Source organism: Cebus imitator, unplaced genomic scaffold (genome assembly GCF_001604975.1).
Source record: "Cebus imitator isolate Cc_AM_T3 unplaced genomic scaffold, Cebus_imitator-1.0 Scaffold371, whole genome shotgun sequence".
Taxonomy (NCBI): Eukaryota; Metazoa; Chordata; class Mammalia; order Primates; family Cebidae; genus Cebus; species Cebus imitator.
The window spans coordinates 2,138,984-2,211,072 of NW_016107686.1; the positions used below are offsets into that span (position 1 = coordinate 2,138,984).

At 40.6% G+C, this 72,089-nt stretch overlaps 1 protein-coding gene and 1 long non-coding RNA gene across 7 annotated transcripts; one reads left to right on the forward strand and one right to left on the reverse strand.

Annotated features, from left to right (window-relative positions):
• Window positions 1-2,947: 2,947 nt before the first annotated feature.
• Window positions 2,948-46,609, reverse strand: IL5RA (interleukin 5 receptor subunit alpha). 6 transcript variants are annotated; one of them, XM_017507294.2, is made up of 12 exons: window positions 44,977-46,607; window positions 43,612-43,751; window positions 39,582-39,666; window positions 37,370-37,515; window positions 36,388-36,526; window positions 32,978-33,131; window positions 32,711-32,898; window positions 30,493-30,638; window positions 27,340-27,478; window positions 12,387-12,483; window positions 10,946-11,030; window positions 2,948-6,884 (listed from the first exon to the last, which is right to left on the reverse strand). In XM_017507294.2, the coding sequence occupies exons 1-12, from the start codon at window positions 44,993-44,995 to the stop codon at window positions 6,798-6,800; spliced, it is 1,425 nt and encodes a 474-aa protein (XP_017362783.1). In that variant the 5' UTR covers window positions 44,996-46,607; the 3' UTR covers window positions 2,948-6,797. The 6 variants fall into 6 exon arrangements, 5 of the variants coding, with proteins under 5 accessions (XP_017362783.1, XP_017362784.1, XP_017362782.1 ...); XR_005196675.1 differs by lacking the exon at window positions 2,948-6,884 and adding an exon at window positions 21,875-22,148 and having other exon boundaries at window positions 11,013-11,030; window positions 44,977-46,606; XM_017507295.2 differs by lacking the exon at window positions 12,387-12,483 and having other exon boundaries at window positions 5,113-6,884; window positions 44,977-46,606.
• Window positions 46,610-60,477: 13,868 nt separating this feature from the next.
• On the forward strand, window positions 60,478-70,176 carry LOC108288384. Its single transcript, XR_001818688.2, has 3 exons — window positions 60,478-60,703; window positions 62,667-62,841; window positions 69,826-70,176. It is a non-coding gene; the product is annotated as an uncharacterized LOC108288384 (long non-coding RNA).
• The last annotated feature ends 1,913 nt before the right edge of the window (window positions 70,177-72,089 follow it).

The window sequence follows — 72,089 nt, forward strand, 5'->3', positions numbered from 1 at the left end:
TCATGAAGTTTGCTGTTTTGAGTTCTGCTTCATTTGCTGAACTCTCCTTCCCACTTTTCCTTGGATGGTGTGAGGGTGGGATATGTGTGTGTCCAGAGAGCCAGGGCCTGTGGGTGAAGTTTCTCTTGGAGCTGGCAGAAAAGAGTTTTAAGACAAGGGAATCTTTCTCCAGCAAAGGCCCACATTATGTGTCAAGACAGTGTTAAAGCAGGTGGAAGGGATTCCAGAAATATTCTGAAGGGTTGTAAAAATGGGCTTGTTGCCAGGAACATAAGCCACAGCACAGCTGGTTGGAAAACTATGTAGTGGATGCATTATTTATCAACTACAATGTTGGGACCAGATATCCGAGACCTAATGACTGGCAGTTAGAAATTGGCCCAGTTATTCCTCTTGAATTTAGTGGTTAACAAATAAGATATTGACTGCATTTTATGTGTCAAGCACTGTGATGGGCACTGGAGAAACTGGGATAAATAGGGTTAAAGCTTTCCTCATAGTTCACTGGAGGAGACAAATATACGCTTATTGAAAGATGGTGTGAATAGTGTGACAGATGAAAGTATGAACAGAATACAGACCTGTGGTTCTTGCAAAACCTACTTATAGTGAGGTTAAGTTCAGTCAAACACAATTTTTTTTTGCCATTGATCCTCCATGATGAATAATTTTTATTTGATTAAACATTATTTTCTCAAATTGGTTGCTTTTCTTGAAAAAAAAAAAAAAAACCAACACATTTACACATTTTCAATCCATTAAGCCATGTGTAAATCTTGGCCCTCTGGAAAAATCTAGCTCATTGCCCAGTTTTTTTGTAAATAAAGATTTATTGCAACACAGCCACACTGATTTATGTATTGCCTATGGCCACTTCTATGCTATCATGGCAGAAATGAGTAGCTGCCAGAAAGACCATGGTCCTCAAAACTGAAAATATTTACTATCTAGCCCTTTAGGAAGATGCTTCCTGGCCATGGAGAGTGGCTCATGCCTGCAATCCCAGCACTTTGGGAAGCCAAGGCTGGATGATCGCTGGAGCCCAGGAGTTCAAGACCAGGGCAACATGGGAGATCCTGTGTGTACCAACAACAATTTACAAATTATCTGCATGGTGGCACACCCATGTGGTCCCAGCTACTCAAAAGTCTGAGGTGGGAGGATCACTTGAGCCCAGGAGGTAGAGGCTGCAGTGAACCATGATCATGGCACTGGACTCCAGCCTTTCCAGCCTGGGGAACAAAGGAGAATCCGTCTTAAAAAAAAAAAAAAAAAAAAAAAAGGCAGCAGCAGTTTACCAACCTTTAAGCTAGGACACCAGTACTTTATTGTTAATTTCTTTCTTGCAATTTTCCCCTTGGGTTTCTGTGTTCTTTCGGTTTCTTATTTGGCAGGGACAAATCTTTGCTTTTAATTTTAGTAAATGAAACAAACCTAGTAAGACACCTTCAAGTTGAAAATAGTCTGCTAGAACTTTAAAATCACGCACAAGGGCCATATGGGCGGCTTTGTGTTGCGCCTGAGAACCAACGCAGGTGTCTACTGAGAGCCAAATGGATGGTGCCGGCTGGGGAGGTGAGCGGGGAGCTCGGAGGAGCCCAGGTGTTTGGCGGCAGCTGAGGTGGAGTGTGGCGTTTCTGAGAGGAGCATCAGACCAACTGTGAGTTCTTATTACTTCATTAATGTAAGCTTCAGTGCCGATTTAACTTCTATAACCACACAGCTTTAATAAGTGAACGTGTCATCAGAACTTGGTTCTTTATATATAATCTGTATTGTTTTCTACTCTGGTAAACATTTAAGAAGCGCATTTCCTTTTCCTTCGTCCGGCTAGACTCAACAGCAGTCGGTTCCTACTTGGGGCTTATGGGCACAAAGATAAATCAGGCACTGCTCTTGACCTCAGAGGGATTACACTGAAAACGAGACCGAGCATTGTTAAAGAGTCTAGGGGAAGCACAGTGGCTCACGCCTGTAATCCCAGCACTTTGGGCAGCTGAGGCGGTGGATCATGAGGTCAAGAGGTTGAGACCATCCTGGCCAACGTGGTGAAACCGTGTCTCTACTAAAAACACAAAAATTAGCTGAGCGTGGTGGCCCACACCTGTAGTCCCAGCTACTGAGGAGGCTGAGGCAGGAGAATCGCTCGAACCCAGGAGGTGGAGGTTGCAGCGAGCTGAGATCACTCCACTGCACTCCAGCCTGGCAATAGGGCAAGACTCCATGTAAAAAAAAAAAAAAAAAAAAAAAAAAAAAATTAGCCGGGTGTGGTGGCACACACCTGTAATCCCAGCTACTCCAGAGGCTGAGGTAGGAGAACCACTTGAACCCGGGAGGTGGAGGTTGCAGTGAGCCGAGATCAGCCACTGCTCTCTATCCTGGCAACAGAGGAGACCTTCGTTTAAAAAAAAGAGAATCCAGTGACTGATAGAATTAAACAGAAGGAACATAGAGGGATGCTTAATTCAAACTGAAAGTTAAACAAAGACTCTCAGGTGGCAAAGAGCCAAGACTTAGAAGATAAATCAAAGTGTCAACAAAATGAAAGAAGGTTGAAAAGGCTTTTTCCACCAGAGAAAGTCTCGGCAAAGGCATGGAGTGATGCAATAGCATGGAGCTTACAGGGAAATGATCAGCACGTTGGTGAGAATAGAGGTAGGAGTATTTGGGGCTGTGGCTGGAGAGCTAGTAAGGAGCAGAGTCATACTGGACTTTGTCTTAAAAGGCACTTTGACTTGAAGGTGATGCGGAGTTATATAGGCAGATATGCCTTTTACACTGATCCTTCAAAGGGAGGAAATACTGGAGGACATGAGTTCAATCCAGAGGCTATTGCAATAGTCCTAGCTGAGAGATAGAGGAAGACAACAGTGGGGAGAGAGAAGGGGAATATTTAGGGGGAAAATGAGAAATGTAGCCACCGCTCTTTAATTGCAGACTTAGACAATTCACTGTCATTTATGTTTAATGTTTCTCATTCTGAAACATATTTTCATTAGCATCTATTACCTACAAAACAGGAAATAAACAAGTTGTCTTTTAGCATAGTACAATATAAAATTCCAAAGAAAGGAATGGTTTTCAAAAAAATTGCACCCTGGTACTCAATTTGTAGGATGTGGGAGCAGGAACAGCTACAGTCCTTAGGCTAGCACCAAGTCCTATTCTAATTAGGGTTTTCACCTTTACTTGTGCCATCAAAGATTGTTTTCAGCTCTCTGTTCTCACTTCCAGATATCTACTTTTTCTTTAATAAATTAGCACCTAAGGCTTATTAATTCCACAAGCAGATGGTCTTGACACATATAAGTCTCACTATGAAAACGTTTGGATTTTTAATCAGGATGTTCTTTGCCCACATGGATTTTTCCCCAGCCTGCATGAATAGCTTGAGGTCTGAGGCATTTCAGTGAGGCTCAGGTGGTCGGGCTGTTGGCATACGTGACCTTCACCCTCCAGTCTCCCCAGCATTCCCCCAGGCTGCATGCAGTGAATTCCAAATGCCAAGGAAAGAAATTGGGCTAAAATCCCTATTGGAACACATGTCTTGGAAAAGCATGTTTGTTCTGATCCCATGGCCCTGGAAGCTCTAGGAGGAAAGTGACTCTCTACCCTGCCATAGTGGGAGATGGCAAGAGGTGGGAGCCAATACCATGACTTTACCTTACATCAACCTGCTGATGATGGTGTTTACTATTAAGTGAATTTCAAACTCTCTGACTTGCTATAACAAGGCTAGTGAGAACAGAAGAGACCACTCAGAATAAGACACTTCTGAAATGCCTCTTACATAGCAATTTATACATAACAATTTAGACACTTTGGCAGTAAAAACATACAGGTCACACTAGCCTGATGGTTAGGCACATGTGTCTCCTAGTTGCTTCCAATCACATTCTCATCGGACACCCAGCTTCCTCCTGTGTTACCGCAGGCCTTGAGGACCTCTGCCAAATACTGTTAAGTCTAATCTGTATATAAGGTGCTGTGTCAGTGCTGACAGGTTTAAGAAACATATTTTCTCAGGTCAGATACTGTCCTAGACACTGCAGATAAAGAGACGTATTTCACACAAGCTCCATCTTCCTGGATTTCACAGTCTAGAGGGGAGGCCTCCCAACTGTTAATGGTATATCCTGCAAATGCAGTAGCTCCAACATGGAGATGAGGCCCAGAATGAGAATCCAAAGGCAGGATCAACCTAGTCTGCTTTTCAAGGCTTCATCGAAGAAGTAATGATGGTTATGGGTTCCCAAAGAATGACTATGAGTTCCACAAGCGAAGAAGGGAGGAAGAAGTTCCCAATCCACCAAGCAGGCTGCATGGGCTATGTTGTGTTGCTCCTGAAACACATATACCAAGGGCCAGATAATGGTATCAGCTCAGGGAAGTGTAGCAAGGAGCTCGGCAGAGCCCAGGTGATTGATGGCTAATGAGGAGGGAGGAGTCTCTGAAGTGGGCACCGCACCAAGCACTGAAGAGCTGGCCACATTTGTGGTGGGGGAGCTCCCTGCTTCTGTTCCTGCCTCCTAGGCAGAGGCAATTTCCACACTGCTAACTGTCTAGGCTCTGGTTTGAAAGAGATCAGACAGGGAGATCCAAGCCTCCCCAAAGGGACAGTTTTTTGGGAGCAGGGCTTTTCTGTCACCTCTTCCTTCAGTGGCTGATTTTTCAATTTTGATAATCATAAGACTCCCGGAGCAGCAGTTTTTCATTGTGTCCTGGGGACCAGCAGCATGAGCATCACCTGGGAACTTGTTAGAACTGCAGATTTTTCAGACCCCACCCTGATCTGTTCAATCAGAGACTCTAAGAATGGAGCCCACTCCTCTGTCTTAATGAGCCCTCCAGGTGCCTCTGATTCTGACCCAAGATGTTCATTAAAAATACAGTTTCGTGGCCAGGCACAGTGGCTCATGTCTGTAATCCCAACACTTTGGAAGGCTGAGGCCTGTGTATCTCTTGAGCCCAGGAGTTTGAGACCAGCCTGGACAGCATGGCAAAACCCCATCTCTACAAAAAATACAAAAATTAGCTGGGCATGGCGGTATGCACCTGTAGTCCCAGCTACTCGGGAGGCTGAGGCAGGAGGATTGCTTGAGCCCAGGAGGTAGAGGTTGCAGTGAGCTAAGATCATGTCACTATACTCTAGCCTGACTGACAGAGCAAGACTTTGTCTCAAAACAGAAACAAAAACAAAAACAAAAACAAACAAACAAAAAAACAAAACAGGTTTGGGATTCTGAATCACTCAAGTCACCAAACATTATGCCAATTATTGCACCTCCCTGGGCCTTGCCCACTCAGCCACACTCCTAAGCAGGCCTCAGCTTTCCCTGACATTCCTCCCCACATTTCTGGGGTCACCTGAGCCTGGTGTTCAACTCCACACTATGCCATTTCCTATCAACTTCTCTGAATCTTAGTGACTGCAACTATAAAATGTGGGCAGTAATACGGATTACTATAAGACAGTGCAGGCTTGTCAAGATCCAAGATGCTTCTATGCCTATTACCCCAGGTCCAACCCTCTGCTAGTTACAGTGGATAATTATAGGTTAATTTGGAAAACAAACCTGGAAATACATGATGGTCAATGTGTCCCCACTGATGAATCAAAACTAACTAAACCAACTCCAGAAAGCATCTAGAGTGTCCCATGCGGGTTTCCTGGGCACTGTTACCTCCTTTCTCGGCCTTCAGCTTCTTGACCCAGGGACGTGTAGAGTCAGCACTGTTTGAGTTCCTCCCTATTGCCCATCTCTGCCCAGGACATTCTTGTACTTGGCTCCACCTACAGCCCATCACCCATCACAAAGGCCTCCAATCTGGAGGCAGATTCATATGAATATGTTAGGGAAAAGAATTTCTGCATATATTGGGATATCTGATGGATGGCCTTGTAGAAACCTTTCCAAACTTGAGAAACTAGGATTGACCTCCCATTACTTGACCATCAAGTTGCTTTGACGTCTTTGGCAGCAAACATCTCTTCAGAAAGTTCATTCTTGATTCAGTGGTCCCTTTCATGATTGAATTATGCTCAATGCCTTTCTTAGCATATTTCCAGAATATTAAGGCTTCCTTCAAGAATATAATCTTTGAGCAAAATCCTGTCCTCTCTTTTAATACAGAGTGATAGCATAGCTCTTCATGCTTTTAAATTGTTTTTAAATAACACTTCCTGGATCAGGCCTCTGAAGCTGAAATAATTTCTCTCTCTCTCATTCTCTCTCATACATAAACACTCTACCTAGAAAAAGGTCATTCTAGAATGTAGGGGGTGAGGAAAGCACCAGAAATTTGTGCCTCTCACTTGCTATAGAAAAGATAGTCTTGAATCCAAGTTCATGATTCACACCAGGCAAATGCTTTCTTCCTCAGATTGTAGCTGAGTGCTACCATTGGCAGCTTAAACAGCCAAAAAGGCTCTGCCAGAAGTAAATGCAGCTGGACGTTAGCCTTAAAAGCTGTCTCTTGTGAAAGAAAAGGTTGAGGCAAGTCAGGCAAATTGCAAAGATCAGCAGGTGAGGAGGTGCTATCCTGTACAGTATGGAGAGAAAAAACATGGCAAAATGCTTAGATGAATCAAATTCTTTGCCGTGGGCGAGGAGATTTTGATGAAGCATCCACACTTTTAAGAGACAAAAGACTGGTGTGTCTGGGTGTATTGCCTCACAGGTAAACTGAGTGTTCCGTAAATTCTGAACACTTCTTAGCCAAGAACCAGCATCCCTGTTCTTCTTTTCACCGAGGCATGTGTGTGTGAGTTCATCAGAGGATGCCACAGCGACTAGTCAAAACACAGAATCCTCCAGGGTCTCAATTCCAAGCTTCTCTATATAACTGATGACTTCAGTTTCTGTCTCAGTGGACCCAGCTTTCTGCAAAACAAATCATCTTTCCTTAGATGTCCTTTAGAGAACTTTTGGGTTCTTTGAAATCTTTAGAATTGGCTTTAAGTCTATTATTGTTTAAATAAAAATAGTAAATGTTCATTGAAGATGTGGAAAATCAAGTAAGAAGAAGAAGAAAATGCCTCCCCATACACCTCTCTCCCAAACACATAGCCCGCTGCTTCTCCTAAGGCTTTTTCTCTAGGCATAAAGTTTTCTTTACACTTACTTGAAGTCATATGGATACACATCTTTATACATTGATTTCTTTCTCTCTAATGTCACTGGTCGTAAATTGCATTGTTAAATGTGCTTCAGCCACAAAGCTTTTGATAGCTCCATCATATTCCATCCATAGTTTACTACAGTATGCCCCTGTCTTTGGACAGTTCTGACCCATTTTGGCCATAATGAATAATACTGATAATAATTGGAAAATTGGTAACAAAAAATAAAATTGCCTGTAGGAGATCCTATTCCTTTACCTCATTTACTCATCCAACATATTTTTTTACTACCTGCTCCACACTCACCACAGTGCTGTGTCTTGGGAATTCACTGATGGACGCAGCAGGCATGGCTCCTGCCTTATCCATTTTACTTTTAATAGTTTATAGACAACCTAATTGGGGGAAGAACCCTTTCTGGTTGCCACTGTAGAAACAAAGAACAGCTGGAAGCCAGTCTTATAAATTGAAAGCTCAGGCTAGGCACTGTGGCTCATGCCTGTAATCCCAGCACTTTTGGAGGCTGAAGCAGGCACATAGCTTGAGCGGAGGAGTTGGAGACCAGCCTGGTGAGACCTTGTCTCTACAAAAAATATACAAATAAGTAAATTATTAGAAAGCTCAGGATTTGATTTTTTAGAATAAGCTATTTTTTTTCTGCTAAAGGCCAATTCATTTTCTTCCTTCACAGTATTATTATTATTATTATTATTATTTGACAAGTTCTGGCTCCATCATCCAGGCTGCAGTGTAGTGGCACAATCCTAGCTCACTGCAACCTCTGCCTCCTGGGCTCAAGCCATCTTCCCACCTCAGCCTCCGAAGTAGCTGGGACTACAGGTGTGCACCATCACACCTAACTAATTTTTGTATTTTTTGTAGAGATGGGGTTTTGCCATGTTGGCCAGGCTGGTTTTGAACTCATGAGCTCAAGTGATCTACCTATCTTGGCCTCCTAAAGTGCTGGGATTACAGGCATGAGCCACCATGCCCAGCCCTTCACTATAGTTTGAATGTTACAAAATAATTTCTAACTGAGGTCTGAACAAGCAAAAACTTGCTTTTGGGATGGCAGAGCTCCACTAAGTCCCAGGACTTCGGGCACCCACCCCAAGCTCAAAGGTGCACATTACCTTGTAAAGGAAAGGGTTTCCTTTCCCACTAGCCAAACATTTCCCAGTGGCCACTGCCTATAGCACTAGTGTACCCTCTTGTCATCCTTGTATCACAGCTCCTGAGAATGGGTTAGATGGCTTTTGTCCTTGGAGGTAGAGGCTGTGCAAGCTCTCATCCTCTCTCAGGTGGAGAATTTAGGCCATGGCACCTACAGCACCAGGCAGTACTTCATTTCCTCAGTTCTATATGTTCTTTCTTTTTAATCTCAGTCTCTAACTGCTTTGTTTTTATGTGAAACTCTCCAATGTGAGAAGAGAATAAGTTGTCCTGAGAAGCCAGGCGATGTTGAGTGCTGCCATTCATCCTCGAATTATTCTGAAACCAGCTTGTCTGCCTCAAGTTGTTATTTTACACACATGACTTGATTTTAATTAACAACAAATAACAACCTCATTCAATAAGCTCTTAAACCAGTTTATTTCTCCAACTTCAGGATATTAAAGGAAATCTTTCAGGGCTCTGTAGGGAAATTAGATACCACCATTAAGAGGCTGGGACAAATAACTTCAGTTGGCTGCTTAAACTAGATGTGGGCTGGGTGCTATGAATCACACCTGTAATCCCAGCACTTTGGGAGGCTGGATTGCTGGAGGTCAGGAGTTCAAGACTAGACTGGCATAACCCTGTCTCTACTAAAAATACAAAATTTAGCCAAGCGTGATGGCAGGCACCTGTAATCCCAGCTACTTGGGGGGCTGAGGCAGGAGAATCACTTAAACCGGCGAGGCAGAGGTTGCAGTAAGTGGAAATCACTCAACTGCACTCTAGCTTGGGTGACAAAGGGAGACTCCATCTCAAACAAACAAAACCAGATGTGGTTTCTCATGGGTGAGTGTGCTAGACCAAGGAGGGACTGCCAGCATACATCCAGAACCAGCACCAGTTCCACCTTGGGGCCCACTCTTCCTCCGAAAGAACTCAGTGAAGGAGAGTAGATGGGCCGTTCCCCTGATAAAGGAGAACACAAGGATCCAGCCACCGGCAGGGTGATTCTTTTGCCAGCCTCCATTCTCTACTGCAATCGGCTAGTAATTTTAACTGTCTATAAATCCTTCCAACAACCAAACTGCAAACGCTAAGGAAAGGTCGCCACTTGTTGAAATTAATCATTTTGGTGAGTTTTTCCATCAACCTTTTCTTTTCCCTACAACCAGTCATCAGGTGGTTCATCCAATCATGAGTTACTTTATTTGAGAGAAACCTAAATTTGTTAAGAAAATTGTTTGATCTAAATCAGGGGTTGGCAAAGTACAGCTGTGAGCCAAATCTGGCTTGTTGCCTGTTTTCATAAATGAAGTTTTCCTGGAGCACAGCCACACTCATTCATTAGCACATTTTCTGTGGCTACATTTACACTACAGTGGCACAGTTAAAGAGAGAGAAACCATTTGTCCCTCAAATATGCACTATCTGGCTCTTTATAGAAAAAGTTTGCTGAGCCCTGATCTAGATAACCATTTACCTTAAGGATAAATTTGGCAAAGCAAAGTAATTATTCACTGAAAAATCACAAACCATTGCTGAGAGAAGTTAAAGAAAACCTAAAGAAGTGGAGTGATATGCTACATTTATAGATAAGAAGGATTAATATTAAGATATCACTTCTCCCCAAATTAACTTATGGCTCAACACAATCTCACCCCAAATCTCAGCTACCTTTTCTTATAGAACATGATCAGCTAAATCTAAGATTTATATGAAAATGTAGAGGATATAGAATAACCAAAATAATTTTTTAAAAAATCATTTTTGGAGGCCTTATACAAACTGGACTCACGGTTTACAATAGAGCTACAGTAATAAGGACAGTATTGTATTGGCATAAAGATACACAAAAAGGTCACAAAAACCAAACAGGTAGTCCAGAAATAGAGCCACCTATATTTGGCAACTAATTCCAACAGAAACGCCAAGACAATTCACTGGGGAAAGGACTTACTGATGCTGGAACAATTGGATAGCCACAGGTAAGTGACCATTGGGCTGAACCTAAGTGCTCTCAATGGTGAATAGGCCTGAGAAAATACATATTGGGTAAAATAATTTGCCTTTTCTATAGTATTTTTAATACTAAAGAGCTCTCAATTCCCTCTGAAAATTCTCTATTAACTAAGGTACTCAGGTGGAAACGTGGAGTCTTAAAACATTAGAGCTAAGCAGAACATTGTACAATCTCATCTGTGTCCCTTATACCAGAAAGAAATTCAGCACCCATAGGGTTGAAGAGATTGTCCAAAGTCAGTTAAAGAATGGCTGATATGAAATTAAAATTCAAGTCTGACTGGCAAGAACACTTATAAGAGACTAGGACTTTTCTAATATGTCAAAACAGTAATGAACATGCATAATAAAACTATCAGCCAAGGCATACTTCTGTAGTTCCAGCTACTTGGGAGGCTGAGGTGGGAGGATCACTTAGACCTAGTTGTTTGAGACCAGCCTGGGCAACACAGCAAGACCCCATCTCTTAAAAAATACAAACAACCAAATCAGCCAAAGAACAGAATGACTGAAGCAATAGAAATACTCTTGGCCTTCTGGGTAAAAACCCTCCCCTATAATATAGAAAACCAAAAACCCAGTGACAGCTCCCAGGGGACTCAACCCTGGACATATGTGGCATATCATAAGAACTTTCCACATTACCTCATAGTTAGGGGTTACACAGAAATCTTTGATATTACTTTTTGGTGCTGGAATTGGTGGAAACAACTTGGTCCATAAATGACATCTGAAAACAGGGCGAAAGAAAGAATTAGATGAGCATGAGTATACCTTTTGTCTCTAAATGTCTACTCTAAACATTGACCTGGTTAATTCTAGAATCTGCTGTTTTGTAAATTCAAAATCTTTATTGACCAAGACTTCCAAAATAATAGGCGAAGACTTTGGGGGGTACCGCAAGGCTCTGCTGTGGCTTCTGAGTCATCCAGGGAAGAACAAATGGAAACTGCTTTGTGTCAGTGGGTGTTACCAGGCGTAATCTCTGAAAATGAACTGTATACTTCAAATGTGTCATGCTGTGTCGTTTCCTACAATGCTGGTTGAAGCATTCCTTCCTCAAGTGTGCTTGCTCACAGAGTTTACTTACTTTGTTGTTGTTGTTGTTATTGAGACCATGTCTTGCTCTGTCACCCAGGCTGGAGTGCAGTCGTGCCATTGCAGCTCATTGCAACCTCCACTTTGTGGGCTCAAGCAATTTTTGCCTCAGTCTACAGAGTAGCTGGGAGTACAGGCACATGCCACTGCACTTGGCTAATTTTTGTATTTTTTTGTAGATCCAGGGTTTCACCATTTGCCCAGGCTGGTCTCGAACCCTTGACCTCAAGTGATCCTCCAGCCTTGGCCTCCCAAAGTGCTGAGATTATAGGTGTGCTCAGCCAAATTTACTTTCTTTTCATCTCCTTTGGGCTGCCTTCCCCAACCTATAGATGCCATCTGAAGATAATATTTATAATAATAAAGCTGTTTAATATAAAAGTCATTTTCTAAATTATGAACGGGCCAAGACAAAACATGTTCTTAAGCCCCCTAAAATGTCCTTTGCCTTACTGAAAGCTAAAATGTGTAAGGGGTACTTACAGGCCATTTGTGGGCTCCAGGATAGTACACCAGGTCCACATGCTATTTGTAGAATCTGTGTTTGACCTATGCGCCATCAGCCACTTAGGGGCCTGGTGACCTGATAGTTGAGGATGATGATGTGCAGGCATTGTGGTGATTTTAGCCTTTCTGAGCTGTGAAAAGCCTATGCTGGCAGCCAAGGACTGAGTGGAAGGCTAAGAAGGAATCAAAAGAGCCCGCATGTAGAAACTTTCACAGAAATTAACAAGCTGTCTACAGCTTCAAGTAGGAGTGAGTGATAGCCAAGGGCTGTGTTGTGCTCTGTCTGGCTTCTGTAATTCACCTCTGGATGTTTCCTACTTTTGATTTGGCCTAAGCTCATCTTGAACAGGTCATCCAGGCACAAAAATGCCATGAATTCCACCTGGTAACAAGAACCCTCTGCCTACCGGACACTTAGTAAGCGTGTAAAAATGCAGTACTCAGACCCCATTGCAAGCTCCCAAATATAAAGAATACCTACATTCTACAGATGAGCGAGAGAATTAACAAGATCAAGCAGATGGTTGCCATAAGCACAAAGAGAAACCATTTTGTCAAGGGCTTCTGTTCATCATTTCCTGGTGGAAAACAAAAAAGAAAGAAAGAAAACAAAGTCCAAGTTAGAAGCAGTAGCAGGTAAAAGAAATGATGAGGCTTGGGGCATCAGACAGCTTGAGTTTTAGTTGCCCGTGCTGGGTGGTGCTGGGCAGGGAGCTTAACTTCCCTGAGCCTAAGATTTCTTATCTGTAAAAGACAGGTAATAACAACCTCACAAAGCTGATATAGGATGAAATGAAATGATGGCAGTGAGACCAGTTTTATTGTGAGACCAGTTTTATTCTTAAAAAATGATTTATTCAGTCTCTCAGCAAATATTTATGGAGTTCATTCCATGTACTGTGCCACTTGGATCCTGGAGCGTATCTGTTTTTGGTACGTAGTAAGGTTTTTAGATGGAATATCCACAAAACATAAGCTTACTGAGTAACCCAACTGAATCACAATCAAAATATTTTACAAAGTTGGAAATTAAACTTTTGGAGGAAGTATGCGATAATACTTGTAGTGAACAATAAAGGCATCAGACTCTAAGTGCTTTTCAATCTTAAGTATCTTTAAAGTACCTCTTACCATTGTTCCCATTTCACAGATAGGAAAGAGGAAAACTGCCATTAAGTCAGTGCAGAAAGTCAATATTTTGCATGCCAATTATTCTGTTTAAATTTGCTTTGAATCTACATTCAAGAGACAAATTCTTTTAGGAACTTCTATGATAGCTTTGGGGTATGTAATTTTTTTTTTTAAGTACAAGAAATGCATCCAAGACAAACTCCAACTAGGTACAGTGGCTCATGTCTGTAAATCTCAGCACTTTGGGAGGCCACGGGGAGTGGATCATTTGAGGCCAGGAGTTCGAGACCAGGCTGGCCAACATGGTGAAACACAGTCTCTACTAAAAATACAAAAATTAGCCAATTGTGGGGGCAGACAGCTGTAATCCCAGCTAAGTGGGAGGCTGAGGCAAAAAATTGCTTGAACCCTGGTAGCGGAGGTTGCAGTGAGCCAAGATTGTAACACTGTACTCCAGTCTGAGGACAGAACAAGACTCTGTCCCCTGCCCCTCACCAAAAAAAGAAAAACTCAAGGCCATTTACCAAATAGTGTTTAGAGAGGTTATGCACTTGCTAACCTGCTTGACTGAATAATGTAAATCCTGCATGATCTCCCTGAATACGAGTTTCCTTTCTGTGGGAGAGACTGCTTATTCATTGATTCCTTTATTCTTCCATTTAACAGATATTCATTGGGCACCCATTATATTTTGGCACTGTACAAATTACTGGGATTCAGTTGTCAAAAGATCATACACGGGTGCTCCTGTCATGGAGTCCATTAGAAAGAATCACACTCGGCAAATAGCAACACTAACAGTGATTTAATGACCAGTGTGCTAAGTACTGTGGTGAGGTTTCAACCACACCGCACCAGGAGAAAAGATTACCATCCCCAGTTTACTATGAGTTGCTTCCTCTAGAAAATGAGAAATACATAAGTGGAATTTTCAAGTCCTTGTTAATAGGCTAAGACTTCAAAAATCTTTAAAATGCTTAAAACCCAAATCATTCAAGTAACAAGAGGGAGAGATGCCTTGGGATATAATGCTAGTGATTCCAGCCTTGCCTTGTTCTCTTGCTTTTTTGGCTTTTGAGGACCCCTACCCAAGCTTTATCTTCTACCTCCTGAAAGTTTTAATCTCCTTCTTCACCTCCCCCGTTTTGCTTTCAAATTGTCATAGAATCTTTCATCTTGAATAAGCCATGACCCTGCTCTGCTATCTCTCTCCACTGTCATTACATACCTTCTTACTTTATTTCCCAGTCTAAATTCTTGAATAAGGGCTGGGTGTGGTGGCTCACGCCTGTAATCCCAGCACTTTGGGAGGTTGAGACAGGTGGATCACCTGAGGTTGGAAGTTCAAGACCATCCTGGCCCACATGGCAAAATCCTCTCTCTACTAAAAATACAAAAATTAGCCTGGCGTGCTGGCTCATGCTTGTAGTCCCAGCTATCTGGGAGGCTGAGGCAGGAGAATTGCTTGAACCTGGGAGAGAGAGGTTGCAATGAGCCTAGATCTTGCCACTGCACTCCAGCCTGGGCAACAAGAGTGAGACTCTGTCTCAAAATTTAAAAAATTCTTTAAGGGATTCAGATGCTTCATTTCCCATCTCTAACACTGCTTTTTTAATCATGGTGACTTCCTCCTCGTCAAATTCAAAATATTCTGGGTTTCTTTTTCCAGCTTTATTTTTACTGACCTCCTTCCTGAATTTCAGACTGTGGATAGTTGAGCCGACCCTGAAATTGAGTCCTCAGCTTTATTGCCCAAATCTTCCTCTTCTTCAGTGGCACTTCTCCCCTTTTTCATTTCTATTGGCCCTCTCCACTCATCCTTTGACCCTTTGGTATTTTCCACTGTGGTCTGTTCTTTGAACTTTGAAAAGTTTGTTTATACAGCCTTATCTTTTAATTTCATGAAATTTTCTCCCAGGTTTTTATCCCTGGTCCTGCCTGACACTCAGCTCCAGGCCTATGTCTTAAACTGTCCACAGGTGAAACCGGAAACCTGCTCGGATGTTTCTCAAGGCTGACAACATTCAAAACCAAACAAATGCATGGTCTTCTTCATATCAAAACTCCTTCTCTCACTCACTGCCCCATTTCAGTTTCCATTCTTCTGAGCCCCCAAACCTGAAGCCTTGAAGTCACTTTGACTCTTTCCATCCTTTACAGCCCTCATCCCTTCTCCTCATTCCCTCAGTTCACATTGTTACTGCATACCCAGTGGTTAGTACTGGACAGGCATGCTTTGCCCAGTGCTTTCATCCCTGCCTAGTCGGGAAACCTAGGTGCTAGTCTCAGCTTGCTGTGAAGGTGGTCATTCTGGGCCTTGGTTTCCTCATCTAAAAACAAGGCGGTTGAAATATATAATCCTTCAGATCCTTCCCCAGCTGGTACCTTTTCTAGCACCACTCACTCAGTCCAGGGTAAGGTCACTTCATGTACACCTATCTTTAACAAAACTGGTTTTAGAAAAGTGGTACCTTTGTGGGTGGGGTGTGGTGGCTCATGCCTGTAATCCCAGCACTTTGAGAGGCCAATGGGCAGATTACTTGAGGTCAGGAGTTTGAGACCATCCTGGCCAACATGGTGAAAGCCTGTCTTTACTGAAAATATAAAAATTAGCCAGGGGCGGTGGCACACACCTGTAATCCCAGCTACTAGGGAGGTTGAGGCAGAAGAATCACTTGAACCTGGGAGCCAGAGGCTGCAGTGAGCCAAGATTGTGCCACTGCACCCCAGCCTGGGCGACAGAGCGAGACTCCATCTCAAAAAAAGAAAAGAAGTACCTGTTTTGCTGCAGGAAGTTTAAAATTTGTAATAAAGTATAAAAAAGAAAAAAGAAAAATCAGGAGTCATTGGAAGTAAGTAGGAGCTTATTTTCTATACATATTTTTCACTTTTTCTGGGTGCTTCTAGGTGCCCAGATACTATGTAAAGTGCTTCACGTATATTCTCAATTTAATTCTCACAATGATGCTTTGAGATAAACACTATTATTCTTACTGTACAGATGGAGGAACTGAAAAAGGACACTATTATTCTTACTGTACAGAAAAGGACAGAATAAGTCAGCCCAGGCCACAAAGCTGGGAAGTGAGGGAGCCCAACCTGTCCTTGCTCTTAACCTTGGTGTAGGAATCCCATTCCTCTCCCTCCCTCTGCAAAACTGAGGGCACACTGAATACACAGGAGCTTCCCTTCACTTATTCTAAGCTTTGCTTTGTCATTGAGAACTCTCCTGAGCATCATCTTCATAGCTCTCTGTGCATCATTCTGGGAAGCCCTGTTCTATTGTTTGTATCCCTGCTGTCTGATAAGACTAAGCATGCAGGCTGCGTCTCTAATTAAAGGTGGCTACTTCGCAAAACTAATGTTCCTCCTGACATTCCCCAAACTCTAGGTGGGACTGAAGCACTTTGTTAAAAACCTATGACTATACTATTTATTTATATGAGATAGGGTCTTGCTCTGCCACCCAGACTGGAGTGCAGTGGTATGATCATAGCTCCCTGCAGATTCTAACTCCTGGGTTCAAGCAATCCTCTCATCTCAGCCACCCAAGTAGCTGGGACCACAGGCATGCATTACCATGCTTGGCTAGTTTTTTTGATCTTTCATAGAGACAGGGCCTCAGTATGTTGCCCATGCTGGCCTCAAACTCCTAGACTCAGGCAATCCTCCCACTTGGGCTTCCCAAAGTGCTGGGATTACAAGCGTGACCAATTGCGCCCAGCCCTGTGGCTATAGTATTTTTTTTCAAGTTTTATTTTGAAATATACTTATGTCTATTGTTTTACAAAAAGGCATTAACCACATTTTGTTAAATGATGGAAAACAGAACCTCAAAGTGGCAAAACTTTTATTTTCCTAAATCCTACAGATATTCGGTGGTCCTATGATTAATATTCAGTCCTCTGGATTGGAACTGAATGCCCTGTTAGACTTTGTTTTTTTACTGTATTCTCTCTTAGGTAATATAAAGAGTAGCTGGGACAAACTAATACCAGCAAATCAAATACTGTCTTACTTTATTTCCCAGTCTGATTTCCTGAATAAGGAATTTAGCCTGCTTCATCATCCCGTCTCTGAAACTATTCCATGCTCTTAAACATTATGTAAATATTCCTATAACCACATTCAGAAACTGTGGGTTCATATACACAGGACACAAATTCAGCAAGTGGTACATCAGCAGGAAAAATTTATCCTGCTTACAACTAGTTAAACCAACAGAAAAAGTACAGGTTCGGGAAAAAAAAGGAGCAGTGTTGTAAATAATTATCAGGGTCACACTCTCAGTCACATTTGTGTCTCAAATTGTGCAATACCCCCAGCCTGATGTGGTAAGTCCTGATAAAAGTACCGTTTTCTTCTGACCATGATTACAAAAATCTTTTCAGTTAAACCACTGTCGAGTTATTCACTACAGACCTCACTTTGACAAGCGAAGATCCTCACTGAATTAGCAAAAGTGTAGAGGCAACAGATTTTATTTCATTAAATGAAAAATAGTTATTGATGCACACAAGGTACTATATGAGAAGTAAAGTCATGGTCACTGCTGGGAGGGTGTTGGCACATTAGTCATCTCTCCTGGCCCGGCTTCTCCAGTTGCCCCAAATGCATTAGGACTACTCCCCTATAGGCAGTTGAAAACCCCTGAGAACCCAACAAGGTCAGCTTTTCCTTGAAGAAAACACAAATTGGCAGGGAAATTTTGCACAAGAAAAGCTTTTTACATACTCATTGCTAAGTGGAAATTACTTGTGGATTATCTACTGTTCTGCTATTTATTTATGCAAAAACTGTCAGCAAATTAGTGAATTAAAATAAGCATCTACTCTGGTTTTGCTCAGAGTAGAACAAGTAGGGCGAATCCTCCTGAAAGTATACATTCTTTGGGTCAAAATGATTAAGAATTTCGATACTATAGAAGTTGGGAGATCCCACAATATAGCCTTAATTTGAATTCTGGGATCTCCAACCTTGGAGATTAAAAAAAAAGTATTTCCAGGTAATTTGAATCTTTTCTGTGACTCAAGGAGAATACTTTTCTTGCCATTTAAAAGGAAGTCACAGATGTTTCTTTTCAAGAAATCAATGAGCACTGCCATTTGGTTATGCAAAGATGAGTTTCAGAAAGAAGTCACACAGCCTGTCCTGGTAAGGAGGAGAAGCCCTCCAAACCCCCTATTTGATTTCTGGGTGATTTTTAGGCATTGTCAACTTACAGCATTTGGGAAATTCAGTTGTCTGGATTCTGCGGACTTCAGTTTCCATCATTTTTGACATCTCAACCATTTGACCTTGCATATAAGCCAATAGTCTGCTATTCTTCTATGACCCTAGAATGTATATTGAATGGAACATGGGGTGCAGCTGGGCTGGGACAGTGGCTACACAGAGGGCAGAAGGACTACAGGTATTGGACCCAAACTAGTCCCAGCTCTGCCTCTGGGAGCTTTGTCAAGCCACTTCCCCTTCAGAACTGCAGCCCCTCTTGCTCTAGAAGTCTATATCTATGAGGTTTAGACTATTAGCTCTTAGGAGGTAAATTTGATTTGGAAGCCTGTACCACCTTAAATTGTCCATGTAACTATGAACTTTGAATGCTTACATATTGATTTTGAATCTGATTTCAGACTCAACAATAGGTTTCCCGGGAAAAGAGCTAATTAGTAAATTGATGGGATGCTTCCAATAGAGCAGGCCTGCTGTGTTTTTAGAACCGGCAGGTGCTGGGAGAAGTTCAAATGGCACCAACAGGGTTGGATAATTGAGAGGATGTCAATATGGTAGTCTATGATACAGGGTTTAACTAGCTTCCTGTGACTTGCCTGAGGTTGGAGGGGAGACCGTGGCATCATTTATGAATGAGCACCCAAACCAGATCACAGGCTCCCTGTGCAAGCAAGTCAGGAGCAAAGCTTTTAAGTGAATGAGCTTTCGAGACAGCTGTCAAATGGACTGTGAGCAGTACCTGGTTTAGAGAAATAAAAAGAGATCAGCAAAATGCAGCCTCAGTGAACAAAATATAGAGTAGTGAAGGACCCAGAGCAAAAACACACATGACTTGCACTATGTTCATCTGGTGGAACTGGGCTTGAAGCAACCCAATAGAGAGAGGAAATGGAGACTGTGTATTTTTGTGCATGTGTGTATTTTGTGTGCATGTGTGTGCATTCAGGATTAACTGGATGGCTCACTGCAATACTGCTTGTCTACATGATCCCCCAGTAGGACTAGACTTGATGAAGTTGAGTGGGGAATTCCTTATAGCACCTTTCTTCTCTGCAGGCTTTCCCACAAAGCACCAAGGGCTATGTACCTTCTGGGGCCCCTAAGCAACCCAGAACTTTCTTCCCTGTAAGGGGATGCTGGGCCTGTCTTATCAGCCTGCTGAAGCAGATGAAAGCTGGCTGCAGAGGATGTAGTCATCACACAGAAGTAAGCAACAAGGGATAAAGAGGTTTAGTCCTAGGCCCAGTGCGGTGGCTCAGACTGTAATCCCAGCACTTTGGCAGCCCAAGGTGGGCGGATCACTTGAGGTCAGGAGTTCAAGATCAGCCTGGCCAACATGATTAAATCCTGCCTCTTCTAAAGATACAGAATTAGCCAGGCATGGTGGCATGTCTCCGGCTCCAGCTACTCTGATGGCTGAGGCAGGAGAATCTCTTGAACCCCCATGGGAGGTGGTGGTTAAAGTGAGCCGAGATCATTGTGTCACTGGCTCCAGCCTGGGCAACAGAGCAAGACTCCGTCTCAAAAAAAAAAAAAAAAAAAAAAAAAGGTTTAGCTCTGGTTCTGTCACTTGCTACCAAGATGACTTTGAGCAGGGTAGCCTCTCCAGTGCCTATGTCCTGCATTATAAAACAAGGATAAGAATTTAATGGATTAATACATGTGAAGTGCTTAGCACAGTATGGATACATATTAATATTAATAAATATCAATAAATATTACTTATTGTAACTATGATTAGGATGAGATGCATTGTGTCAACAAATTCATCAAGATAATTTCCCTTTCATCAAAGCAAGGCCAAAATTGAAGTGCTATCAGAATTCTCAAAATGCAGAGTGATAAACTCAGGTCAGGAGAAATAAACACACACCAAATATTTCAGACACTGAGGAAGAGAAAAGGGTATGGGTGTTCCTATCCTTCAAGGACTTAGGCTTCATAATGTTCATTAAGATGAACACTATGAAGATCTTGGACAGGAACATTTAGACAAGAACAGCCTGAAGATGTTAACTTCATTCCCAATAACTTGTCCAGATAGAGGTTGATGGGGTCAAGAGCTGGCAGAGCTTCCTGCTTTCACAGCCTCCAGTCCCTCTGCCTGAGTGTAGCCCATTCTCCTACCTCAGATTCCCTGGCTGGAGTAATAACCCCTGGGGCAATGGAGCATCTCAAAAAGAACTCAGATGTGGAGCCAATCCTCTGGCTGGGTTTCAGACCCAGGAGTCACACCTTCTATCTATGTGGCTTCCGGCAGTTCCTTTCCTATTTTCTCACCTGTGTGATTAGGAAATCATGTGTGTCAGGATACACAAGATAATGTTGGTGAATGTGTCCTGCACAGGAACTGGCCCTCTGACAGAGTCCCTCCCTCCCCCAAGCTGCCATCCTGCCACAAGGCAGAATTTATGCCTAGAAGGGCAGTGTAGGCACCAATAGAGGTGGCCGTGCCTGAAAGTGCTGTGGGAACTCCTTGCTTCTGGAGTTTGGAGATGAACACTGAAAGCTCTCTGTTAGTCCTCCTTCAGGCCAATGGGATGACCACTGGGGTGAGGCAGTCCCGCCCCTCTCCTGGGAGCAAATTGTGGGGCTGCCACATGGGGTCTGACCAGCCTGGACCAAAGGAAGCAGTGTGACCATGCCATCCGTCTACACAGGAAAACCAGAACCACAATAAGCAGTGTTAGTCTTAGGTTAGCCTAAGTGAGTCTTTCATGTTGTTAGTGGGTCAGCTCTTGTTATTTTTAAGCAATTTTTGCTACTGTGTAGACCCAGAGGCTCCCATCTCTAACCTCGCAAGAGTTTTGCAAGACTATTTTGGAAGGCCTAGGGAAAGCTCAGGTGGACCTTTACACAACACTTCCCTGTCATCTTTCTCCTTGTTTCACCACAGTGTGAGAATTTAAAAAGAAAGAGCTGCTGGGGGAGAGGGTAGGGATCAGGGGCGACAAAGAGAAGAGAACAGAACTCCGAGTGGGAGTCAGAGTCCAAAGAATCAGGTTGGAGCTGTGGGACGTTGGCACAATGCAGGCAAACTGGAAAATGAAGATGCATTTGATGGTCCCAAAGGTGACTCTAGGTGCACGACAAAGTTACCAGGTCACCACCCACATCAGCCCTTGAATGTCAAGTCAAAGGAAGAAGTCACAGGAGTTTCCCTGGAGTGGCCTTGCTTCCAGCCCATATTACCACAGGCCACCTTGATCCCCTGCCTCAACCCATTTTCATTAAGTCCTAAGAGATTCTAGGGTGTGTCACATGACTCTGAGACACGCCTCCCCCCCACCCCACCCCTCACCCCCACCGCCTGCCCGCCAGCTCAAACTCTGACCGGATTTGAGCTACTGGGGGTGGGGTGCAGCGGGGGCAGGATTTCCTACGAACAATACATCTCCATGTTTAAGGAGCTGCTGGGGGCAGCAGACAGGTCACCCTTGTCTGCTGTGACCTCATGACTGAGCAATCTGAAAACTGCACTGAGTCTTGTTTGCTCCTCTGGGTATAGGTACGATACGTCTCAAGACTAAAGAAAGCTTTTTAAAAAGTACATTTTTAATGGTACTCTGTAGCATTATTGCATAGAACCTGGCCATCAAATTTTACCTTCAGTGAAGTCAAAGCAAAACCCATCATTTCTTTGAAGGGCAATTGCAGTGACTGTGGTCTGTCACAGAAGAAGCAGGTCTCAGAACCACTGATCCTGACCAAAGGCACAGTCGGAAATAAGCGCAGGGTAGACCCACATAATACTCTCTTCTACGGGCAAGGACATGACCGTGGGAAATTTTATTTTCATCATTCCTTGTTTCACGCTTGGCATTTGAACTTCATGGATGGAGGGAAGACGAGATGATGATGTACTGCAGAAAACGCACAGCTTCATGAAGAGCAGTCAGGAAGCAAAAGGTTTCGGTAAACAGGAGACAGCAAAGATAACACAGGAACAGAAGATTCCGGAAGTTAAGAAAGTTTAAAAAGGAGAAAAACATGTGAAAATTGGGAAGTTAGCTCTTAAGATAAGACACAGAAGCCAGCTGATCTAGGGTAGTTGATAACGAGTACTGATAAAATGAAACTGCTACTTCCATTACAAAAAATTCCAGCCCAGCTCAGTGGCATGTGCCTATAGTCCCAGCTACCCGGGAAGCTAAGACAGGAGGATCGCTTCAGCCCAGGAGTTCGAGACCTGACAGGGCAACATAGTGAGACCGCCTCATCTCTTAAAAAAATTCTGAATCAAATTGTAGAATGCATTTAGTTATTTGAGAAATCTTCCAAAGGAGAAGTCACTATATCAAAAAGACACCTAATATGCATGTTTATTACAGCACAATTCACAATTGTAAAGATACAGAATCAACCTAAGTACACACCAACCAATGAATGGATAAAGAAAATGCAGTAAATATACACCATGAAATACTACTCAGCTGTACAAAAAGAATGCAATAATGTCTTTTGCAGCAACTTGGATGGAATTGGAAGCCATTATCCTAAGGAAAATAACTCAGGAACCAAAAACCAAATATCACATATTCTCACTTACAAATGGGAGCTAAGCTATGGGTACACAAAGGCATACAGAGTGGTGTAATGAACACTGGAAACTCAGAAGGAGAGAGGGTAGGAGGAGCATGAGGGATGAAAAATTACCTACTGAGTATGATGTAAACTATTCAGCTGATGGGTACCATAAAAGCCCAGACTTAACCACTATACAATTCATCCATGTAACCAAAAACCAACTGTTGAAATAAAACAATTGTTTTTAATTTTAAAGATTCAATACTCTGGAAATTCTAGGACAGGAGAGCCAATCAGGCACCGTTCAGAGCAAGCAAAGAGCACTCACTTGCTTACTATGCCCCCTACCTACTGTCCCCTGTGCCCCTTGGAAGGCCAGGGACATTACCAACAGAGCCGGACAGCACCCCCTGCCTCTCCCAGCTCCCCTTATCTCATCAATCAAAACTTACCCTGTGTCTCATTTTTGTAATGAAAGAACCTTGGGCTATAGTGGGTTAATTAGTGAACAAAATCTATTCTAATTCACTAATTGGTTCATATATCACCTATTTGAGAAAATTATATGTTAATAGTCATTTCTTGGCTGTTTGACAACTGCTGAGCCATTTAGTATCTCAGGACCTCCATTTTCTTAAGTTAAAATAATGGTGGGGGGGATTAATATCTAAGAAAGGGGTGATATTTGAGTTGAACATTGGAGTAAAATGAAGTGGGAGGGCTGCAGCCTGTCATTTTTAAGATAAGGTAAAAGACGAGAAAGCGTGTTTAAAGGAAATGAATGTAGCAGCAAAATCACCTGATAAACTCCTAGCTGAACGTAATTATTGCTCCATCCTCAAGGGATAAAAAAGAGCCACGCAAAATGTCCCAGAGGGGCTTGAACTTCCTATTATGTTTATTAATCATCTTGATGAAAATGGAAAGTCTACCTTGATTAAATTCACTAATGATCCTAAACTGAGCAGGGGAGTAAATTCCAGAAAGGATGAATTTATAAGGTGAGTAGTAATATTAATCAGCTCATCTTCATGAAAAGGGTGGCAGTAAATGAAATGGTATTTGATATAGATAATGGCAACGAAGTACACCTAGGGGGGAAATTATAATGAGCCCATATTCAAACTAGGAAGGTGTTATTTAGGAAATAATAATGGTAAGAGAGCTCTAAAGTGGAGAGTGAATAATAAACTAAAAACAAGCTTAAAATAAGCACTCGTTATGGATCACAATTTCACTCTCAGCACTTTTGCAGTGTGGTGGTGCAGAGGAGGTAAATGTGAATGGCAGAATTGGAAGCAGGTTTGTGGTGCAGTGCTTATATTTTACAGGTGAGGGCGCTGAGGCCCATATGGGCTAGGTGTCGACTGACTAGGACAGGGTGGCAAAACCCTGGCACACTGGTCACCACCCTGTCTCCTGCAGTGGTGGCAGGAGATCATGATTCCTTCTGATAGTCTAAATTTAGCCTCAGAATTCTTCTCAACACTGCACTCTAAGCTGTCTCTGATTACTTTGCTCACAAAATGTTATCTTTTGCCATTTCTAGCTTACATCATAGAGCTAGACATTGGCAGAGCCATGGCTAAAACCCAGATGTCCTGAATATCTAGTGCTTCTTTTTCACCCTATACATTCTAAATTATCTACAGTCAACATTGACTATAACTTCAAAAGTCAAAGGCTCAGAAAGCATAACTGGCTTCCTATCCAGGATTCTGACCTTGGTGTCCATCATCTTAGTTTAGGGTTCCTTAGACAGCATTTAAAAATCTCCGGAATTGTATATATGGAAGTGTTGGAAAGACAGAAATAGCAGTAGTTTTGAGCCAGTGAGTTTTGTGCCTGTGGGGAGTAACATAAAGCGTGTTTAAAAAGAAGTCTATTAAAGTCAAGTAACAAAAATTAAACTTCCACCTTAGGCACTTGACAAAATTAATGACCTTGTTAAAAATTTCCTGAGACTGATTAATGTTTCTCATATTTGTTTCCTTCTTGGGGAACAGAGTGAATTTTCTCTGTGCAAATGGAGCTATGTTGAGGGAAATTCTGTGTGTGCTGGGTCAATTTAGTTAGGTGGGGGCAGGAGGAAGGGAGGATAGAATTATGAAGCAGGTGAATTTGGCCTATTCTCAGTTCCTTTTAGTGTCCTTTCAGTTCTCTCTTCCCAGGAAGGCTCATGCTGCTCCTGTAAGTCTCTCTTGAGTGATGTGAGGGCTACCCCTCTAAGGCTGCGCTGGTAACAGCGTGACCAGCCACATGGCAGACTCAGAACAGTTCTCCATTTATCAGGACTTTTCTCATCTTTCCCAGTCTTCCATGGAAATCCACCTGCTCTGTGTCAGATCTGAGTCATTTCCACATGGGCTAGTGGGTCACTGCCCAAGACTTTCCTGAAAACACACCCCCTAGCTTAAGTGAATTAACTAAATAATAGAAGATTTTAGCATGTGCCTGAAATAAATCTCTCCTATGTATACTCTTCCAGTGGTTATTGAATACCCCATAGGATTTGTGAGAGATGACATCCACATGTTTGACCAGCCATAATCACAAAGATTGGCTACTAAGATCTCGTAAATAAGACTTTAATCTACCCAGCACTTTGAAGCTTGCAGAATCCTGTCACACCATCCCAGAGTGCCCAGAGATCTAGTGCTAGAGCCAGTTAATCTGGGGTTAGAGCCCCATCTCTGCCACTTGTTGTTGGCCACACACAGTTAAGCCAGTCACCTAACCTTTCCAAACCTATTTCCTCCTCTGCAAAGTAAGTTTGTTGATAGGACTAAGAAAATGTATTTAGCATAGTGCTTGGCGAAAACAACGAAAACCCAATACATGTAATCTGCTATCCCTGCTCTTGTTTTTGTTTCAGATACCCTGTGGAGCAGGGAAGGTGGGTGTTATCTCCTTTATCTTGAAAACCCAAGCAAACAGAGAGAAATGATTTGTCTGGGGCTACACAGTCAATCCTTGTCAAGGCTGAATGTTAAACCTGGGCTTTCTATGTAAGGCTCCAGTCTTCTGCCCATCATCCCCTGCTCTTGTAGACCTAGTGGAACAGTTTATGGCATGTGTCTGCCTCCCCAGGCTGCGTGGTTTGACATACGCCTGGGACACACTAGCTGCTTTTTTAACTATTTCCTTCTCTCGGACAATGCCTATGTTGACTTGCTTGTAACAGCCAGGTAATAGCAAACACAGGGTATGAATTTTCTGTCTTCAAGGTGCAAGTCCACATGTCCTGGGTATGGAATTGACATCTGTGACAGGGTGAGACTGGAAATGTGTCCCTTCATCCATAGCTGCCATTGGCTATATTATTACCCTGCATGGAGCTCACTGACAGAGAAGATGCCCATCTTAACTTGCCAAGAAAACTAGTCCATTTGATCCTAACATAAACAGTTGCAGAGCAAACACACTAGCCTGGGTGATGCCTGAACACTTTGATCCTCTATGTCTGGTAGGCTGAAAGCTCAGGGACAGATCCAGATTTCGTGGGCTCCTATAGATTATTCAATTTTGGAAACTTCTTTTAAATAAATAAAAGTATAAAGTCAAATTTAGGTATGAGAAAATTACAGAGATTGAGAACAGACTAGTAGTTACCAGGGTTCAGGGACAGAAGATGGGAGAGAGTGATAGTTATATTTATAAAAGGGTAACAGGTGATGATGAAACTGCTCTGTATCTTGACTGTGATGATGAGTACATGAACTTAAACATGTGCTAAGATTTCATAGAACCACCAAAACACATATACAAATGAGGATATATGGCTGGGCACACTGGCTCATGCCTGTAATCCCAGCACTTTGGGAAGCCGAGGCCTGTGGAACAGCTGAGGTCAGGAGTTCAAGACCAGCCTGACCAACATGGTGAAACCCTTTCTCTATTAAAAATACAAAAATTAGCCAGGCTTGGTCGCATGTGCCTGTAGTCCCAGCTACTTGGGAGGCTGAGACAGGAGAATCACTTGAACCCGGGAGGTGGAGGTTGCAGTGAGCCAAGATAGTTCCACTGCACTCCAGCCTGGGCGACAGAGTGAAAGTCTGTCTCAAAAAATAAACAAATGAGGATATATAAAATTGAGGAAATCTCAGTAAGATCTGGATTGTCAACACCAATATTATAGTTACACTACTGTATTATAGTTTTGCAAGATGTTATTACCCTTAGGGAAAGTTGGATGAGAGAGGCACATGATCTCTATTATTTCTTCCCATAGCCTGTGAGTCTAATAATTATTTCAAAATAAAAAGTTGAATTTTAAAAATGGATAGAACTAGAAATAAAATTTGGGGGAACAAATAGGTACCAGGTCTAGGAGGGTTGGTGCTAATGAGAAGCTTGGACACTTAAACTTTATTGGCTTCATGGCAGATCTGTCCCTGGATGAAAAGGCAGTAGACCAATAGAAAATGAGCCACAATAGAGATATGAACCATTTTAAGACCCACAAATGAAAGTATACATTTCTGAGATTACCATCTTTGATCACACGGAAGGCTGCCAATGCAAAACAAACATAAGCTACTTACCCACATAAATAGGTTGGCTCCACTCACTCCAGAGCCCTGCCTCTCTGCACATGGAGCTCACTGCTGCTCTCACTTGAATATCGTACTTAGAAAAATCATCAATTATTGAGATGAATGCATTGGTCATCATTTTTTCTATCTAAGTGGGGAAAAATAGCATTATAAGAATCTCCAGACACCTAATTTAGTTCTGCCAATTGTCAAAACAGGAGGTACTATATGGGTCATGTGACTCACTGATCAGCAAGCAATTTAAAATCAACAGGACACAATTAGTTTATGCTAGATGCTTCAGTGTGGATGTGTTGGCAATCGCCCTTCAGGGGAACGCTGTCTTGTAACCAAAATATATGAAATGGTCAATGGTCAAGATCCAGGTGATCCTCTCCAGGCCCAGCTGATGTTTCCAGACTGAAAGACTGGAGTGGCCTAGGCCAGAATGCTTTATTCCTTCACCTTGTCCCTCCATAATCTGTGGTCACATTACTAAATAATATCACACGAACACTAGATTGTCTAGTGTCGAAATGAAGGTATTTTCTCATGAATGAGGCTTTCACATTTTTCTTTTTACTGATCATTGCCACCACCATCCAACTAGTCCCCTGTGCCAGAGATGTGTTCCTGACACCTGTATCTTGAATATCCCCTGGAGGTATTTCTCCCTTTTTAACTCCAGGCCCATGACCATTGCCTATTTTAGCTCTTATTATCTTTTGCTTGGACTCTTACAGTAGCCACTAACTGACATCTATATGTCCATGTGTACCTTCCCCACTCACATCTAGTTTTCATGCTGCTACCGAAATTCTTCTACTAGGCAAATGTAGACACATTTCTTTATTGTGCAAAACTTTTCAGTGGCATCCATTGCCTGTAGTCATGGTTAAAAAAAAAAAAAAGAAGCTATTTATTTTTTAACAAAATTCTGTAGAGCCACTTGGGGAGAAGTCACAGTGTCACATATAGAGTAATGATTCCAGTGTTGGTCTTATATCCAGGCAGACTGAATTACTTGCCACTTGGCTGAAGGAACCATACTCTCTCAAGCATAAAGTCACTCCTTTCCTAGACTGGTGCAAGTCAGGCACTATTTATTACTGGCCTGTGACGGGCGAAATATAGAAATTATGACTGCAATTTACAAGTTTTGATAGCAATTTGACATTGCTTATATATATAAACACATCAGTGAACTGACACTTTACATGTCTTTGGCTGTATTTAATTTTTTCTAGCAAATCATTTTAATTGTATTTGACAAAAGCACCAGTCCATGGTAGATGAGACAGTATAAAACACATACACACACAGTCCTTCAGTGTAAGTATTTTGGGAAGCTCTGACTAGGAAAGTCCTTCTCATGTTTTCTCGCCAGACCAGTTTCTCTTCATTCTTGCAGATGCCGTTCAATTCCTCTCTGCAGAGCAGGCTCTCTGCCCACACCCATATCTCTAGCTACATTGACTTTTTCCTGTAGGAGGACAACCCCAAGGCTGGGCAAGTGTGTCACAAGATTGGGTCACTCGATGGCAGAAACAGTCTTATTTATCCTTATCTTTCACAAAGGAACCAATTAATAAATATTTGTTGAATCAAGTTGAATTGGCTTTGTCTATTCTCAATAAGACATGAGTTGGAATCCCGACTATCCTATTTTTTTTCTAGCTTTGTGACTGTGGGACAGTTACTTTATCTCTTTTGCCTCACTTTCCTGTAAAATGAGAATGATAATTACATCATAGCATTATTGTGAGGATAGAATAAACTCAAATAATAAAGCTTGACAGATAATTGATGCTCAAGAAATGTTGATTGACTTTCTTCTCAGTTCCATTCCCCTTGAAATTTTTGACCATTAGTGCTAATATGTTTTTTTTAATTGTGGTAAAATACATATAAGGAAATTTACCATCTTAACCATTTTTAAGTGTACAATTTTATGATATTAAGTATTTTTACATTGTTGTGTCACCAATGTTCAACACTCTTAATCTTGCGAAACTGAAACTCTGTACCCATTAAACAATAGCTCTCCATTCACCTTACCAATTCCTGGTAACCACCATCTTACTCTGTTTCTATGAGTTTGACTATTTAACCTCATAAAAGTAGAATCGGACAGTATTTGTCCTTTTGTAACTGACTTATTTTTCTTAGCATAGCATCCTCAAGGCTCCTCTGTGTTGTACCATGCCAGAATCTCCTTCCTTTTAATGCTGGCTCATATCCTTTTGTATGTATATGCTGCATTTTGCTTATCCATTCATTTAATGGGCACTCAGGTTGCTTCTGGCTTTTGGCTATTGTGAATAATGCTGCTATGAACATGGGTATACAAACATGTCTTTGAATCCTTGCTTTCAATTCTTTTGTATATGTAGCCAGAAGTGGAATTGTTGGATCATATGGAAATTCTATTTCTAATTTTTTGAGAATTCATCATACCGTTTTTATAGCAGCTGCATCATTTTAGATTTTTCTTTATTTTTGAGATGAAATGTCACTCGGTCACCCAGGCTGGAGTGCAGTGGCACAATCTCAGCTCACTGCAACCTCTGCCTCCCTGATTGAAGCGATTCTCCTGCCTCAACCCCCACCCCCACCCCAAAGTAGCTGGGATTATAGGTGTGTGCCACCACATCCGGATAGGTTATGTTTCACTATGTTGGCCAGGCTGGTCTTGAACTCCTGACCTCAGTTGACTCCTTTATGAGGCTACAGGAAACAACAATTTGCCTAAGTAAAAATAGGTACAGTACTAACCTATAGTACTGAAAATACTGCGGGGTTTCACTATGTTGGCCAGTCTTAAACTCCTTACCTCAGGTCATCCGTCCACCTTGGCCTCCCAAAATACTGGGATAACAGGCGTGAGTCACTGTACCCAGCCATCATTTTAGGTTTTAACTAACAGTAGTACCAATGAGTCTGTATCTAATCCTTTGTGTTAGTTTCAACCAAAAGTATGTTCTTTCAAAACAAAAGGCCAGTAAGATTTGGTTTATATCTATAAATACCTGAGTAGATATAAGTTAAGTTTCACCTTGTTAGTACAAAGTTGTAATTTGGTTGCAGTCACTGAAGATAATGTTTTAAATGTTTCTAAAATGAATGTCTGTCTTCAAATATTGGAATGATCTGAGGAATTACCTGTAAATATCCATTCCTTGTATTGTGTATTTTGACTTCATAATCAAAGCAATGGCTTGGAAAGGCAGACACTGGTTTCTCCCATTGGATAGAGAGACGAGTTCCTTCAATCTCTGCTGTGACATTCAGTGGAGTATTTATTTGATCTACATTAGGGAATGAAAGATCAGTGATATTTCCTTAGAATCTGTGATCAGAGCTGATAACTCCAACCCACTGACACTTCTCAAGGCATTTCTGAGATAGGCTTTTTTCAAAAAGGTCTTACCATCAGGTCTTAATCAACTGATCTCCAAGCCACAGGAAGCTGGTGGCCTCCCATAATACACTTGTCTTACAGTGCTGAAGAAGAAGAGACCCTTTCTGGAAGCTACAAGGATTACTACTCCAAATGGAATTGAATGCTTGAACCTCTTCCCCACTTAGCTCATTGCAAGACTCACCCACCATCCCCTTTTACTACTCAGGTTGTACCAAGCCCAGAATAAACCTGACCACTGAGAGAACATTTCCCCGGACCTCCCACCAAGCCCTGCCTCTTGCCAGTAGCTATACGGCCCTGAGCAAATCACTTCCCCTTTCTGAGATTCAGTTTTTAATCTCATTTTGTTTACTGTGTCTTTGTTTGTTTGTTTGTTTGGGAGACAGAGGAGCAGGAAGCTTCAGTTTTATTTTGCATTAAAAAGAATGGATTGGGCTAAATTTGTCTTCACTTAGGACTCTAATGTCTTTTCCCTTGAGATCTCACTTGATTGTCTTATGGTCCCTTGAGATGAGTAGAAATTAATTCTTAGCGAGTGTCCTTGTCTTAGGTAATGTGGCTTAGATTTCACAATTAATAGGGCAAAGAGTGGGATCCACTGGCTTCAGAGCCTCCTATTCCCTAAGAAGAAGAAAATTATTAACCAAGAAAGTACTTATTTCTTTTAGGAATTAGCCCCAATAAAATGAAAATCATAAAAGAAAATGAATTCCTGTGGTCTGTACTAGATCATATCCATTTTCATATTAATATTATTTTTTCCTGGGTCTTCCTCAGCATCTTTTATTGCCAATTTTCATGAAAGTGACATTTTTAGTTTACCTTAGAAATATACTACTGGAGAGAATTGCATGACCTCTTTAGTAAGGGCTATGATTCTTTACACAAAGTTATATCCATTGGATATAGATATGTCACAGCCAAATCATATCCTCTAAATAATATTTTAGTATATTTATTAAAACTTTATGCCAGGCACTGTTCTAAGCACTTTATCATTAGCAACACAATTCTCATGAAAACACAATGGAAGTATTGATTCCTCTCCATTGTTTCAGATAAGATTAGATACAGTGGAATGGTCAGCTCATCCAAGGTCACTCAGTCAGTGGTAGAACCAGGATCCAAGTCCAGGCAGTCTGCCGCCACCCCCAGCAGCCCATAATAACCAGCCCACCATTGAAATCTGGAATCTCCATAACCAAGAATGTCATGTGAGAGCACCTGATGAGTTTCATAAACAGAACTATCTGAGATGAGGGAGAGTGTCTTGTGTATTGAGAACTGAGCAGACAAAAACATGAATAGAATTTTTAGAGCTGAGAATTGCACACTGAGAGATATCCGAGCTGGAGAACATCCAGGAGATGGGCCAGAACAGTGGGAAATGGAGGGAGAGAGATGTTAGCCTGGAGAAGAAGGGCTTCTGAATGGGAAATCTACTGGAACAGCTAAGACAGGCCATTCTGTAGGGAAAGGACTCAAACCATCTGGGTTGGCACTAGTCCATAACGGCACCCAGGGGCAGAAATTTCACAAAACCTGTCAGAAGTGATGAAAGATTAAATGGTCTCTTTGAAACAGCTAGTTCACTTTTCCTAGTGCAGTGATTCTCAACTGGGAGAAATTTTACCCCCGAGGGGCATTTGGCAAAGTCTGAAACTTTTTAAAAAATCATATCTCAGGGGCAGAGGGGCATACTAATGGCATCTAGTGTGAGAAGCCAGAGATGATGCTAAATATCCTACCATGCCCAAGACAACCCTCCATAACAGAGTTATCCTGTCAAAATCATTGGTGGTGTTGGGATGGAGAACCCTGCCCCAGTGGTTTTCGAATATGGGCCCCATGCTTACCTAGCATCAGAAAAGTAGTAAAACTAGGTGATCTTTATAACCCTTCCCTCCAGTGCTCAGATTCTGAGGTTATTTCAGATTTGGATTAAGTCAGTCTTACCAATGGTGTGAAGGGCAAACAGCTGATCAAAGGGCTTGATGGCAGTGTGCTTGCTGGAGCCATTAACAAGCACCACAAGCCAGTCACGCCCTCTGCTGTGGATGAAAGTCCTGGGAAACCAGCATGCGATATTTCTCTCCAATATGTCTTTGCTGTATTCTTTGCATTCTTCAGTCCAAGAACCATACCTAAATTGGAACACTCATGAGTTTTATAGCACTGCAGGAAACAACCATTTGCCTAAGTAAAAATAGGTTCAGTACTAACCTGTAGTAGAGAAAATACTGCGTGTCCTCAGGGGCATCTGTGCCAACAAGCCAGGTGCAGTGAAGGGAAACTTGGTATGGCCTTAAATGTGAATAATTATCTGCTGTAGTGTTTGTGGTGCAGGTTAAATTCACAGCTGAGGTTCCGGGAGACCCTAGGTAGTCAAAAATAAAAAGAACAAAAAATTGCCATGGTAGACTCTGAATTTCATGCTTCTTTTGGAACTGCAGTGATGTGAACGTCTTATTCATCACCAAAAATAATCATCCTCACATTGGTTTTGTTCCCTTGAGAGTCCCGCTCTGTTACCCAGGCTGCAGTACACTGGTATAATCTCAGCTCACTGCAAACTCTGCCTCTGGGCTGGAGTGATTCTCATGCCTCAGTCTCCTGAGTAGCTAGGATTACAGGTGTACACCACCACACTCACCTAATTTTTGTATTTTCAGTAGAGCTGAGGTTTCAGCATGATGGCCAGGCTGGTCTTGAACTCTTGACCTCAAGTGATCCACTGGCCTTGGCCTCCTAAAGTGCTGGGATTACAAGCATGACCCACCATGCCCAGCCATTATCACGTATTTCTAGAAACCTTCTAACCACCAAAGGCCGACTTACAGGACATACGGAATTAGAATTATAAAGCCCCCATTTCTGATATTAAAGGCTTCCCAGCTATTTTGTTTGGGGCTTGGTGGTTGTGTTTTTGCAATGAATGTGTGAAAGTTCAAGAGAAGTACAATATATTATCATTTAGAGGTTGATGTCCAGCAACTTTGGTGCTCTAATGCCGCATTTGTTAATAACTAGCTGTGAGACAGTGCCCCCCACTCTCTGGACTCTATATTTTCAATTGTAAAGAAGAGGGTTGGTACACAAAGGTCTTGAGTGTTTCTTTCCATCCTAGAATTGTATGATTCATTAGGTTGTATCCAAATGTTTCATGAATTACATGGGTTGCTGCTCAGAATAAATGAGTTTTGACAACACTGAAAGATAATACCACTACTGTGCAGACTTGATGCACATTAGCATGTTAAAGTCCTCTTTAATATACTAGAACTTTAAGAAAACCTTGAATTGGCCAGGCACGGTGCTCATGCCTGTAATTCCTGCACATTGGGAAGCCAAGGCAGATAGATATCTCTTGAGCACGGGAGTACGAGACCAGCCTGGGTAACATGGAAAAACCCCATATCTACAAAAAATAAAACAAAAATTAGCCAGCTGTGGTGTTAGGTGCCTGGAGTTCCAGCTATTGGAGAGGTTGAGGTGGAAGGATCACTTGAGCTGGGGAGGTCAAGGGTGAGCCAAGATCATGCTACTGCATTCCAGCCTGGGCAACAGAGTGAGACCCTGTCTCAAAAAAAANAAAAAAGAAAGAAAAAGAAAAGAAAAAAGAAAACCTTCAAATTTTATTTTATTTATTATTTATTCTTATTATTTGTGACAGAGTCACTCTGTCGCCCAGACTGGAGTGCAGTGGTGTGATCGGTTCACTGCAACCTCTACCTCCCAGGTTCCAACAATTCTCTTGCCTCAGCTTCCCTAGCAACTGGGATTACAGGCACATGCCACCACATCCAGCTAATTTTTGTATTTTTAGTAGAGATGGGGTTTCACCAAGTTGGCCAGGCTGGTCTCGAACTGTTGACCTCAAGTAATCCACCTGCCTCAGCTTCTCAAAGTGCTGGGATTACAGGTGTGAGCCACTATGCCTGGCCAAGATTTTAAATGCAATCTTTTAATGTTTGCTTCTTTAAGGATTTCTCAAATTATGTGACTAGAAAAGCTTGTTTTCATTACAACCTCTCTTGTTGCTGAATTAACAGTTGGTCTTTAGAATACACTGGGAAACACTGCCTTGTTGGTGGTTGTTCAGAGAAGAAAACAAGCTCTTGCACCCAGGTCAGGAAGGACCGCATCAAAATGAGAGCCTTGAGAGACAGAAGGGGGTCTTTTGATCGTAGCTTAAATCAGCTGTAGATCATTTTTATCTCTGTCAGCCAGTGTCTTTCAAGAAGCAGAGGGAGAAAATGATGAGAGAGAGCCTTTTATTACCTATAGAGAAATTAGAGAAGTTAAAGATAGGTTTCTAGAGAAGTTAAAGATGAGGTATTAAAGAAATACCTAAAAGCAGATTGACTTATTAAGTTCATAGTATATATTCATATATTAGGTTGATGCAAAAGTAATTATGATTTTGGTGATTACTTTTGCACCAACCTAATATATATTTGTCCATGCACCAAATGACCAGAAAGTCCATGCTCCAAATACAGTTTACAGATTCTGAAGACTCTTTGTCTTGTAATTCTCATCCAAGGAATCATTTTATGTGGATTCCACTTGGTTCAAAACAGAAATAATTTTTATTAGTGTCATCCTGTATTAGAGTGCTCAGAGGATAATTAGAATTGTAGAAATCTAAATGGCAAAGTGCCTCATAGGTAAAATCCAGTTATTCATTATAGAAAGGAGGAATAGTGGTTTGATGTAAAGCACATACAATAACCCATCTCTGTGTTCTTGCATCTACCTTGAATTAGTTTCTGTACTTGGAATCAAGCTCATGCAAATTGGCTGGTATGTGGTCTAGACAAGTTATAACAAATAAATTGGGCCAGATACGGTGGCTTACATCTGTTACCCCAGCACTTTGGAAGGCAGAGGCAGGTGGATGGCTTGAGGCCGGGAGTTCGAGACCAGCCTGGCCAACAGGGCAAAACCCCATCTCTACAATAAAAATAATACAAAAATTAGTCTGCCATAGAGGCGCATGTCTATAATCGCAGCTACTCGGGAGGCTGAGATATGAGAATTGCTTGAACCCAGGAGGCAGAGGTTGCAGTAAGTTGAGAACACACCACTGCACTTCAGCCTGGGTGACAGAGTAAGACTCTCTTTCAGAAAAAAAAAAAGTAAATGGGAAGATCTTTATGATTCTGTTTTAAGTCACCAACACAATTCAGGAGGCACGGTCTTTTCATCTGGTGATATGAGAAGATAATTGTTTGAAAATTACCTATGAGCTCAACTGACCAGGACAATTGTTATTGGGTGCACCCACATATCCCAGAACTTGGTAGCCTGCTTTTCCTCTTTTCTCTCCCCTATTGTGTGTGCACACTTAAGTGTTTGATCAGAAGTATTACTGATTCTAAGTATCAGAAACACCAGCTTTCCACTGGAGGCCAATGCAGAGACAGTGGATATTTCTGCAAGAATGTTCCAGATGGAATTCAGTTGGTTATAAGAAGTGGCAGCAGCCTTGGTTAGGATGTTGTTGATATGGGAGTACTTGATAAGAACAGGTGACTGACTGAAGAAAAGTGAGTTAGTGTTAATTTTTCTACTTTTCCATAGTTCCAAAGTCCAAAACATAGGCACTGGACTTTTGGAGGTTCGCTTACCTGGTGGAGCCTGAACTTCAGCAGAAACCCAGCTGCTGGCCAGAAATGAGTGGTCGTTCTGCAGGATGGTCCGCACACTTGCTGAAAAGCCTTGGTGGAGGATGGTTACACAGTTGCTTTCAGTGATTCTGGTTTCATACTAAAAATAAAACCCACAAGTTATGATACATAAAAGAGAACTAGCCTTAAGAGAGCTATTTTAATCAAATCTGCATTTTCTTCCACTTTTTGAATGACGAGGAAAATGCAATGAAACAGTTTTGCTAGAAAAAAGTCAAAACCACTGTAATAACAACACAGTAATTTCTCAACAACACATGAACACATTATTCTTGTAAATACAAATAAAATATTACAGTTAAACTCAAGTTCTCCTTGACCACCAACTCCCCAGAGGTCAATGTTTGACAGAAAATTCTCTAGAATTGTGTATTGACTGAAAAACAGTTAATATGAATCACTTCTCCTTTTGTTTGAATGCACTGCACACCTAATATGCAGCAGGTGCCTGAATGTAGCCCCGAGGTAAAACTGAGGCTCTTAGAAGCTAAGTGACCTGTCCCAGGTTGCAAAGGCAGGAAGTGGAAAAACTAGGATTCGAACTTGGTTTCCCTAACTCTTTACTCTGCCTGCCTGCTTCTTGTTTTACTGGACTACTTTCCCCTGTTCTGTTGTAATTTTAGGGGAAACAGAAAACCAGTTTTCAATCCATTGTGCCTAAGAAGTTACTAAACATTCTTCCTTAAGGGAAAGAATCATCCGAAAGTTAAAATATTCTGCAATGCTGTGTAATGCTGAACAATATACCCAGCACTAGCTCACAGGCATTCTTGCAGAGACATTATTCTACTGATAATATAACAAAGAGCCTATCAGTAGTTTTCTTTTTCTTTTCTAAATCTAAAATTTCATTTGATAAAGAAAATGCAGTCAAAAGGCATATTTATTCTCAGTAAGGATATCCGTTAGAATAAACACTTACGTCATCTTCTTTTGGAGCGTTTATTTTCACTTGATATTCTAGATTAACATTCCTTTGCTCTTGATCAGGATTTGGTTCCCAATGTAGAAGAACTTGAGCCAAACCAGTAACTTTAATGGTAAAATTGACAGGTGGGAGAAGTGAAACTGTTGATTCAAAGAAGAAAGAAACAACACAGTGTTCAACTGGACATAGGCAGCACTTTGAAAACTTTTTGAATATTTGTTGCCCTGCAGATGCTGTCCTGGACCTGCCAGCACCACAGACACAGTTGTTCTTCTGTGCCTGAACTCCGGGGCAAAGAGAGAATGGCTATTTTTACCCAAGTAGCTGGGACTACAGGCACATGCCACCACACTGGGCTAATTTTTTTGTTGTTGTTCAAGTAGAGACAGGGTTTCACCATGTTGACCAGGCTGGTCTCAAACTCCTGACCTCAAGTGTTCTACCCACCTCAGCCTCTCAAAGTGCTGGAATTACAGGCATGAGACATGACGGCCAGCCTACAAGCAGTTTCTTTAAAAGTGTTTTTAACTTATCTTTTTTATGTTGCCCAGGTGTTTACCTATAATATCTATATTTTTATTGAAATATGCACGTTACTGTGTCACTATTCCCTATAACCATAATTTTCAAACTGAGGGTCATTATCCATTAACAGGCAATGATAACAATGTATTGGTTTGTGATCAGAATTTTTGTTTTAATGATGTGGAAGCAAAATAGAATAGAAAAATATCAGTGTGCATCAAACATAATAAGAGCTGTTTCATGTACCTCTTGTTTCCACTACATAAAGATAGTTATAGATATATATTTGTATGTGTGCTGGTATATAATGTAAAAATGTACTTACCTTTTATTATGAGTCATAGACAAAAATATTTGCAAGCAAACTTACTTAAATAGGCCTCTACACAAAGAAAAGCTTTCTTCCCCCTTCATGAGCCACTTTCTGACTTTGCTTTCAAAATATAAAATTTTGTTTAATTACAAAATTACTATCTATTCTTTGAAGAAATATTGGAAAGCACAGGTAAGCACAAAGAAGATAATAAAATTTTTAAAATAATCATACCACTAAGAATGGCATTAACATATGATATATTCACTACGATTTTTCTGGGAATATATTTATTTATTTTTATTTACAATTAGGACAGTATTGTGTACACAATTACCAAAACTTCTTTTATTCATTTACTAAGTAATCAGGTTTTATCCGTTGACCTTAACAACCTTCTACACCTCTATATCCACATTTACCACATGAGAATTTTTAGAGCTCTGTCTGTATTGCACTGTCCCTTATGGTAGCCACTGGCAACTTGTGGCTATTAAAATTTTAATTAGTTAATTAATTAATTTTTGAGACAAAGTCTCACTCTGTCACCCAGGCTGGAGAACAGTGGTGCAATTTCAGTTCACTGCAACCTCTGCCTCTCAGTTCAAGCTATTCTGTTGCCTCAGCTTCCCAAGTAGCTCAGATTACAGGCATGTGCCACCATACCTGGCTATTTTGTATTTATAGTAGAGATGGGGTTTCCCCATGTTAGCCAGGCTGGTCTCAAATTCCTGACTTCAAGTGACCCACCTGCCTTGGCCTCCTAAAGTGCTGGGATTACAGGTGTGAGCCACTGTGTCCGGCCTAAATTAATTTAAATTAATTACCGTAGTTGCACTATCCATATGTCAAGGGCTCAGTAATCACATATGGCTAGTGGCTACTGCCTTGGACATACAAAGATAGAACATTGTCATTACCATTGATAGCTCTGTTGACGATGCTAGATTTGGATCATGTGATGGTTTTCCTTAAACTCTGTCATCACACCAAATACATACATCAACAAATTTCAGGACAAAATGAAGTGGAGCCTTCTTAATGTTCGGTTATGAAGCCTGCTAACTATTCCCTTCCGTGGGAAGACTTTCCAAATGCGGCCACTGGCACTAGCTTTATTCCATGGTCCCCAGCCACCCACACTTGGACTTTGATTTCTCACTGTAGCATAACATTTGCATTTCAACCAACATTAGTTTCTTAAAATACAGCATGTTTAAAGCATCTGTATTCTGATGGGACAAATATTGTCTCTTACAAAAATCCATATATAATGTTCTAATTGACAGTTTAACAGAAAATAATGCTACCTTTTTACTAACATACTTCTAAAAATAAACATTATTGAATTGAATAGAAGATCCTTACTCTTTTCATCAGGAAGTAAGTCAGCTTGTAGTATCTCAGTGGCCCCCAAAAGAATCAGTAATATAGGTGCCATGATGACCATATCCTACAGAAAACAAGGGAGATATAAAAATCATCTTGTTGCTATTTTTAAGAAAAACTGATAGCTACTTTCTAACATAAAATATAGTCATTTGACCATTCAACAAATATTTATGGCATATTTGTTATGTTCTAGAAATACAAACATGATGAAATCTTGGATTTTGCCCTTCCAATGTAGATTCATAGCTTGAAAGACAGAATGAAACATAAATTGATAAATGTGAACCTGTTAAAAAACTGCCCCAACAAAGGTGTGTATAGGGGTACAATAGGAGCAGAGACTTCTGATTTGCCATCTAAAAACTATAGTTCTTGATACACACTAAGGGGAAAAGACATTCCTGGTGAAACCCAAGATATGTTTAAAGCTGGAAGAGAAGAAAACAAATAGGAGGGGATTGCTTTTTGACAAGAGACCAGAGCAGATCTCTGAACGGTAGAAGTTCTAGCATAGTCAATAAAAGAAACAAACAACTTTACCATTTTCACTATGAGGATTTAAATATGAGCCAACATGACAGGAAACTTTAATCTAAAATAATTTGTAACCTGAGAAAGAGAAACTTTGTATCATCAATCCAGAAGCAACTTGTGGTACTTTGACTTTGAAGAGGCTTTTTTTTTTTTTTTTTTTTTTGGTACCCAAATGGGAGCAGGTCACAAAAGAAATGAAAAACATAGTGATGGACCTGGGGAAAATAAAGAGAATATGTCTACCTCCTTGAAACAATTGGGCAATGAGAATAAATCTAGAGCAGCAAATGTGATAAACAGCCCAGTGTGAACACGCACGAAAGTCTCAGCATCCTGTTCTACACATCAAAAAGGAGAGTGGGTGACCTCTTTCTGGGAGTTGTAGATGAGAAATCTTGAGTTTTTCTTCTGCACATTTTGAAAGACATATTTCATAAGAACTTAGCTTTAAAGGACAAATAACACACATGGCTCCCCCTGTGTTGCCCTGACTTTGACACAACGGTTCTTCCTACTCTCTTACCATGTGCTCCCCCTAGAAACTGGGTACGAGGCACATGTGGCTGTTCTACATGATGGAAATCCCTTCTATGGACATTTTTCCTACTCATGAAGGAAAGGAGTCTGAAAGGTGAAATAATTTGCTAAAGATCAAACAGCTATTAAGTAATGGAGCCTAGACCCAATCCCTGATCTTCCAACAGCAAAACCTATGCTGTGTCAATTTTATAGTACTAATTACAATGATTTATAATTTCAGTTAAAAAATGTATTTATGTGGCTTGATATTTTCCAAATATAATTCCACTAGAATCATAGGAGAGACCTGGGCTAAATGAATACCTCCAGGAAATAGCACAGAACACTATTGACTTCATTATTACTTCTTAAATTATTACTTAAGTTGCCACTATTACTGCTGAACTTACTAATGAAATTGGTAAAGCGCTACAATAGCAGGAAAGAATCGGCATATAAATCACTCAATTCCTTTCCAAATAAGCATTGCTAATCAGAACTCTGCCAGTTTTGATTTTAAAATGCTGTTTCTTTTTTCTCCGAGGATTTCACACCATGTAGAAAATTTTTTCAAAAAAATGATGATGATGACAACAATAGCAGGTACTCTATAATTTTTAAAACATTTTCAACAAGTTAGAATTTTAATGAATCAAGGGAAAACACTAGTAATCTACTAAGCCTGAGAAGCAAAGGTAAAAATTCCTTAACAATAGCAATAAAGATAGCTTCCTCTTGAAGTTATGAAGGTGATGTCTTGAAACGTCAGCATTTCCTGAAATACTACATATGATCTCATTTTGCACTAATTTTCAATAATAGGAATTCTAGGTCAGAGACAACTGCAAAATTAATATTCCTTTGTGATTTCTACTGATGGGCAAAGTAGAACTATCTTATAAGAGTACTTGTAAAAACAATAAACATCTGTCCTTTGCAATTAAACTGTTGAAGTAAATAATAAAACTGTTGAATATCTCAATGAGGGAGATAATTGAATATTTTATATAAGCAAGCACTGTCCCCTAGAATTTGTCATGTATTCTGATTTTATAGCTGCTAAGAATATAATTGTTTTTCAAATTTGATCATTCAAAAAAATTTTTATTATTAATTTTTGGCCATAAATAACTAGATAACTTTTTCATGTTTCATTGTTATATTTTACATTTTAAAAAACATGCTTTTGGGAAAAAAAATCAGTTGTCCTATAGATGGTACAAGATACTCAATTAAGAGTCTAAATATTACCAAGAATAACAGTTTTTTTGTGAGCCAGATAAATGTTATATAAGGTTGAGTATTACTAGAACTTCAGGATTTGATACCATGTTTTCTACAATTCTGCTCACTCTCTGTGGACCCTTAATACTTCTGGTCCATGCAAAAAACAAACAAACAAACAAAACAACCCAAATCTCTTCAGGCCATTTATTTAATCCAAAGATACACTGTTATGTAGACATCAACTGGGTCATATTTCACTATACAAGAACAGAGCCACTTCATTAGCTTAAATATATGTATTGACAATATGTTCAACTCATTCTTCTCATGGCTACCAATTAAAATGCAGCAGAAAACCATTAAATTGTTAAAATAAGATTCAAACTAAGCAGAATGAAGCAACTATAGGTTGCTTATTTACAATAATCAGGAATACATGCTCAATCTCTAAGAGAAATCATAATCTACTTGCTCATATAACATTTCATTGAGTCAATCTAAAATTCCTCGAGTGCTCTCTGAGAATCTAGTTTCTGATAGGTGTTACATTTTTTGAAATGTTGGAGAAAAAACAACCACAATCTCCTTTCCTATAGGTGTTTCTAGAAAGTTGGGTAAAATTTTGACAATTAGCAGTGGATTTCCCCAGTGTTCTTGAGAACTGGTTAAATTCCGCTGACGTTCAGACTTACAAATTGTTTCCCCTCTTTTTTTTCTGACTTATTTTTCTGCCTGGGGTATTTGTTTTATAACCAAAGTTATACTGGCATCCCTGTTTTTAAAACCTTTTTGAGTCAACTCTGTTGACACCTAATTCCAGACTCAAACTTAGTGGCAGAAATTGTAAAGCAACTGAGAGAATTCATGCTGTTAGGTTTTTAAATATAAAGAGTTTACTTTCTCTTTTATCCTGTACAAACAGCAATAAAAGTTATTTCTTGAAGGATGAAGAATAAATAAATCAAGGCATATACTGCAAAAGACATGTTTACCTAGGTATATTGCATTATATCCCAATGAAGAATAAATAAATCAAGGTATATACTGCAAAAGACATGTTTACCTAGGTATATTGCATTATACTCCAATGAAAAACTGCACATTTCTAAAGATATAAATGAATAATGAGGACCACTTATCATGCATGCATTTTTTTTACTGCTACTGTACTTTTGATCAAATTTCTGAAATGGTCCTAAAATATAACTCATAAGTTCAGGCTGTGGCCATAGACATAAAATTCTGTCAGTCCAAGTTGAAATGGTGTTGCCACCTTGAGTATTTGGAAAAATAGAAAAAGGATTTTGCTACAAACTACCCAATGGTTGGCCAGGCGTGCTGGCTCACACCTGTAATCCCAGCACTTTGGGAGGCTGAGGCGGCCTGGCCAACATGGTGAAACCCCATCTCTACTAAAAAATACAAAAATTAGCCAGGTTCAGAGGCAGGCACCTATAATTCCATCTACTAGGGAGGCTGAGGCAGGAGAATCACTTGAATCCTGGAGACAGAGGTTGCAGTGAGCCGAGATTACACTACTACAAGCTAGCCTGAACAACAGAGTGAGACGCTATCTCAGAAAAAAAAGAAATACACACACGCACACACACACATGCACACACACACACGCGCACACACACACACACATATACACATCTCAGTGGCGATTTCCTGCCAATTGCACATGGTGCAATTTGTCATCCCACATTAATGCTCCTGGGCATACCTGTCTACAGACAATCCTCTTGTTCCAATCAGTACTCAAGAGTAGATGGCGAGGACAGTGTCTGTCGTGTCTATGCTCATGTCTGCAACCCCACCATCTAGCAGTGTCATGCGCAGGACTGATGCTCAGTGTGCCAGGCCCTGTGTGGAACAGAAGCAAATTAGTGCACAGCCCTAATGTGCGACGTGTGGTGGAACCTAACAGAGGAACAAGTTAGGTCAGGAGTGCGGCACGCTGGGGAGTGTGTAACAAGCCTGGCCCACTTTTGGTACCTTGCCTAAAAATTTCCCATGCAGTGTTTGAAGTAATATAAACAAATGAGGTGATTTGACTTCTAAAACTTAATTATGCTTGGAAATGCAAACTTTTAACGAATAGCTACATAGATTAATTTCTTTTTCAATAACCATGAAAGAGGACATAGTCACTTAAAAGAGAAATCATACCAGGTAATGAAATGTTCAGTGTGATAATTCATTAGACCAAGTATTAAGGATATTATTCAACATGGCTATAAAAGTACCATCACTTTTCATGTGTTTATTAATTTTAGGCTCGTGGATATTAAAAGATTTTATTTTTTTTTCTCTCTGCGTCTCCTTTTTTCTACTTTTTTGGAGGTTCCATTTCATCCTTTTTTGTCTACATGGAAATATGCTTACCTTGCTTTAGGTGAAATATTTCAGCAAATTTGTGTAAATTTTGTATAAAATGAAACATTCTTGGAAATTCAAGAACCCCTACCAGAAAGAAAAAGCAGAACGCCTCCTTCAGTGAGATAAAGTGCCATTATCTACTTTTTGTTGTTGTTTCTTTATTTGTAGATTTCTTGCTTAACTGAAACTTCCTAAGATATTTCATTAAACCCTATACCCTATTTTGGAAACTCATTTATTTTCTAAGAAATCTTGGCAGAATATATGTTCTCATTTTAGTTGCATAAATTATCTGGAGCAGTGCAAAATAAATGCCTTATATTTATATAAGAATTAACAAAACCATAGGTGTTGTTTTAATATGAGTCACCTTGCCACAGGCTTGTACATCTCAGTTACTGAGCCAAAACACAAGAATAGAATCAACATGACCTTTCTAATAACGCAAGTTTAATAGCACCATTATTAGTTCTGTCCCTGCTAATAATAATACAATTATAAGGAGTTTTGTTTCCCCTTTTTGTTCTTTAAAAGTTTGCCATGTATTTAGAAGTCATTGTTTCTCACTTTTCCTAAGCCCTCCTCCCGGCCCTGGGTGTAGTGAAATTATGAGGAGGTGGAGCACAGAGTATTGTAAGAGCCCATGCCATAGAAGAAAGATATCTATTTGCTTACTCTGCGGTGAGTGAAGCATTTGATTTCCACTTACTGAGAAGTGCGTTGGCCATGCGATCAGGAGCAGCAGCAGGGCATTGAGAATGAACCTTATCTCTGGGTACACTTTTTAACTTAGAGGCGGTTCTTCACTCTTTCATCATCACAGCTGTAATGGTTAAAAACTCTCAGGCAGCTTCCTTTACGATGGGATGGCAACATGTTTTCTCTAAGCAAATATGGAGGAGGATTTGTACAGAGCAACTAGGCAGGAGCCAAACTGGAACTCCCAACAACCGAACTGCTGACAAATGAAAGAATCTCTCTTGTCCAGATAGCCATTATCTGATAACTGTCTCGTCTGCATTTTCACTCTCTTTCAGAGCTGGTTTGCTATCTTCAGGAGTTGGAATTAACTTTTACTCATGGTGACAAGGTAATCAAATTTTCTATGGGTACTCTAAAGCTTTGCATTTCTGTTTTATTTATTTCTATTTATTTATGTTTTATTTATGTTTATTTAGCTTCGTTTGGCTAGAGTAGTTACTGTGCCTCTATCCCCTATGCAACACTGACACATGATTTGATAGAAAATAGGGCCTGAGGAGTACCCTCTCCCTACTCACAAGGCAATAGCAGCAGTTCTCAGCCCTTAGAGAATGCCCTTAGCTCTTCTCTGTTTTGTGAGCAGGTCTGGTACTCTCAAGTAAATCTGTGTGGGGGATGTGTTTCTGGGTGTGATACATTACTAGTGTCTGTCAGCTCAGATCGTCCTACACAAATTGTAGCAATGGCATTGTTGGTCTGTGGGTGCACCACGTTCCTCACATCGCACCCATTGTAGCACCCAGCTGTCTTCAGAATGCTTCAATTTCAGCAAACCTACTTGGCTTTTCCCGTCTTTTGTACCATTTCTGTTTGATTCCTTATGGGAAATTTAGAGGTAATTGACTACAAAGCTGACTTTAGAAAAAAATACGGCTTAGAGTGTGAATAGATAAGAATAGTTCTTATTGCATGACCCCAGGCAGAGAATAGTAGTTGCCTTTGGAAGGAAACCTTCAGTCTTAGCCCAAGAGATGAGTGATACAGGATTCCCTGTCTCTTTAGTAGCCAGTTGGGAGACTCTCAGAGCAGATGCAGAAAGATGGTTGCCCTGGTTAGATCAGTGGTTCTGTTTGTGAGATGATAGCTGGGCCTCCTGGAGGAAATTTCTGAAAGGCTCAGTGTAGGAGCTGTGCAAGTACAGTCAGTGTGTGTGCTTGGGGTTCCCAAGGTGACCATTTTAGCAGTTGCCAAAATGAAACTGGTGCAATTATTATCAGGTTGAAATTGTCAGAACTGAAAATGTGATTTTCCTTGGGGAAAGGGGAAGTAAAACAAAGAATAGAGAGAGAGATCCATTTATTTGCTAAGAGACACTCAGAAAAGTTTAGACATAGTATCAACGATGTGGCCTACTTTTTGAAGTCCTGCACATCTATTTATACATGTAGTATATTTGCCACTAATGAAGCCTTTACAAATACTTAGTAATCATTGTGAGGACAGTACTTTCTGTCTTAAAATACTGCTTTAATGGTCTCTCTCTCTCTCTATGTATATAATATATATATGTGTGTGTGTGTATATATCTCTATAGAGAGAGATATACACACACATATATGTGTATATATACGTGTATCTATATATATATATAAACGTGTGTGTGTGTGCATATATATATATATATACTTTTTTTTTTTTTTGAGACAAAGTCTCCCCGTCACCCAGGCTGGAGTGCAGTGGCACAATCTTTACTCACTGCAACCTCCGCCTTTCATATTCAAGTGATTCTCCTGCCTCAGCCTCCCAAGTAGCAGGGATTACAGGCATCCACCACCATGCCTGGCTAATATTTGTATTTTTAGTAGAGACAGGATTTCACCATGTTGGCCAGGCTAATCTCAAATTCCTGACCTCAAGTGATCTACCTGCCTCGGCCTCCCAAAGTGCTGGGATTACAGGCATGAACCACCACATAATGGTGGTCATGGTCTCTATGTTTCTTACATTCATTTACTCAAATATTCATTGACGGCACCTATGCGCTATGCTAGGCATGGTGAAGGGTATAAAGAAAATTAGATCTGGCTACTCCTTCCATACTGACTTCATGGCTATATGATCTGTAATTAACTATACCAATAAAAACAAGCAAACAAAGCAAACACATGCTCATACAGAAACATTGTCTCTATGTATCCATGTACGTACAAAGGACAACAGAGGCAGGGACTTGTATTGTTTATGGCAATAATTTCATTCTTTATAATAAAATATAAATGTCCAAAGACAGTATAATAGAACATGCTGGAAGAATTCACAAAAGTAGTTTTTTAAAAAGTGAAATCAAATGTGTCTGCATACCTTAAGCAAAACAATGTGAGTTTAGCCAAAAAGAAATATGAATAGTAATAATATGAAAATCAGGGTTAAGTGGCTGCACCATGAACTCTGGTTAAAAGAGCTTCTTAAAGATATCAACTTCTAGAACTTGGTTCCATGGAAATAATGAAAACTGTAGATCAAGATTTATACAAAAGAGAACAAAATTCATTGTACCTTTACTTGGAATAGTAAAAGTAATACAGGAATGGCAAAGATAAATATATAACTGCTCAAGTTTGAAATATGTGATGTGGATGTTAAAAGGAATGTTTATCAAGAACTGTATTTTTCTTTTGAGACAGGGCCTTGCTCTGTCACCCAGTCTGGAACAGTGGCAGGATCTCAGCTCACTGCAATCTCTGCCTCCTGGGTTCAAGTGATTCTCATGCCTCAGCCACCAGAGTAGCTGGGATTACAGGCGTGTGCTACCATGCCAGCTAATTTTTGTATTTTTAGTAGAGACAGGGTTACACCATGTTGGCCAGGGTGGTCTCAAACTCCTGGCCTCATGTGATCCCCCCACCTTGGCCTCCGAAAGTTCTGGGAATTCAGGCATGAGCCAATCAAGAACTTTTAATAACATAGGGTATTATGAAAAAATGTTAAGTAAAACAACAGGAGGGTATAAACACATGTAATTTTTTTTTACAGTCTTATTTTTGGTCAGAAGATCAGACTGATAGGAAAAATTATCTCTAAGTGGTAGGTGTATTAGTCAGATATTGCTACAGAACAAACAACCACAGATCCCTCAGTGGTAAACTGTGATAGGCATGCATTTCTAGCCCAAGTGTCTGAGTTTTGAATGGGACTTGTCTAATCTTGGGCTGGGCTCCAGATCACAGAGTGAGTTCAGATTTGTTCCAAGTATCTGCCATTCATCTGGAATGGGTGAGCACCCAGGGTATAACCTTTACATAGTGACAACAAAAGTGCAAGAGAGCAGGACCAATTGCACAATCACACATCAAGCATATGCTCATGTTACATTCCCTGACATCTCAAGAGTTTGAGCAAATTGCATGGCCAAACCCAGAGTCAAATGGACGAAGCCCAAAGTACATTCCACCATGATAAGGCCATGACAAGGGTGTGGACACGGACATCTCTTAGTAGGGAGTAAAGTAATGAGACCAACAGTTCATTCTACCAAGTCAGGGTTAATGTTTCTTTTACTTTTATTCTGCATTTCTATATTTACAAATGTTTTATTCTGTACAAATTCAGGAAGAAAAAGTTATTTTAAAAATTATTAGAAACAGGCCGGGTGCGGTGGCTCACGCCTGTAATCCCAGCACTTTGGGAGGCCGAGGCAGGTGGATCACGAGGTCAAGAGATCAAGACCATCCTGGTCAACATGGTGAAACCCCGTCTCTACTAAAACTACAAAAAAAAAAAAATTAGCCGGGCTGGCGCGTGCCTGTAATCCCAGCTACTCAGGAGGCTGAGGCAGGAGAATTGCCTGAACCCAGGAGGCGGAGGTTGCGGTGAGCCAAGATCGCGCCATTGCACTCCAGCCTGGGTAACAAGAGCGAAACTCCGTCCCCCCCCCAAAAAAAATTATTAGAAACATGCAGATCAATTTCATAGAATGGAGAGTCCAAAAATAAACTCTTGCATTTAGGGTCAATTGATTTTTGACAAGAATGTCAAGACAATTCGGTGGGAAAAAGATCAGTCTCTTTCAAGAAGTGGTGCATATCCGCATGCAAAAGAATGCCTCACAGCATAGATAAAAATGAATTCCAATAGAGTAAAAGACCTAGAAGTAACAGGCAAGACTATAAAATTATTGGAAGAAAACATAGGCATAAATCTTCATGATCTTGGGTAAAGCAGTAGTTTCTTTTCCCTTCCCTCCCTTTCCCTTTACTGATGGAGTCTCACTTAGTCCCCCAGGCTGGAGTACAGCGGTGTAATCTCAGCTTACTGAAAACTCCCCCACCTCCTGGGTTCAAACAATTCTCCTGCCTCAAACTTCTGAGTAGTTGGGATTACAGGCACGTGCCACCACACCCGGATAATTTTTGTATTTTTAGTAGAGACAGGATTTCGCCATTTTGGCCATGCTGGTCTCAAACTCCTGACCTCGGGTGATCCACCCACCTCAGCCTCCCAAAGTGCTGGGATTACAGGTATGAGCCACTGCACCCAGCCAGTAGTTTCTTATGTAAGATACAAAAGCAGACACAACAACAACAACAAATAGATAAATTGGATTTTACCAAAATTAAAAGCTTGTGTGCTTCAAAGGATACCATCAAGAAAGTGAAAAGAGGCTGGGTGCAGTGGCTCACATCTCTAATCCCAGCACTTTGGGAGGCCAAGGCGGGCAGATCACCTGAGGTCAAAAGTTCAAGACCAGCCTGGCCAACATGATGAAACCCCATCTCTACTAAAAAATACAAAAATTAGCCAGGTGTGGTGGTGGGCGCCTGTAATTCCAGCTACACAGGAGGCTGAGACAGGAGAATAGCTTGAATCCGGGAGATGGAGGTTGCAGTGAGCTGAGATAATGCCACTACATTCCAGCCTGGGCAACAGAGCGAAACTCTATCTAAAATAAATAAAATAAAAATAAGGGAAGTCAAAAGACAAGCCACAACATGGGAAAAATATTTGCAAATGTATATCTGACAAGGAACTTTTATTTCAAATATGTCAAAAACTTTTACGAACAATGAAAAGAAAAATAACCCAGCATAGCCCAGGAGCTCGAGGCTACGATGAGTCATGTTCAGGCCACTGTATTCCAGTCTGGGTGACAGAGCAAGACCCTGTCTGAAAGAAAGAAAGAAAAATAAAAAGAAAGGAGTAAAATAACTTAGTTTAAACATGAGATAAAGAATTTGAACAGACATATCTCCAGAGAAAATGTACCAACAGCCAAGATGCTTAGGAACATCTGCTCAATATCATTGGCCATTGGAAATGCAAATTAAAACCACACTGACAGACCTCTTCACACCCACTCCAATGGCTGAAATGAAAAGGACAATAACAAGTGTTCATGAAGATGTGGAAAAACTGGAACCCTCATATACTGTTGCTAGGGAGATAAAGTGAGGCAGCCAATTTGGTAACAGCCTGGTAGTTCCTCAAAAAGTTAAATATGGAGTTTCTATACTTCCCAGCAATTCCATTGCTAGGCAAATACCCACCTGAGAGAATTAAAATCATGTGTCTACATAAAAATTTATATGTGGATATTCACAGAAGAATTAGTTGCAATAGCCAAAGAGTGAAAACAACTCAAATGTCCAGCAATTAATGAATGGATAAATAATATGTGGTGTATTCGTGCAATGAAATATTATTCAGTCATCAAAAGAAGCACTGATAGCTGCAACATGGATAAACCTTGAACACATGAAGCTTAGTAAAAGAAGTCAGTCACAAAAGATCACACATTGCATAATTCCACTTATATGAAATGTCCAGAATAAGCAAAATCTATAGAGATAGAAAATGGATTAATGGTTGCCTAGGACTTTCAGGGGATGAGGGAGTTTGGGAAAAATGGGAAGTTACTGCTAATGGGTGTGAGATTTTCTTCTGGGATAATAAAAATATTTTAAATTGATTACAGTGATGGTTGCCAACTCCGCAAATATATCAAAACCATTGACTTTTACACTTTAAATTGGTGAATTTTATGATATGTAAGTTACATCTCAATAAAACTGTCATAAAAAAATACCCTAACAGGATTAAATGCCCTAACAGGATTGACACAGAATTCTGGATAGTCAGAAAAATTCTAGTGTAAAATCTATCTGTGGATTTATCAGATAGATTGTAGCTAAAATTAAAAGCATGTCTTTATTCAATAAAGAATTTCTGTAGCTTCAGTTTTTTTTCCATTCTTTAGAGACCAGTTCTTTGCTCTGAAAATCAGGAAATCAACCAGAATGTGTAAAAACTATAGCCAAAACCATACAGTTAAACTTATTTTGTTCATGTAGGTTAATGTTGCATTTCAGTTAAAAGAGAAACTGCCATATTCCTGGGACTGTCAATTACCTTATACACATGATCATATCATAGCCTTATAAACCTATTTTACAGATGAGTATACTGAGGTTTAGATAATTTACATAGCACAGACTCCTTGTGATGCTCTCCAAATTCACATTGCCTAGAATGACAAAACCTTAATTCTATGATTGTTGTAATTATTATTTTTAAAAAAACAGTACAAGTGTATAACTTGTACTTTCTGATTTGACAGTGGTAGGTGCAGTTCCTCTTGAGAAACTCCTGATTATTTCAGAGTAACTCTGAATGTCACCTTATTTGGGAAGATCATTCTCTCTTGTCTCTCCTTCAAGTGTGCATTAAAATGCTGCTTGTATGTGTCTATTCAACATTTTTTTTGAGGTCTCTCCCAGGCTGGAATGCTGTGGTGTGATCATGACTCACTGAAAACCTACTTGGCTCAAGTAATCCTCTTGCTTCAGCCCCCCAAGTAGCTGGGACTACAGGTGCACACCACCATGCTAGGCTAATTTTTATATTTTATGTAGAGACAAGCTTTCGCCATGTTGCCCAGGCTGGTATCGTACTCCTACACTCGAGCGATAAACCCACTTTGGCCTCCCAAAATGCTGAGATTACAGCATGAACCATCACGCCTGGCCTCATTTAAATTTTATACCATACCAAATATTATGTTTATATCTCTGTCTCCACTACAGAGATGGCCAGGTGCAAGTCTCATATCTCCAATCTGAATGTAGATTAAACAATAGGTCTTTATTTTATTGAGGTTGGTTTTGCCAGAATTCATCCTAGTATCTATCTAGCACACAGAGTATGTTCTCATGCTTTAAGGAAGGAGAGTTTCTGTTTTTGTAAAAGAGAATTCCATTTGAACGTATATTTTAAAGGTAAAACATGCAATGGAGAATATCACAAGGAAGCTGAATTAGGCTTCTCTTGATTCTGATCTGAGGCTGCTGATAATTCAGAATTTTGAAGGTGATTATTCTCAGCCTTTCCCTTGGGCCTTCATTCTTTTAACTATTATTGAAGTCCTATCTTTTAAAATTAATGATCTGGTATGACATTTCAGAGCAGCTAAAATTGATTTGTCTATTTACTTACCTCTTTTAAATGTAAAATAAAATTGCATTTGTGTGTAAAATCCCCCAGCACCAATGAGAATTGCGATTCTACATTTGCTGAGAAATATCTTTATTTGTCCTCTGGGAGATCTTAAACTTTAGTTGCCTTCTATTAAACTTTTATGAGAACAAAACTAGCAAATGACTTTTTCCTCCAAACAGGTACTTTTTGTTGTTTCAAAGAAAGAATGCATTCTTTAAACAGAACTTGTTCTTTTAAGCAAATTACTCAGTGTCACTTACAATGAAAAGTGAGGGTGGGAAGGTGTGTGAAGAAATTGCAGAATATTAAAATTAGGTCATATTTATGTTTTTATTTGACTTGTCCAAATATTGCCTCAAATAGCTCTCACAAAAGGCCTAAAGTACTATAAGTTTTTTTGCAGAGGTAGAGTCTCACTATGCTGCCTAGGTTGGTCTCAAACTCCTGTGCTCAAATGATCCTCCTGCCTCAGTCTACTTAAATGCTAGGATTATAGGTGTGAGCCTCTGTGCCCAGCCTAATTCATATTTTTATGGAAACCATTATTTTACCTTCACTGTCCTATTTTATTTATTTATTTTTGAGATGAAACCTTGCTGGGTCACTGACACTGGAGTGCAGTGGTACAATTATGGCTCACTGCAGCCTCAATCTCCTGGGCTCAGGTGATCCTCCCACCTTAACTTCCCAAGGAGCTGGGACAATAGACTTGTGCCACCACACCTGGCTGATTATTTTAAAAATCTATTTTTAGTAGAGACAAGGTCTGGGTCTTTTGCCTCGGCTAGTCTCTAATTCCTTAGCTCAGGTGATCCTCCCACCTTGGCCTCCAAAGTGCTGGAATTGCAGGTGTGAGCTACTGTACCCAGCCTAATTCATATTTTTATGGAAAGCATTATTCTTCCTTCTCTGTCATATTATAAAATGCAAGTGCTTTGGTAACAGCGATATATTAGGGAAGGCTGACGTGGAGGAGACAGTCCTGAAGTGAGTGCTGGTGGGCAGAGGCATACTCTATCAGAAAGGTCTCACCCTGCTATTTGATGGGTCTACCTCTACTCAGTTGTGAGTTTTCATTTGAAATCTAACTACCTGCTCATGCCTGTAATCCCAGCACTTTAGGAGGCTGAGGCAAGTGGATCACCTAGGGTCAGAAGTTCCAGACCAGCCTGACCAACATGGTGAAACCTAGTAGCTACTAAAAATACAAATATTACAAGGGCCTGGTGGTGGGCGCCTGTAATCCTAGCTACTTTGGAGGCTGATGCAGGAGAAATGATTTAACCCAGGAGGTGGAGGTTGCAGTGAGCTGAGATTGCATCACTGCACTCCAGCCTGGGCAACAGAATGAGACTCCATCTTAAAAAAAAAAAAAAAAGAAGTAAAACAAAAATATAAAAGGAAAAAATGAAATTGAACTACTTGTCTAAAACCTAGAAAGTGGGGGTGGGAAACAGAGAAAGTATTCAGCATTGAGGCGGATGCAGTTAATGCTAAGTTGAGCCATCAATTCTTTTTGACATCATTTTTCTTGATAGTCCTATTATCTTTTCATCTACTAGTTGGTAAAGCACAGGCTTGGAGGTTGTGGTAAGGCAGCCCTGTGGACCCATTTTAGACTTCTGATCTCCAGGACTGTAAGATGATACACTAACGTGGTTTTAAGCCACGAAGTGGGTCCTAATTTGTCATAGCAGACATAGGAAATGAATGCAGCGGTCTTCAGTGATTTCCTCTTTTCCTCATGTCTCACTCCATCCTCACACCTTTCAGTTTGACTCTGGTATCCATGCACTTCTATTACCCGCTGTGACAACGTCCTGACCCACCCTCCTGGACACAACTGTCCCAGCCTCTAGCCTGGGCTCTCCAACCCATTTTCATGCTGCAGCCTGCCTGATTGCAGGAAAGCACAAATATGTTTATCAAAACTCCTGCTTTGAAAAACCTTTAATGTCTTGCTATTATCATTAAAGTTAAATCCAAATGTCATCCTGAGAAGCACCCAGCACTGCATGCTCTAGTCCCTGCCTGCTTCTCTAGCCTTATCAGTGTTCAACGTTGGTTTTGAGGCGGAATTGTCTGGGTTCAAATTCTGTTTGTGCCACTTACTTTCTCTAGGATCTTATACAAATAAACCTCTCTATGCTTCAGTTTTTTTTCTTTTCTATAAAGTACCTAATTGGGTGAAGATTAAACAAGTTAATCCAAATAAAATACCTGGCACTGTTCTAAACCAAATATAATTGGTAGGTAGCCTTATTCTTACTATATTACTCATTGCCACTGGCACATCGTGAGCACTGAAACATTTGGTGAATGAATGAATGCGTAAGTGACTGGGGGTAATGTTACGTTCACAACTTCTCTATGTGTACTATTGCTTCTCTCTCTAGTGTGCAGAATGAATCAGTGTCACAGAAACACAGTCAAAACTTAGATAAACCAAGAGACAACTGAACACTAAGGAGACATATTTTGGCTACTAGATGTACAAAGAACAGGATCTAAGATCTGGTTTACTATGAAGAAAGATGGAAGCTCTCTGAGAAAATTGCTAAACTCTTGAGGACATCTATAGTAAGCACTGAAGGACACTCAAACCAGAGTTAAGACCTAACATTGATGTTTCTAAAAAACATTGGTATATATTTCTAAGCTGTTCTTATCTCACTTTCCTGAAAAAAAATTTTTTTTTTGAGACAGAGTTTCACTCTGTCACCCAGGCTAGAGTGCAGTGGTGGGATCTCAGCTCACTGTAAACCTCCGCCTCCCATGTTCGAGTGATTTTCTTGTTTCAGCCTCCCAAGTAGCTAGGATTCCAGGCTACTCAGATTGTTTTTGTATTATTGTTCCTTTTTTTGTAGAAACAGAATTCCACCATGTTGACCAGTCTGGTCTTGAACTCCTGGCCCCAAGTGATCTGCCAGTCTCAGCCTCCCAAAGTGCTGGAATCACAGGTGTAAGCCACCACTCCTGGCCTCCTGAACTTATTTAATAAGGAGTAGCCTTCTAAATGAAGAATAATATTCATGACTGTGGTGTTTCCATAGAATGGTATAAACTTGCCAGATGCTAGCAGAACTCCCTGTCTATGGTATTTACTTTTGGGTATGCCCTATAGAAAGAGAAAATTTCCAGTAGGATTTCTGTGCAGTAAATGTCAGTTCCTTTGCAGATAAAGTTTTATTTCCCTTAGGGTGGATCTATATTAAGAGATAATAGAAAGTATCTGGTATGGAGGAGAGGAATTTGAGATTGCTTTGGTTGTTCTCACAGTATCCTAAGGGTTGAACTGGGCATTCTGTTCAGAGTTCTTTCCCCCTTTAGTTTAATGGCCTCAAAGTTCTCAGTCCTGCTTTCATATGTACATGTTTCAACACTTGAATTAAGTTTCATGTTCCACTTTTTTTTTTGCTAATATATAAAAGTGTGATTGCTTTGGGGGGAAGGTTCATTGAGATATAATTTACAAGCAGGAACGTTTATCTTTTCAATGTACTTGGTGTGGTTTGGGTCTGTGTCCCCGTTCAAATCTCTCATCAAATGGTAATCTCCAATGTTGGAGGTAGGGCCTGGTGGGAAGTGACTGGATCATGGTGAACACTGGGATTTCCCCATTGGTGTTGTTCTCCTGATAGTGAGTAAGTTGTAGTGAGATCTGGTAGTTTAAAAGTGTGTAGTACCTCCCCATCACCCCTTTTTCCTGCTCTGGCCATTTAAGAGGAGCCTACTTCCCCTTCGCCTTCCACCATGATTGTAAGTTTCCTGAGGCGTCTCCAGCCATGCTTCCTGTACAGCCTCTTTTCTTTATAAATTGCCCAGTCTCAAGTGTTGCTTTACAGCAGTGTGAGAATGGGCTAAAACAATACTGTTCTACGCATTATGGCAAACACACGGTTACTTAATCACCACTATAATCAAAACACAGAACAATTCTATTACTTTTTTCTCCTCTCAGAATTTTCTCATGCACTTTTGTAGTAAATACCTCCTCCCATCTTGATCCCATGGCAAGAAGTGATCTATATTTTGTCTCTATTTTGCCTTTTCTGGATGTCATATGAATTCTGTCTATTACATGCAGTCTCTTGAATGTGGCTTTCTTCACTTGAGAGTCCGATGTGTTGCTGTGTGTATCAGCAGTTTGTTCCTTCATCTTGTTTAATAGCATTCCATTGTATGGATACACTCCAGGTTGCTTATCCATTCATCTGCTGAAAGAAATCTGGGTTACTTTTAGTTTGGAATAATTATAAATAAAGTGAGCACACCATTCATATACACTTTTTAGTGTGAACATAAGTTTTTATTTCTCTAAGGTAAGTATCCAGGGATAGAATTGCTGGGCCATAAGGTAAACGTATACCTAGTTTTACCAGACACCATTAAACCGTTTACCAAAGTGGCTGGACCAGTTTGTATTGCCACCCACAGTGTATGAGAGTCTCAGTTGCTCTTCCTCCTCATCAGCACTTGATATTTCTAGGTGTTTCAATTTTAGACATTCTAATGGGTATGTAAAGGTATCTCATTGTCGGACAGGTGCGGTGGCTCACGCCTGTAATCACAGCACTTTGGGAGGCTGAGGCGGGTGGATCGCCAGGTCAAGACTTGGAGGCCAGCCTGGCCAACACAGTGAAACTTCGTCTCTACTAAAAATAGAAAAATTAGCCAAGTGTGGTGGCACGTGCCTGTAATCCTGGCTACTTGGGAGGCTGAGGCAGGAGAATGGCTTGAACCTGGAAGGCAGAAGTTTCAGTGAGCCGAGACCACACTATGGCACTCCAGCCTGGGTGACAGAGTGAGACTCCCTCTCACAAAAAAAGTTGTGTAATTTGTATTTCACTAGGGATTTTATTTTATATATATATATATATATAAAATATATATATTTACATTATATTGCATTTTATTTTATTTTAGACAAGGTCTCACTGTGTTGTCTAGGCTGGAATGCAGTGGTGCAATCATAGTTCAATACAGCCTGAACTTCCTGGGATCAAAATGTTTCTCCCACCTCAGCCTCCTGAGTAACTGGGAATACAGGCACACAACACCAACACTGGCTATTAAAAAAATACAGAGAAGGGATCTCACTATATTTCCCAGGCTGATCTCAAACACCTGGGCTCAAGCATTCCTTCCACTTTAACCTCCCAAAGTGTTGGGATCACAGGCAAGAGCTATCATATCTGGCCTCTTAGTGATTGATGATGCTGTATATCTTTACATATGTTTGGTTGCTAACTATATAGCTTCTCTTATTACACTTCTTCAAATATGATATATATTTTTACATACTACATTTTTGCTGCTAGTATATAAAAACAGAATTGATTTATGTATATTAACCTGGTATCCTGAGACCTTCCTAAATTTGTTAGTTCTGGTAGTTTTGTCAATTATGCGTAAACCACCATCATGCCATCTGAAAATAGGGACAATTTTACTTCCTTCTGAATTGTTACACTTTTCATATCTTTTTCTTGCTTTATTAATGTTTATAAACTATAGACAAATGTTAAAAAGAAGTGGTAAGATGGGGCATCCTTGCCTTGTTCTTGATATGAGGGTAAGCGTGTTCAATATATTAACGTAAAATCTGATATTGCCTATAGATTTTTCATGGATGCCCTTTACCATATTGAGGAAGTCTCTTCTAGATTTTTTTGGCAGTTTTTACGAGTAGGTATTGAATTTTAAGTGGTCTTTCTGCATTTATCGGGATGATGATAGTTTTTCTTTTTCAGCCTGTTAATATGGTGAATTACATTGATTGGTTTTTAGATCATTAAATTCACCTTGCATTCCTTGCATTTGGGATAAACCCAAATTGGTCACGATGTATTATCTTTCTATATACTGATGGATTCAATTTGCTGACATTTTATTAAAGTTTTTTTGTTTCTATGTTCACGTAGTCTATTAAGCTGTACATTAATTTTTTTGTAGTGTTGATGTTATGTTATTTGGGTTACAGTGGTCTCAGAATAAGGGGAAAACTGTTTCCTCTTCTATTTTTTAAGCAAATTTTGCACAAGATTGGAGTTCATTCTTCCTTATGTGTTTGATAAATTTGATCATTGAAACCCACCTGGGCCTGGAATTACTTTTGTGGGAAGTCTGTTGAACAACATTCAATTTCTTTAAAAATGAAGAGCTATTCCAATTTTTAAATTTTACCCTATTTCAGTTATGACAAATTGTCTTTTTTATAGAATTGGTGCATTTCATCTACATTGTCAAATTAATTGGCATGAAATTATTCATAATATCTTCTGCTAATGTCTATATGATCTGTAGTAATATCCCTATTTTTATTTCATTTTCTTAGCCAGTATAGTAGGAATTCTCTCCCTTTCTTCTCTCTCTCTCTCCAGTTGACCTTCCATAGCCATGGGTTTTGCATCAGTGGATTCAACCACTACAGATCAAAAATGTTAAGTAAGACTAGGCACTGTGGCTCACGTCTGTAATCCTAGCACTTTGGGAGGCAAAGGTGGGTGGACCTGAGGTCAGCAGTTTGAGATTAGCCTGGCCAACGTGGTGAAACCCCATCTCTACTAAAAATACAAAGATTAGGTGGGTGTAGTGGTGGGTGCCTGCAATCCCAGCTACTTGAAAGGCTGAGGCAGAGGCTGCAATGAGCCCAGATGGTGCCACTGCACTCCAGTCAGGGCGACAGAGTGATGAAATTCCATATCAAAAATAAATAAATAAAATAAATAGCAATTTAAAAATACAAAGAAGCAATATAGCATAACGACTGTTTACATAGCATTTACATTATATCAAGGTATTATAAGTAATCTAGAAATTAAAGTATACTAGTCAATGTGGATAGGCTATGTGCAAATACTATGCCATTTTATATAAAGAACTTGAACATTGGTTGGGGTGGCTTTCTGAAACCATTTCCCCATGTATACGGAAGGACAACTGTGTATACACATGTATATACAAACTATATATTTACATGGACAGAAATTGGTTATTTGAGGGTGTCCAGCACGGTAAATGGCACGAAATATGTTATCATGACAGTTGTAATTAGCGTTGCCTTCATAGATGGTGACTTGGAGAAACTATTCTAGTTGGGTACAGCAACGAAGGCTTTGGTCCAGTTTGTCTAGAGTCATGGTGGTGAGAAATAGGAGATAAGCCTGAAAGGGTGATTTGGGGCTTTCCTTGCTCTGTTAAGCCACTGGATTAAATCTCTGAATGTCAATTTGGAAAGCGAGTCCTGTGCTTCTAAATGCAGGATACTCCACACCCTGAAAAGCTGTGGTAATTGGACATTTTACTTTTTACATTATAGAGTGTCTACAGAGAGTGGGGCTGAAAAGTTTGGGAAGAACAGGTAGGTGTGTGGGGAGGGCAAAAGAACAGAAGTAACAGGCACATGCATTTTTCTAGGAAAATTTGGGGGAAAGCTAAGTGATGTATAGTTATACTTAAAAGACTACACATTTTCCTACTTTAAGGGCTTAATGGCTGTATTCCCACTCCTTTGCCACTCTCTTTGCTCTTCCCTTCTCTAAAAAAAAATTAATGAACTGAATCAAATCTAAGTTCCCCACTTTACAGCTGCAAAGCCTCCAGGCCAAGGAGGCCAATGGTTACACAAACCAGGTAAGAAAATAAAATATGCCCAGTAATTTCATAGGACCAGAGGGCTTACATTTAGAATGCGTGTGACTGTCAACTGTGGACTTGACCCTATGCAGAGATTAGAGTACAGAATAGTCAAGCAAGAATAAGTTAACATTTGCCGAATTCCGTCGGTTCCGGGAAGGAACTCGACATTGACTCCTGGCAATGTCCTGGGGAAGGTTTTGTTAACAGTCTCGTTTTGCAAAGGAAGACAGCTACCTGCCAGTTGTCCCAGATGGCACAGGCGTGCCATGCAGACGGGCGTCTGACTAGCTCAGGGCCAACCAGAGGTGCGCTGAGAGGCGCATGATTAAACAAACGCGCGCGGGTTTCCTCCAGGCCCCCGAGGGCTCCGCTTCGCCCAGGTGTGCCTCGGCGGGGCGGAGAAAACCGGTTCTGACCTTCGCTGCCTGGTGGAGAAGGGCGAGGGGAGCGTGAAGCCCTTCGGATCGCCCCCGCCGCGTCCCGCCCACTCCCCGCCGCGACTTCCTATTCGCTGCCAACCGATGTGCGCCGGTGACGTCACCGCGTTCACCATCCCGGAAGTGCGCGTGGCGGTGACGACGGCGGCGGCAGCAACGGGGCCGGTAAGCAGGCGTGTAGTGCTCGGAAGGACAGCGTCGGTCGCACCAAGGATTCTCTCCCGCTGCCTGCCGGGTGTGCCGCGCCTCGGGTCCTCGAGGAAGGCGGGAGCGGGACGTGGCGAGAGGCCTCCTCAACACTGGGCAAAAGAGCCTTGACCCGGAGGTCATGTCTCTGCCGACCGCAGGGGCGGATTCCCTGGTTTCCTTCGGCATTTTCTCCTCAGCGCGGGCGGCCCTGAGGCGCTTTCTCACTGGGCCTTGTCGCCAGCGCTGGCTTCCGGGGCCGGACGCGCCTTTTCAGGGCCAGGGTTCCCAGCGCGTTTTCCTAAGTTGAGGCGGAGGTGCAAGGAAACTGAGTCGCTCTTTCTATCCCACTTGGCCTGCTGGGAAGCGCCGCACCTCCATCCCGCTTCCGCGGAATGGAATGGCTTTTCTCTGGAAGTTTACACTGGGGTTTCTCGAGAGCTGCTGCCGCCTCCCCGTACGGGGAGAACGAGGGTGATATGGAGAAGGGAAGGCAGGGGTGTGCTGGCAATCTGAGGAGATTGCAAGATGGCAGGAAAAGAATGAGGAAAATGGGGGCAGCTAAGCTAATTCATCAAAGTACACTTCCTAGGAGCTATCCCAGAGTTAGGAATTCTCGAGTGCAGGTGCGTAAATAGGGTGATACCCACCTGTGACTGACGAGTTCTGCAGACCAGTTGTTGCTGGTCTACTGGATAGAGTTTCTAGAACCCCGCACCCCTCACACACTGAAGCCCTGGTCTGGGGAGAGTGTCATCACAGTACTATGTGGCTTGCGAGTGAAGTGCTCCTGGACCAAACCAAGGGTCGGCTGCTTATTCTCGCCGCCCAATAACTAGATGCAGATAAACTGGAAAAGAAGGGAGTTTACTTCTGTACCTCTGTACAGAGAGAAGGCCTGGAAAATATCACCAGACTGGATCAATTAAAAAGTTTTCCAGAGCCTATATACCTTCTAAGCTATATGTTTACGTGTAAGTGTGCATTCATCTAGAGACTTAAGTGATTGACTTTAGATCTGTAACTAAGATCTGAATCCTGAAGACCTTCCTCTGGAGCCTCAGTAAATTTACTTAATCTAAATGGGTCCAGGTGCTAGGGTGATTACACTTATCTTCTCTCCTGTTAAACATGAAGGTTTGGGGAGTTCCCTCAGACCCCCAGTAAACTTGTTTGTGGAGGCCTGGAGAGCTTTGTCAGACCCCCAGTAAGACTTGTTTAATACTAAATGGGTCCTGTTAAGAGTTCCTTTGTGGCCAGGGGCCGTGGTTCACACCTGTAATCTCAGCACTTTGGGAGGCTGAGGCGGGTAGATCACTTGAGGTCAGGAGATACAGATTAGCCTGGCCAACATGGTGAAACTCGGTCTCTACCAAAAAACTATAAAAAAAATCAGCCAGGTGTGGTGGCCTGCACCTGTAATCCCCACTACTGGGGAGGCTGAGGCAGAAGAATAGCTTGAACCCGGGAGGCGGAGGTTGCAGTGAGCTGAGATCGTGCCACTGCAGTCCAGCCTGGGTGACAGAGCCAGACCCCATCTCAAAAAAAAAAAAAAAAAAAAAAAATTCCTTGGTTATCATGCTTCAAGTCTCAGGAAAGGCTTAGGCAAAACTCTTGGTTGGGCTTTTGTTACCTTCCAGCCTTTGTTTAAGGGAACTGACTGGCTCTTTCAGCTTTCGATTTACTCAGCCAGTCAGTCAGTCCTGAAACAGTTGTGATGGAGGCCTGCCTTAGTGAGACCTGGCCTGCCACAGCAAGTGCTTATGGAGAACAAAACCAGGTAGATACATAGATCTAGTCTTAATGATCCCTCAGACTGACACCTTTTTCAGTTTTTCATCTGAACCAGAGGTGAATTTCTGTGTTGATAAAGTTGCAATGTGTCCCTTTATTTTCCTTCACTTTGAAATTTCATTGGTGTGTCTTTGTGTTTGCCTTGTAGATGTATAGTTGGTGACTGCCTCTCCAGATGCTGAGGTGCTTGTATCGTTGGCACAAGCCAGTACTGAGCTGTAGGTGGAGTAGGCTGTGCCTTCTGAAGCAGTATCTATTTACAATGAAGTTGCAGTCTCCAGAATTCCAGTCGCTTTTCACAGAAGGATTGAAGAGTCTGACAGGTGAGAGATTAGGATACCTTTACTTGATTTGATTTGGAAACCTGTATACATGGAGAAGTAGAGGATTAACGTTTTTTTGGTCCTTTTTTTTTTCTTCAGACGGAGTCTAGCTCTGTCACCCAGGCTGGAGTATAGTGGTGCAGTCTCGGCTCACTGCACCCTCTGCCTCCCAGTTCAAGTGATTCTCCTCCCTCAGCCTCCCAAGTAGCTGGGACTACAGGGACGTGCCATCATGCCTGGCTAATTGTTCGTATTTTCAGTAGAGAGGAGGTTTCACCGTATTAGCCAGGATGGTCTCTATCTCCTGATCCACCTGCCTCAGCCTCCAGAAGTGCTAGGATTACAAGTGTGAGCCACTGTGCCCAGCCAAGGGCTAACTTTTTAGGTAGCATTTGGATATTTTTGTTGTTGTTTTAATTATTTTTATTAAAACAAACAAACAAACAAAAAAACAGAGTCTCACTGTGTTGCTCAGGCTGGTCTGAAACTCCTGGGCTCAATCCTTGGCCTTTTAACGTGCTGGGATTACCACCAGGTGTGAGCCATGGTGCCCAGCCTACATGTTTTCATTGTTGGAAGGAAGGCTTGTCTGGGTGTTCCCAGCCTGTAATCTCTTAGGGATGCCAAGGTAGGAGGATTATTTGAGCCCTGGAATTTGAGGCTGCAGTGAACTATGATTATGCCACTCTATCATGGGAAGCAGAGTGAGACCCTGTCTCAAAAGAAAAGCAAAGAAATATTAAAAGAAAAATGAAAGGCTTGCATATGGGTGATCCACCAATATAGCCAAATCACTGGAAAAGGCAAGAAGTTGACTGCAATAAAAAGCTTGGCTTTTCTGTATGCTAAGTACTTTCCATACATTACAGGACTGGTCCTACTAACTAAATGAGTAGGTATATTTTGACTTGTTAGGTGGAAAAGGAAAGATTCTTAGGCTTGGGAAGTGCTTTGCTTATGTTTCTGTAACTAATAACAAGAGAGCTGGATTTCGAACTTGTGCAGTCTGATTTCAGAGTTTAGCTTGTAACCACTAAGCTGTTTCCTTTCTAAGTATAAATGCTTTCCATGAGAACCAAAGGAAGAAGGATATAGGAGTTACCTCCATTGTGCACTTTGCAAAACCTGTCTGGAAGGAGCACAGGAAATGGCTTTAGCTAAGTGCTTGACTCCAGTAGCTTCTTGCTGTTGCCAGTTTCATCAGTATTGGTCCTTAATGTTATTTGATGTTGCAAAAGCAGCCACACAATAGTATTACAAAGCTTGTGGGAATTTTAGTAGCACTTTCATAAATATATTATGTATTACATGTAGAAATATGACCTAAACAGCACTGGAGAGCTTTTAAAACACACATGCTGGGGTTCTACCTGCAGCCTGCTGAATTGGAATCTCTGGATGGGATGACCATCTATATTTTTAATGAAAACACCACAGGTTAATTCTGACGCACAGAAGGTAGAAGAATCATTACTTTAATATGACTCACCTTGTATTAGCTTAGTCCCAAAGGTGCTTTCTCATTCTTGAAATTAGATGATGGCCTTTTAGGTACATGCCAGAGATAAACGGCCCAGACATGTTGATTCTTTTAGGTTGTTTTAGGTAGACTTTAAGTAGAGGGCTTAAATGCAGGTTTGGTTATGCTGATGCTTCACTCTTTTTTAATTGGAAAGAGTGAAAATTGCTAAAAACTCACTGTTCAATAGAAATTTATGAGCCCATATGTAATATAAACTTTTCTATTAACCACATTAAAAAGATGAAATGGTGAAATAAATTTTAATAATTATTTTTAGTACATCTATTTTAATCCAATATATCTAAGATACTATCAGTATAAACTTTGCCTAAAAATTGTTATTGAGGCCAGGCACAGTGGCTCCCACCTGTAATCCTAGCACTTTGGGAGGCTGGTCGCAGTGACTCAGGCCTGTGATTCCAGCATTTTGAGTGGCGGAGGTGGGTGGATTGCTTGAGCCCAGAGGTTCAAGACCAGCCTGGACAACACAGTGAAACCCCATCTCTACTAAAAATACAAAAAAATAGGCAGGCATAGTGGTATGTGTCTGTAGTTCCTGCTGCTAGGGAGGCTGAGGTGGGAGGATCACTTGAACCTGGGAGGTGGGGGCTGCAGTGAGCCGAGATTGTGCCATTGCACTCCAACCTGGGTGACACAGACTGTGTCTCAAAAACAAAATTATTAATGAGATATTTCATATTTGGAAGTCTTTGAAATCTATGTGCATTTAACACATACAGCACGTTTGAATTCAGACTTACCACACTTTAAGTGCTTGGTAAGCACACGTGGCTACTGTTTGAATAGTGCAGATTTTGAAGCTCTGATCTTGGATTGAGTTGGAGGTTTTTTCTTCCTGTGTATGCCATTCACCACCCCAAATTTTTCAAGTTGCAAGAGGCCTCTTAGAAGAAAGAAAAGAAAAGCATTTTTTGGAAATACGGTTGTAGATGTTGATTACTATAGTTTCTTGAACATCATTTTAACAATTGTGTTTAACTTTTTAATCCTGGATTAGAAATAACTGGATTTTTAATCCTGGATTAGAAATAACTGGATTTTCTCCATCCTGAGAAATGAGATCCTAAGGAAGTAACAGAGTAAATGGTATGGTAAGGTAGAGGTAGTGTTGCTTCCAGAGTCCTGTCCTTCGAGGCCTGGCAAATGAGCATGGATATATTCTAAAGCTGACTTTTCCTAGGCTGCTGGAGAAATGGCAAGAATGGAATCTTTTAGTGCAATCATCAACAAGTTAGAATATCAGAGACTTGGGTGCCCTGGTAAAATGTAATGTTCTGTATAAAAACAAAACATACAAAAACACACAGCCTTTGTGATGGCTGCTGTATAGCCATACTTGGAGTTTAAATCTTACTGTAGCAATTCTCAAATCTTAATAGCTGCTTTGCCATGTGTAAAATTAGTTTGCAGTTTGCAAGAATATGAGAGGCTAGAATAGTGTATTATTGTCATATCATAAGGGTTTTATAATTTGCCAGGTTATTTTATTTATCTTTTTGCTTCAGTACAATCATATACTAGTGGCATATATTATTATTTCTCAGCTGGCTGCGGTATCTCGTGCCTAAAATTCCAGCACTTTGGGAGGCCAAGGTGGAAGATTGCTTGAGGCCACCAGCCTGAGCAACATAGTGAGATCCCATTTCTACAAATAATAATAATAATAAACAATTTAGCCAGTTACGGTGATGCACACCTGTAGTCCCAGCTACTCAGGAGGCTGACGCAGGGGGTTCCTTGCACTCGGGGTTAAGACTGCACAGTGAGCTGTGATGTCGTCACTGTACTCCAGCCTGGATGACAGAGTGAGACCGTCTTTCAAAAAATAAGTTTTTTGTCCTAGAGATGAGGCTGAAGTTCCCAATGTAGATGATTTTTGCTTGAATTAATAGCACTAGTAGATGAGCAGGGACTTCTTTGGTCCCTTGGCTATTGTCCATGACTCATGATAGCCAGTCAGTGTTATGTCAGAAAGCCATCATATTAAAGTTTAGCGTAATAGAAACAACTGATCACTCTCTTGAAGTCCGGAGCTCTTAAAACAGATGGTCTGTTTTCCTGTAGTAATGGTCATGCCATGACTTCCCACTCATAGCTCCCACTCACTGCCCCCTACCCTACCCTAGCATCCAGTTGTCAAAATTCAGAGTTGTAAAGGGAGCAAGTTCATGAAAATTGAAAGTTAACATTAAAAAGAGGTGACAATTATAAAAGTTTTCTGACACATCAATATATGGTCTTTTGAATTGTTGAGAAGAATAACAATTACTATCAGATGTGGCTTTTGGAGCAAATAAACAGTTTGGGAATGATGAGATTCTGCATTTCTTGACTTTTAGGCTTGAGTTTACAGTTAAATTTAGTTGCCTTAGGTGTTATTTTCACTGAATTATTTCAATGAATGTATCTTGCATAGTCTTTTGAAATGTTGACTGCATTCCTATTTCTGTAAGATTGAAGATAACAGTAACAGAGGAATAAAGAAATCTTTTAGCTTCATAGTACCTGCTGTTTTAGGCCAATGTGAAATTTTGCTTTTCTTATAGTTTTTATGACTACTCTTTCATAGAGACAGATAAATATGCCTTGATATGTCTTTCTCAGGTGTATGAAATGTTATTTTAAAAATCCTGAATGGTAAGTTTTTCAGAGTGGTTTAATAAAATAAGGCTAATCAAAATGGTGAATATATTACTTGGAGTTCTGGATCTCTTTGTAATGTAATTAAGTTACCAAGTAACATTGAACTTAGCATTTTATTTTAGTAAAGACAGCAGTAGAATCTTAAAACAGTAGTTATCTATATAAATTCAGCCTTGACCTTCTTCATCCTATTTTAAGTGGGTTCAAATGAACATAAAACTTGCCCTTTATTTGCTTGAATTTCAGAACAGCTACTTGATACTATTTTAATTTGAAGGAAGAAAACCTAAAAAAAGAAAAAAACCCAATACTTTCCAGTCTAGTCTTTTTTTTTTTTTATAGCTAGAATATCACAATTCAGTTTAATTATGAGCCAAATTGGTATAATGATGAATAAGATAGTCTCCCCTTGACAAGTGGGGAGACAAAGACATAAAACAGGTAATTTTAACATAATTGGTATGTATAAAGATGTGCTATACTAGTAGCTTAGAAGAAATTCACTTAACCTCACCTTCAGGAGAGGCTTATTAAAGTGAATCACAGCAGATAAGTAAGAGTGAGCTAGATCAGTGTTTTCCAACTGGGTAGTTACCCCTTAGTGGGCCATAAAGTCAATTTAGTGGTTATGACCAGTATTTAAAAAAAAGAGACGAGAGAATAGAATAGATTGCATGGTAGCCATACAAGTTTCAGTGACTGCTATGTGAGTGTCTTAGTGTGGGTTATGGGCCAAGAAGTGTCACAGCCAGCCACTGAACTAGATGAGTAAGTTAGGGAGGTGTTTCACTAAAGTTACTCACACAAGCATAATTATGGAGGAAAGCTACAGGGACAGTTTGGTGCAAAGTGTGATACAGGGTTTAGCAAGAGGTGAGACAAATATGTTATTATGGAAGCCTTTGGATATAGCACTGAGGAGTTTGGGTACCGTGTTGTGAGTAGTTGTTAGGAGCAGTTAATACATAGCATAATTAACCTGGTGTTTTAGATCCCTAAGTCTGGATGGTGGAGGCTGGATTTAAGGGAGGTGATGTGGTTCTGGAAGTGAGCCTTGATGGAAAATGTGGCATTAAGGGAATATGAACACTTCGCCTTGGGGAAAGCTCGTGGAAAAGATATCCTTAATTAAGGCCAGAGGGTAGAGGGAGGGAGCATTTGTTATTTTTAAGCATTTTAAGGAGCCTACAGAGAGTGAGACTGAAAGATTTGGGAAGAGTAGGTAGAAGAGGAGTGTGGACAGGACAGAGACGTTGAGGTAGGGATGGAGGATTATGTTTTTAGTTGTGATTAGGGGTGTCAGAATTCTGATGTATGATGAATTTAGGTGAATGCTCATGTCACTGTCCTCTAGCCAAAGGCCAACAGGGAGACAAGTTGGGTTGTTAGTCTTGGCAGTGAGGAGCAACATGCTGAGTGAGGAGTAGCATATGTATACTCAGTAAGAGGACTGTAGAAAGGATTTCTTACAGGAGTTGGGCTTGTATTGGGTCCTTTTGGAGAGGGTTTAAGGTAGTAGAGCTTTGCAGTGGGTTAGATGCTCTCAGAAAGCAGAAGTAATTCTGTGATTGGTGTCTTAATAATGCTTTCCTAGAAGTTGAGTACAGTGTGAGACTAAAACTAATTGGTAAGACAGAATCACTCTTATCAACTATTGTAGGGTGTATCATGGACAGTGTTCATGTATTGTATATGTTTAGGTGATTACAGAGTTGTCTTGATGATCCATCATGGTCACAGAATGGGCTTGTCTGATACTGATTTTCTGTGAAATTGTTTCTGTTCCACAGAACCCCAGCATCTAATTTTGTGGGAGGCCAGCTCCTGGATGTCATTTTCACTAGGTTGCATATGGTGTCCTTTGGGCATATAGATAAACTCATAGTGGACTTTGTCTTCTCCGTTACACGTAGAGGAGCCAGCTATGTAGTTGCTTATAGTCAGTCGTTCCAGTGTTCAAATGGTTCTACCTAGAGCACAGATAGGAGTTGATTTTAGAATAATTTTTGAAGGATTCTTATTTATAAACATTTATCATAAGTGGTATGATAGACCAATGTTGTCTGATAGTTCCATAGTTTCATGCATGAATATTCTGCCTCCGCATCTATCTGGGAACAGAGAAATAAAAGAACATGTTGCCGTTTCTAAAATATGCACATAACTGGGGAAAAAAGCAGAATTGTTTGATTTACATATTTTTTTTTTTTTTGAGATAAGGTCTTGCTCTGTCACCCAGGTGGAAGTATAGTGGCACGATCTTAGCTTTCTGCAGTCTTGAACTCCTGGGCTCAAGCCATTCTCCCACCTCAGCCTCCCAAGTAGCTGGGACTGCTGCCACTAGTGTGCACCACTGAACCTGGCTCTTCTTATTTTTTGTAGAGACAGGGTCTCGCTGTTTGCTCAGGCTGGTCTTGATCTCCTGGGCTCAAGTGGTCCTTTCGCCTCAGCTTCCCAAAGTATTGTGAGCCACTGCACCTGGCCTGCTTTAGGCTTTAGTAGTAGTTCAAATTTATATTGATCACTTTTGAGGCATCTTGGAATTCTGAATTATCTTCTGAATAAGCAAAGAAAAACTCTGTAAAAGTTCCTTGTTTCCTGTGGTCCTCAGAGACATTCTCCTGCAAGCAAGTCTTTTTACTTCTTCGGGCCTTGTTCTCATTTTTCATATGAAAAACCTCAGTTAACTGAATCTCTGCTGTTCTAACTAGATGGAAAAGCCTTGTACTTTTGTGGTTCTCAAAATAAACATTGAAATAAAGATCTTTTGAATAAAGATCTTTTTTCTCTCATTTCAGAATTATTTGTCAAAGAGAATCATGAATTAAGAATAGCAGGAGGAGCAGTGAGGGATTTATTAAATGGAGTAAAGCCTCAGGATGTAGATTTTGCCACCACTGCTACCCCTATTCAAATGAAGGAGATGTTTCAGTCGGCTGGGATTCGGATGATAAACAACAGAGGAGAAAAGCACGGAACAATTACTGCCAGGGTGAGTGAAAAGTTTGGCAGTTAATTACATTGCTTTTTTGGTAATTTTTAAAAATTTAATAATTTTCTCTAGTTAAAAGCAAATAACAAAAACTCTAATAAAAAACATTAGTCTTCTCTACCCCTGTCTTAAAACCTGCAGTCCTCTGTTCTTGCAGCCGTGTTTAATTTTTATGTTACCTCTCTATTTCTAAAAAGACCTTTGCATGCTACAGTATTTACTTTTACTATGCCAGTTTTAAGATGTGTTATGTATTGACTTCCCATGAGGGAAGATGATTTAGCTTTCTTACCACACCCTTCTCAACAACAGGCATGTAAAATTCTCCTTCTCCCATCTTCCTAGTATATTTATATAATAATTTTTGGTTAAGTCAATATTCAGGGTTTACATTTATGACTCTCTATTGTTTACAGCCAGATTGTGAAGTAAATTATGATTACATTTATTCTGTTGGCATTTTTTTTAATTTTCCTGCAGTTAATAGCATTTTTCTTTTACATAGCTTTCCATGTACTACTAATTTATTCCTGTGCTCTGGGCCAGAGCTGTAGAGTTCCTCTCAAAAGATTTAAAACATAGCACATCAAGTTTCAGTTGGGTTTTTGGGAGACATCTTATCTGGTGCTGTCTTCCTGCTCCAATATATACTTTTAGGGATTTCCTTGGCTCTCTTTTTATTTAGACCTCCTGTTTCCTGGGTCCCATGTGCTGTTCTTTCTTGGTTTAAGCCGTCATTTTAATAATCCAAAACCTGAGGAAGCCCTACACATCTGAAAATATTTTTGTTTTACCTCCACACTGGTTTGATAGTTTTGGTTATAGAATTCTAGGCTGGGAATATTTTAGTGCAGAATTTAAAGGCATTGTTTTCTAGCTTCAAGTACCGCCACTAAGTCTAGTTCCATTTAGATTTCTCTTTTGTTTAAAACCTGATTATCATATTTCCTTTTGGAAGTCTTTCTGATCTTTTTATGCCTAATGTTTTTAATTTCAAGATGATATAACTTGTTTTGGGTTTTTCACTTACCATGCAAGGCACTTAGTGCCCTCTTATGTTTCTTTCATAATTTCATCCCTTTTGTTAAATGTTTTCTCCTTTGGAAACTCCTATTATTTGGATGCTGGACTGCTGGGACTGATCTTCTAGTTTTATCTTTTGCCTTTTTTTGTTTATATGTTCTCCTGTCTTTCACTTTCTATGAGAGTGCCTTAACTTGATCTCCCAATTATTGTATGATATTGGCAACTTCTATGGTCTTGTAGAATTTCAAGAAGTCTTAGTGTATTTCTTTGGAAAGCTTCCTATTCATGTTTAAGATGCAAGATCTTTTATTTCTCTTAGGATATCTATTGTAGTTATTTTGACAATGTCTTTGTTTCCTCCGAGCTTTTTCTTTCATGTTGGCTTTCCTTAAATGTGGGTATTCTTTGGCTCTGCCTTTATATTTTATTTGGGTGATGCTCTATAATTAAGGACTTTTTTATAATTTTGCATGGGACGTGTCATCCAATTGGGACTCCCAATGTAAGTCTCAGTAGGAGTTTTCATTAGGAGAAATCAGAGAAGAACATTCCAGTATTATGCCAGAGAAGGAGTCTGATTGTTAGCATCTTGAAACCAAGTAGGAAAGGCATGAGGGTGATGTTAAGTTTCACTTTAATCTTGTTTTCATCTTGATGCTTCATTTCCATGAACATCTGTGCCTGGTGCAACAAGTTCTGATTACTTTTGGTTCAGCCTTTCAAGAGAGTCAATCCCTGGTTTTCTGTCTCTAAGGGAGTCATTCTAGGTGGGTCTGATTATTTATTATGAGTTTCAAATAGTTTTCCTATTTCAAAACTTATTTTATTCTTTGCCTTCAGAGATACTTGTGCCTCAAATTCTTGAGTTCTGGAATTCTATAGTGAGAGAGAGATGTAGCTTGTATCTAGAGAAGAGTATCTATGAAATTGAGAGAAATCCTAGAAAAGACTGCTGGTGATCATTAATGGCTGTCACTTCCTAAATTCCTAACCTCTGCTTGGCACATCAAATACTATACTCTCTACTCCTAAATGCTAATATGC

Excerpts from the sequence above, each read along its gene's own strand:
- IL5RA (XM_017507293.2), bottom strand. Across the intron at positions 33,132-36,387 it reads TGAAGTTCAGGCTCCACCAG|GGTCTCCCGGAACCTCAGCT; the intron begins GTAAGCGAACCT and ends TTGACTACCTAG. Across the intron at positions 27,479-30,492 it reads CAAGGAATGGATATTTACAG|ATAGAAAAAATGATGACCAA; the intron begins GTAATTCCTCAG and ends TTCCCCACTTAG.